Below are 60948 nucleotides of genomic sequence, written 5' to 3'. Positions count from 1 at the left end.
ATATTAGTTTCCCTGATAGGTTTGGTAACATTCTTTAGGCGAAACAAAGAACACAAATGCGTTAGTTGAAAGGGGGCTTGCGCAGATTTGCGTTAGGAAGCTAGATCCTATAGATTTCGGATAGAAAGCTAAATCCTATAGATATAGGATAGGAATTGATTGTTGGCTTAGGAGAGGGAGGGAGTTGTTTACTGCGTACAATCTATTGGAGTTTGCATACTTTTGGTTGCTTCAAAAGAAAACTGTTATCTTAGAAATTAGCCAACCCTTAGAATTTACATTATTCAGCAACAATCGAGCCCTAAATACCTGTAGGAGGTGTGCAACCATTTCTCTGGGGCGAGAGAACAATGGAATGTTCGCCATGTTGGAGTTTATTTGCAGTGTAAATAAGGAAATTCTTTTATTGAAACAATTCAAAATGGCGGTCATGACGTAGCTTGCATATCAAACGTAAACGCAGCTGCATGGATACTGAAAAAACGTACACACGATCAGAAGGTGTGTTAAATTTCTAAATCGTTTGTGCTTGCTACAATTTATGCAATACATGCACGGTAGCTGACAACAATTTATGCATGCGTGGGCAGATCATAGTGATTGGCGTTGAAATTATTACAATGCGACAATTTCTAAATGTCGTCTTTCTTATGCATCCTGTATTGCGAATACAAGGCAAGAAACTCAAGCACTAAATCATGCAAGTTCCAAACGTCAGTTAATTTCAAAGATAACCAGGTTTTGCGATACGCCCTTTTCAATGACAGAGCTGCGTGTCAACGTGCGCACGATGACGTGCGTTTCGTCACATCCGTCATTAATGAGCTATTTTGTTCGTGATTATTTTATTAGCTAAATCGTTTTGCCATGCGTGAAGGTTGTTCAAGTGTAATTATTTCTGGTGATTGCGAAAATAATCCCCGTGGTGGCTTAGAACCTTTAGGCGATTTTCATTTGCTGCGACAAATATTTTATGTCGAAGCTTGTGAGCGTTTGGGAATGTTTACCTAACATTAATCATAGTCTCGCAGAATGTTCGACATTTAAAAAAAACAATTTCCTATCATAAAATTCTAAGCTTAAATTATTTTGAAATTGATTGCAGTAAATTGCAATTTTTGCAATGTCAATGTTATTTAGCTTTGGAACAATGTTAATTATAATAAAGTGCGACTGCTCACTTCCATTCGCTAGTGTATGGGAACCAATGGGAACCAATGAATTGTTTGACAAAAGACGTAATATCCGGTGATACTCTCGTGGAGAGTAGCTCCTATCATATTTTATTGTAAACGTGCGAAGCGTCAGGCACTGTTTTGACTTTCGCCATCTACAATGTAAACTATTACGATAGAATTTTTTCATAACAGAGCGTCCATGGAGGCCGACCTATATCATAGTGACTTTAAATGTCAAGGAATAGATGATATTGATATAAACGGTAGGACGAGATTCACGAACTAACTACCAAGCCATAGTTGCAGTGCTCTAGTGCGCGAGCGAATATCGTAAAAGTTGTAATTGCCTTTCTTCGGTATTGTTTCTTCGTAAATTTGGAATTGGTTCAAATTGTGACAATATTTGTATATTTAGATCATCGACAAGTTTATGTTGGAGTTCATATACCAATAAAGCCTTCTCGGGCCCATAGAAGTCACCATCGTCGAAGTCATCGTTATCCATCAACAAGCAAGAACAAACCGGGACGTCAAAGCAATCCTAAGACGAAAACCCCAAATGGAACTGCTGGTAAGGGATATAATTACATATATAAACATTTTTTCTCTGGAGGTAGCGAAAAAATCACCAAAACTACAATTTAATCCCCCGAAGAGCCAGCAATCACAAAACAGGCTTGTCGGGATGAAATCGTGGTTATTGTGATTTTTTATGCTACCTCTTTGTTTACGCTCAGCGCACACTAATCGAGCACTGTTAATACGGAGAATCCAAACATTAAAACTTCCTAAACATTTTTTTATGTTTTTTTATCATTGCATGTGTACGTATATTGTGCAGATTTCGGTCTATATTGATATTCACAAAGTTGTTTAGTATTATTTAGTCTGAACATGCCATTATTAAATAGCCTTGTAATGTTATGAACTGTGACGTCCTTGTCATTCAGTGTGATTGTTGACCCAATATAGAAGAGATTATTCATTGCTTCATATTTGCCAGAAAATTAAAAAGTGTGAATTTTCTTGCTCTTCTGAGGCGATAGATTTTGCTTTCTTGCGGAGCCAAACTTTCTTTCTAATGTGATCTAACTGATCTTTCTTCTCTGCATGTAATTTGTTTCTTTCTTTGTTTTTAATAAAATCGATTTGTGGAAATTAAAAATTTTAATCGCAAAATTTAGTTAAAAACATTACAGTTTTCTTGTGATTTGTATTCCAGCTAGGTTCAATATTCTATGCAAATTGTACTGTTGAGATTTTATTAAATTGTATCAAGTATACATAAATGTCCCATTTTGCAGTCCATTGTATTTATGCATTGGAGCATATCCTACATTTTTTTTATATCTAATGATTATTTATGCACCATATTCATTAAGTTTATGTAAATGTAAGAATGTAACACTCTGTCTTTTGTGAGCAATCCAAAGGTTTGGGTTTAATTTTCAAAAATGTTGATTGTGAAATCGCTCGGCTATAAAATTTTGCTTGTTTTTGTGATTTAAATTAATCATATCATCATAGCTGAAGCAGTATATATAATTTTGGCATTTTGTTGCTTCGAGTGTTTTTGTGTCCATCTGGCTCTGCACAATACGTATGAGGTGAACAAGTTGCATAAACAACATTTTCCTCGTTGATGATACTTGGCCATGCTAAATCTTCAGGAAATAGTAAAATAATTCGACCAAATAGTTCGCCTAACAAGGCTTCACTCCAATAATTGCAATGTGCAATTTGCACAACATTTTGGCTAATATGGAAAAAAAGCACAACACTTTTTAAAATTATATGCAAAAAGTGGTAGTCCAACTATGTCTGGAGGTAGACTTACATTGAATACTGTTTTTCTTGTAATACCTGCCAGGGGTGTCAAAATTTCATTTGATGCCAGGGATGTCATAAAATGAAATTTTATGCATACAGCATTAGTGCATTGAAATGAGGGAGATGTTAAAAACATGGGTGGCAGAAAAGGAGGCTAAGGGGGCCCCATCTCCCCCAATAATTCATATGAGGAGGCTAAGCCAGACCCCAATCAAAGAGCTACATTCATCAATATTTTTCCTGTAATATATGTTTATGTTTGAGGGAAAATCATCGACATAGATGGACTCTTAAATACTGACAGCCATTTTGAAAGGTTGCTTCTCCTATAGACATTCATTTACTTGAAGTACTGTGAGTTAATGATAGGAAGAAAAGTGTGCCAAATTTTTTTTCAGAACATGGCGTAAATACAATGGCAATATGGTGCAGTCTGAAATAATTAGCTTTTTCACTAGTCGGAAACCAAAGCAAAAAAAAAGCAAAAATGATATTTTTGAGTTGGGCAACTCCAACTACAGAAGTAAAAATGCCACGCCCCTAACAAGACATTTTTTTATTCAGCCAATGCAAGACATCTTCCCCACACTGTTAAAAAGGGCCAGCAGTGTGTAAACTAGTTGAGAAAATTGGGTGGGCAATTGTTTTAAGGGAAAATGTTTATTGAAAGTCACAATCCATGCAGCTACTTACAGTCTCAATAAAATAAACACACCATTTTAATATGATGTTGCAGTAAACTAATTTCTTTTAAAACATGCATTTATGTGTCATACAATGTAGTGCAGTATGACTCTAATGTTTCAACTTTCTTTTGTTTTTATGTTGTCATTGATATTTATACGCAAACATCATTGATCTCAAATAATGGCATTTTGCATGCTATCAATCAATGCATAATATTTCCTTTATTGCATATCATTTGAAAGAATGATGAGCATTATTTTATGTTTTGCGCAAACAATGCTCAAATTGCACATTGCACACTGTAATTTGCGCACTTGCTCACTGTTAATATTCACATCCTTGGACAGTGTTATTTATATGAGAACATAAAGAAATTATTGAACAACACAGCTAAGACTGCAAAGCAGTAGCTCAGTAGCTCCAAATAATAATAAATTTGAAATTATATTTAAAGAAAGAGAAACTGCTACACTTTGACTTCAAATACAAACAAACGAGTGAGGACATTAGAAAGATTACATATTTTTATGCAAAATAGTTTTGATTCCATTAGATGAACATTTGTTATACCTGTATCCAGAAAAGTTTCATATTGTCTTGATTGAACTTTATTTTTACTTGTAATATGCTGCAATGAGGGAAGTGTTTATTTGTCACTTAATTTGTTAAAAGAATAAAAAGCAGGTTCATTGTTGATGCCATTTAGTGTTTAGTAAAAAAGCTGTAGTCATGCAATTATACATTCAGTTACACCATGGTATGTCTAATTTATCTTTGTAGTATTAATTTCTACCGGAACATAAATTCAGATAGAGTTACATGCACTTGTTGTAATAAATGAGATTCTCACCATGTTTTGACAATGGCATCAGTTTTAACTTGAGTAATTTCAAAAGAGCAGTTCAAAAAATATTTATTTAGCTCTTTGGGACTGAGTGTATTTGTTTTTTTATTTTTATGCTCAATGACCTTTTAATCCAACTTTTGTCAGGTCATCAACCGCCAGCGGAAAGGGTACGTTTCATCCTTGGTGGAGAGGAAAATGACGTTGAACATGAAATATTCTCTGAATTGCATGAATTAAATGGTGAAAAAAGTGAAAATGCAGAGTGGAAGCAAATGGCAAGATGGCTGAAATTTGAAGAAGATGTTGAGGAAGGTGGTGATCGATGGAGTAAACCTCATGTGGCAACACTTTCATTGTACAGCTTGTTTGAACTGCGCAGCTGTGTGCTCAATGGAACTGTTCTTCTTGATTTGAATGCTAGCCTTCTCACACAAATTGCAGGTAAAGTTTATCTATTCGATGTGATTACAAATGGATTTTCATACCGACAACACTGTTGGAATCTTTTCAACTTTGCTTTTTATAACTTTTGGTGAGAACATGTTTTGATGTACTTTATTTTTACCTGAAATGCCTGAAACATAAAGTGTTTTATTGTTTGCCACTTCCATATAGATGGTGGTTTGTTTTTTGTATTGTTAATTGTTGCTTACAAACTCCTTAAGTAGTCAAATAGAGACTTGTCATGGTAGCATATTTAAAACTTATTTTAAAAAGAGTAAATACCATGGTGAATGGTCAAAATAGTAACGTAATAGTTCTTAAGAGAACTGTTTAAAACCAGAACACTAATCTAACAATTCTAAATAAATTTTATAAAAATTATTAAATCCTTAGTGTTCAACAGGGGCTGTTCGTATGAGCCCGGCTAACCGTCATTTAATGACGCGTTAAATGATTTTGGCAAATGGAAATGATTCTATACTTATCATGAGATATATCTTCTTGAGCAATTTTACAATATTCTGATTTAATATTTACGCAAAACATTTAAAAGTGAAACAGCTGGTTTGGTGTAATTTGAGAATTTCAACAGGAATGACTTCTGGCTCTTAACAAACAGTTGTAATTTTAAGCTTGAAGTTTTGCGAATGCATTCAACGCCTCACTGAATTCGGGTTAACCGGGCTCATATGAGCATCCCCTAGTTAGGTTAGTGTTCTGGTTCTAAATAGTTTATTTAAGAACTATTACGTTATTATTTTGACTATTCACCATGGTATTTGCTCTTTTTAAAACGATTTTTAACCCCCTTAAGGTTCACAAAAAGTATATTAACCCTTAATAACCGAAGCCATCATCAGAGAATATATATAATATATTAATCCTAACATGGTTTTAATATGCACATGAAAAACATGTGACTTGGACAAGATTTGAACTCGCACCTTCGGGTACTAGTCCGCCGCTCTACCTGTTGAGCTACCAAGCCCGCAGGGATTGGAGACGAGTCAAATCTCTTAAAACTGCGTATGGACGAGAGATTCTCACCACTATAGTAGTTTACTAGATGGCACCGTGTTTCGACTTTATTCCAAAGCCATCATCAGAGAATATATATAATATATTAATCCTAACACGGGATTTGACTCGTCTCCAATCCCTGTGGGCTTGGTAGCTCAACAGGTAGAGCGGCGGACTAGTACCCGAAGGTGCGAGTTCAAATCTCGTCCAAGTCACATGTTTTTCATGTGCATATTAAAACCGTGTTAGGCTTAATAACCGAGCCCGAGGTCTTTTCGTACAGACCGAGCCCGTAGGGCGAGGATTGTACAAAAAGACAGAGGTTCGATATTTCTAAGTAAAGACTGAGAAAGCGAGGTTATTAAAAGGATTATTTTATGGCATTATTTGACCTGAAACGAAGCTTGCTTTCTTTCTTGTCTTTGCCGTTTTTTACCGGTTGGCTTTCACTTTTCTAGTTTTCGTCAGTAAAAAATAAATCGTTTCAAATTGTATCGTCTGGATAGTTTAACTGTTTTCCAAGTGTTTTTCCTTCGACTCACATTCGTAAATGGTTTTTTGTTTCGTGTTTTTTTTTGCGTTTTTCTGTTTGCTGTACGACGTTTGTTTACATTTGACTGAAAAATTACGCGTTTTGGACCGCGGTCGATTACGGGAAAATAATGGACCGGCAAAAATGTTTCTGAGCCAATCAAAGCGCGCCATTTACCCGGAAGTGACGCTTGCCATATAATAATACTGTACATTATCAATTGAATCCTTATTTTACTTACGTATTCCACGATTATGGTTTGTTCATCCACACTGAGGTAATGCATCACGGGCAGTTCCCATAAACGTCATTTTTATACAAAATGTTTGGCATTAAAAACACCGACGTTACCAAATACTGAGCCTATTCCTTTTCTTCCCTTTTTAAGCAAAAGTACAAGGTGTATCGAGAAAAAGTATGAGCTAGAAAAACGTCACGAAAGTTATCATTGCGAAAGTTGTGGAAAAAAATATTTTTTGATTAAATATTTTGTTACCTAGAAGCACTTTTGAAATTGTTTGCGCGCGTAATTGGCGCAGTTGAAAAGTAATTGCAACACATTGGATTAAAATACGGCAGATGTTTTGTTGAATCTAACAAACTTTTAAGAATTTCGACTTATACACGTTTGATTAGCTTTTAAATTTCAGGTTATTTTGAATTTAAATTAATGCAAACTGATGGTTTAAAAAAATGACATTTAAAAAAGAAAATCGACAAATAATTCGTGATTTGGATGCCTGTCGTTCACGTACGCTTTAGCCAAATTTCGCGAAACTTGGTTAGCTTAAGCAACATGTGTCATATTTTAACCCTATATGTCTTCCACTTGTTTTTCAGCAGAGTCATACGTATTTATACACAAACTATTTCAAAAATGCTCCTAGGTAACACAATTTTCACTCTGAATGTGGTGTTTGTGACAATTTTACTATCAGATGAAACATCGGAAATCCAACTATATATGTTTCAAAAGGTTTTTTAGAATTTGCGCTCTGATCCGTTATCACTTTAGCAAAGTTTTTCTTATTGTTCAGTTTTTTTCACATCCAATTGAACTTCCAGTTAAATCACCCTTTTTGTCGTTTTCTCCATAGATATTGTCGTTGATGATATGGTTGCCTCGAAGCAGTTAGATTTTGGTCTTAAACCACGTGTTCGCGATCTTTTATTAAAGAAGCACAGACATTTGCATGAAAGAAGAAAAAGCACACAGAAAAAGAAATCTTCGTTACGTGGATCGAAGAAAGGTCATGGCGACAAAGGTGAGGAAACTCAGTCTGGAAATAAAATATACGTTAATGCGCATGCGTTGGTAAAATGTGTTTTATTACAAGACGACAAAAACCAGCATGGTGGAAAGACCGAAGTGGAGACACCTGTTGAAGACATGGAGTATATCGAGTTTCCCCACGTGCCAACTGCCTCTTCTTTAATTGTGCAAGAATTCGCTGCCGAAGATGTTACGAACGATTCCGATCCCGATCCCGAGTTGGCTAAGGTTTGTGTTCAGTTTTCACTATCATGGCTTTTAGCTTTTCGTTATGCTAGTTATAGAAACGTGTACGTAGCAGTATCAAGAATTTTGATTAGCTTATGTTTTATTTTATACTGTTGTAGTGCATGTACGTAGCTATGATGCAGAGTGAGTTTTGATGAGTCTAGACATGAACCTACATTCCTTTTTTACCACATTAGTACGACACTAACTTTATGAAGAAAATTCCATCAGGAGCCGAGGGCTCTATAGTGTTGGTTGGTGAAGCTGATTTCCTGTCGAAGCCAATCAACGCATTTGTTCGTTTAGAAGATGCTCAACTTCTTGGTGATCTCTTGGAAGTGCCTTTACCTATACGTTTCATTTTCTTTATGCTGGGACCTTCTGGGCAGCCTGGAAGGTATCATGAAGTAGGTCGAGCTATTGCAACGCTTATGTCTGATGAGGTAATGTATGGGTCGATCTTAGTTTTCTATGTTTTAAACCTCCCTACGTAGTTATGAAGCATAATGATGAGCAATGATTTTCGAATGGAACTATGGGCGGGGGGGGGGGTACATAGAATTCCTAATGGCGAGATTTTTAGCTAGTGATTTATCTTTCATGAGATAGAGTAGAAGTGGAGAATGACATTTGCATTTCGTAGTTTTCTTCATGCGCATGCGTACTGATGATTTTTCTCGTTTTTAGAGCCTGTAATTTTTGCATTATTTTTCTTAATTTTAGTGCCTTTTTTATTTGTAATGTACGTATTTGTAATGGACAGTAGTCCAAACAAATTCATCTTGTGAATTCAAGATTGAACTTGTAAAAAACAAAACACAAAAATGAACAACTTTTTTTGAAAGACATTGTTGTTTTGTAAATGTCGAGTCAAAACAATTGTTCTTTTTAGAGTATGTTTGTCCGTCATGTGGGTTTATGTCTTGTTCTTATTTTACGGTTTTCATTAGGTATTTCACGATGTTGCTTATAAAGCCGCTTGCCGTGAAGATATTGCAGCTGGTATTGATGAATTTTTACAACAGGTAAAAACTGTAAGTTTGTTGGAACTTCAAAACTTCGTGGAAATACACTTTGACTTTGTTTGCATCCCATACTTTGATGCTGATTGCGTTCAGCCATTGTTTTGTTTATTACATTTTCGTGCATGTGAGATCAACTGTCAATGAGACGAATTAATAATGTCATTAATAACTGTTATGATATAGTGTGGTCAATGAATTACGTAACGCTCCAATACAAAGGTGATTGAACTCTTACCATCGTACTTTCTTAACCTATGCAATACACGAGACTTTACGTTGACATATTATTATAATTAAGATTATTATTCCATATGAAGCATTGATCATACTGAATTAATAACTGGCAATGAGACGAGTTAATGCCTTCTGAGCATCTAATTTTTAGCCACATTTATTGTAAGCATGTGCTAAATGTGTCAACATCTAAAAGCGCCCTTGATTTTAATGCTTATTGTAGAACTATCTTTGAATCATTGTGTGGTTAGTCTAAGTTCTACATTAGATTTATTTAATCTGTTTAAAATATTTGTTTGCTTTCTGTTGCCGTTTGCGGCTCTTGAATTCTCTTTTTAATTTTCCTAGCATAAATTACGTATACAACTCCGTTTTCATTTAAGAAATAAAAGGTGTTTACTGTGTTTGCACAGGCTTATACAAACCGAGGAGACCTTTTGGTGAACTGGAGAGCAGATCAGTGCAAGCCCGAGACCGAAGGTCAAGGGTTGAACATGCCCGAGAGTTCTCACGAACGTCTCCGAGGTTTGCATAAGCCAGTGCAAACACGAAAAACATCTTTTATTTCTTTTATAAAATAATAATAATGCGAAACAGATAAATATTAAGTAAACGTTTTAATTTTTATTCTAAAATGTATTCATGATTGATTTGCAAATTCTCTTTGACTGATTGATTGTTATGTTTGATTTGATTGGTTGAGCTCGGATGTGCCTTGCACAGGCTAATGCAAACACAGCTCTAGAACAACAGCGCAGCTGTTTACAATCACGAGACAGAAAATGTAGTTTTCCGTGTTGATGAAAGTGTTTAGCAGAATTAGTGCTTTGCCAGCTTTAGCCGTGTGACTACTTACTTATTCAATGGTAATTTTTACGTACGTATTGAACCTGGGAAAGTTTAGGATAAACGAAAAATTTCGTGGCGATCGGGAAGTGCGGGTGTTTATAAGCAATTTCTATGTAGTTCCTCAAAGAGAATTTGCAATTCATGATTGATTTGCAAATTCTCTTTGATTGATTGATTGTTATGTTTGATTTGATTGGTTGAGCTCGGATGTGCCTTGCACAGGCTAATGCAAACACAGCTCTAGAACAACAGCGCAGCTGTTTACAATCACGAGTACGTATTGAACCTAGGAAAGTTTGGGATAAACGAAAAATTTCATAGCGATCGGGAAGTGCGGGTGTTTCTAAGCAATTTCTATGTAGTTCCTCCCAAGCTTTCACAAGTGTTATTGTAACTCATTAGAAACAAGTAAATATGTTTTCTATTTCGTTTTTGAAATAGCCTTTTAAAAACAAAGCTTTAAAATAAATGTATTGATTTCCGTGGCACGTTGTTTATATTTTCGCCATTAAAATTTCGCGCACAAACCACGATAACTGCGGGATTATTGCGAGACTGAAGTCACGTGCATTGTTAAGTTAAACGGTTTTTCGAGCATTCGACCAGCTCGTGTTTTTAAAAGGTTATTTTATAATTGTATTTAATACGTTTAGTGTTAATTGCGGTGTAATAACTTTTGCAGGTTACAGTTCTTCCTCCTGGGGAATGGGACCCTTCCATTCGTATTGAGCCCCCCGCCAGCGTGCCCTCGCAAGAAAATCGTCGAGTACAGCAGTACTTGTGTGATAGTGATAAGAATGGTAAGGAAAACGGCATTGGATCTCATGGGAATAATGGCGGAGGCGATGACGGTGAAGGTCATGGCGGTGAAGAGCTTTTTAAAACCGGAAGGTAACGTCTTCCTCATTTTGTTGATGTAGTTTAGTTTGATAATTAGTGGACAGAACTGTTTTACCCATTGTTATGCTAACATTATTTGGTCTGATGTAACACATTGGTTTCCAGATTAAAGATTTTTATTAAATTTGATTGGTAGGTTATATGTTGTGTTTTTATCCGGTGTTTTTAATACAGTTAAGTTTTGGATATTTAGGCTTGTCACATAAATCCTTTACTGTGTTTTTAAGTCTACTTTCTTCGTAAATAGTTCTTCTAGCGTAGTAACTTATGGGTGTTTGTTATTTATGAAAATGAATCCTCGAGAAATTATTCTGTTTATTTTCTTATTTAACTCAAACCATTTTGCCTTCCAAGACATTTTTCAAACGATTCAATCAGTTATAACTTTATAATAGCATTTTGTGTATGTTTCATTTAGGTTTGGCGGTGGATTAGTCGTGGACATCAAGAGAAAGAAGAAATGGTACAAGTCGGATTTTCTTGACGCCTTAAATAGTCAGTGTTTAGCGAGTATTTTGTTCATTTACTTTGCTTGCCTCGCTCCCATTGTCACATTTGGTGGTGTCATGGAAACCAAGACGGAGCAGTACATGGTAAGAAAACACGATCAATCATTATTTAAAGTTCTTTACCACGCCGTTTATTGTGAAATGTTTAACCCAACGTTATAGTCACACACTATTCAGATAAATTATAAAAAATATTGTAAAAATTGGGGACTGTGGCGAAAGTGCTCAACCCTGAAAGATTCATTGGTTTTGATCTTCTTTTTTTGTGAATGTTGTAAAAAAGTTTTTTACATCAATTGATTGACAAAGGATGCATTACAACTAATCAATTGAAAATTTTCAATTACAATTCCATTGTTTTTACTGAGCCCGCGTGACCTCTATACCCGTTTGCAGGCCCTGTTTCTGGCACAGCCTGTTTTCTGTACTGCGGGCAGGTCTGTGGCAATATGTATTTGCAACCATGCAATCCATATCTTCGTAAATATTTACCCTCTTCAAGAATTGAAAATCCATGTATGTTATGTTTACTTTAGGGAGCCATGGAACAACTGTTAGCGGCGGCCATTGGTGGTGTTCTCTTCTCATTATTTTCTGGTCAACCGTTGACGATCCTTGGTGCAACTGGTCCCATGCTGGTCTTCGAAGAAATTCTTTTTAACTTCTGCGATAAAACCCAACTTGACTATATGCCATTTCGCATGTGGATTGGCCTTTGGACATGCTTCTTTTGCTTGGTACTTGTCGTAACTGATGCAAGCGCACTCGTGCGATATTTCACTCGTTTTACGGAGGAATCATTTGCCACACTCATTGGCTTGATTTTTATTTATGAGGGAGGTAGCAAGCTTTTCAATTTGCTAAATGAATGGCCTATCCCGAACGACAACGACCACGAGCAGTCTTGTGAATGCATGATAATGAATAATGTTAACGGTACAAATGGTACAATGAAAATGACGTATGTGCCGTCCAACAAGTCTATTTTTGATTGTGATCTTGATGGTGATGAAACACTTCATGGCAACGGTTGTGGTGGCGCTGTGTTTCTTCTCTCGGCGATATTAACACTTGGAACATTTTTCTTGGTCATCAAATTGAAGAGTTTTAAGACTTCAAGATTTTTTCCGACCAAGGTGCAGTAGAGTCCTGATAATTTCTTCTGCTTTTGTATTTTATATATTATAGGTTAATTTCTAAGACCCGTTTCAAACGTCGCATTTAACATGCACCGAATGCAATTAAGACTAAAGAAAATGAGATAGAATTATCTTTTGTTTCAAATGTACTGGCTCATGTAAAATGCGACGTTTGAAATGAGCCTAATTATATGATTGCCATTGAATACGTAGTAGGTGTGAATCATCACAAATTGCACGCGTTTGTTTATTTTAAAATTTTTCATTATATTTCACGTTCACTTGAATGGAATTGTACATTCACACTTTGGCATAACAAATAATTGTACATTCACATTTGTTACCAAAAAAAACAATGGATTACAATGGATTAAATCACGAGCGATTACGATGAATCAAATACTCTTACTTCAAACATGGCTGAATACGCGCACAATGCATGATGGTTAACCCTCACTATTCAATATGAAGAGAGAGCAAATAAGCAACCGGATGATTTCCAAAGCATTCGCATGCATCATGGACTCTCTCTGAACACCTACCTCATTATATTTTCAGGTGCGTAAAGTTGTTTCTGATTTTGCCGTCATAATATCTGTAATGATCATGGTTGGAGTGGACGCAGCACTTCATGTTGGTACCCCCAAACTGAACATTCCCCACGACTTTCAGCCAACTAATTCTGCAAAACGTGGTTGGCTTATACATCCACTTGGTAAGAATCCCTGGTGGACAATCATCGCTGCATCTATCCCGGCGTTACTTACGACCATATTGGTATTTATGGATCAACAGATTACTGCAGTTATTGTCAACAAGAGAGAACACAAGCTAAAGGTACGTCTTATACTAACAACACCATACAATTATACTAACTTTCAACAACACTATTATACAACTAAAACTGTTCTGGCTATTGTACGTATTATACTTGTTAAGTGTGACCATACTTGCATGCAATATTTTACTACATTTGGTCTGATAAGACTTAAACTCTTAAACCTGCTTCTTAATTGTTCAAAGTACTGAAAAGGGGATATTTAAGCTTGTCCAACCGAATCTGGTAAAAATTGAATATATGGTCTCGCTGTTTTAACTATACTACCTAAGCTATACTACGTAGCTACTATGCTAACTCTACTACGCTATTTAAATAAACTATACTACTGCACTATACTCTTCTAAAAACATACTTTTTCTGATGTTTAGCCCTTTTCACACTGAGTTGATTATTTTCTTGCTTTTTGTTATTTTACGTGACTCCGTGAGCCAATCGGCGTTTTCATAGAATGCTCAGAATTGATCACACTTTAGATACCATAACACATCCCATTATTTTGTTTCTGTATTTCTTCGAAGAGATCATTGAACGGTTAATGAAGTTTACTCGCGTGTTTTTTTCCAGAAAGGAGGTGGCTATCATTTAGATCTCACGATCGTCGCCATAGGCATTGGCATCTGCTCCATTCTTGGTCTGCCTTGGGTTGTCGCTGCTACTGTGTTATCGTTGGCTCATGTTCAAAGTTTATTCGTAGAATCAACCTGCACAGCGCCTGGTGAAAGACCTAAATTTTTAGGAGTTAGGTAAGAAGATCGTCACGATTGATGCTGTACTACTGCTGTAGATTCTGTTGTATAATACTGCTCAATAGTCATAACAACAGAGACGTGACTTTGGGATGCTCTCCAAATATTCAAATAAAATAACGTTTTTATTTAAAATACACCTATCAAATATCCGTTTTTATTAGGGAGCAGCGTGTTACTGGAACTGTTGTTTTTATTTTGGTTGGTTTTACTGTCTTTTTGGGAAAAGTATTGAAGGTTAGAGTTATTATATTGCACTCATCTAAAGAACAAAATTGATCATTTGCCTAAGAAAATTATTACTCCAGCTTTGAAGATTTCTATTTTTTTGATTTATTTCTTTTTGTAGTATATTCCAATGCCTGTGTTGTATGGATTATTTATTTACATGGGAGTGTCGGCCTTGAAAGGTGTACAGGTATGACTGTATCACAGTTTGTTGCAAAAATAAGCGAGTCGAACTTTAATATGCCCTTGTGAATTTGACATTGTGTTTTGCGCTTATATTTTTGCATACGTACCAAAAAAGGTCAGTCATTCCAATAAGATGTTTTTAATTTCATAATAATCAGTAGTAATCGAGTACTCCTTTAATAAAAATTGCTAGTCGAAATTGCATTTTTCCTTCGTCGGGAATCGAATACAATTATTGAACATTGTTTAGCGTGTGAGGCAACACAGGGAAAAACCCGCTGTTTCATTTGCTCGTATTTTAAATGTAGTGAAACCATTCAATTTCGACGACGATTTTTGTTTGAAGAGTACTCGATCGTATCTGATTATTATGAAAAGCAGATCATTGGAAAGTTGAAGAGCTTATCTCTTTTGCTATATAGAAGTATAAGTGTGTAATTAACAAATAGATAACATTTAACCGTTGTCTATAACAGTTATAGATACACGTGTATGACGTCAATTTTGATAAAAACTAAAAAAATGGCCACGAGCCGCCGAAGCGAGTTTTTATCACAATTGACGTCTTACCCGTGTATCTTTAACTGTAAAGACAACGGTTCAATGTTAAAAATTTCTTTTATATAATAAAATCAAAAAAATTCACAAACTAAACCGTAAAACAGTTTGTTTTCTTTGTCTTCCAACACTTGGAACATTGAAAAGTCTTGATTTTGCAAATATCACGCTTACGTGATCTATAGGATTGAATAAATGCTATTGGCTAGCTTAATCACGTGATAAAATGTGATTGGCTAACAAAATAAACTACCAATGGCTGATCAATTTTGTTGAAATTTTGTTATCGAAGACGAAGTACAAATTAATGTTTGAAAACCGGGTTTTTTCTTTTCTTTTTGCTCAAATACGCTTCAACTAGGTCTTTGTGAATATCTTTATTTTCCCATTCAGGGAGGTATTGCGATAAATTTTCAAATATATTCGCCATTTGTTAGTTGTTATAAACATGAAATTTTCTGTGACGTCAATTCCGTGCGTATGTCCTTTTATAGATCATAGCTCTCGACCAATGAAATTGCTCAAATTCTTCTGGTTATTATATAATAGAATTTAAAGTGCCAGAGAGCATATTAAAGTTTGATTTACTTTTTATACACACTTTACAAGAAAAGTTTAATGTTGGTCTTCAATACGATAGTAATCAGTAAGCGTAAACAAAGTCTGTTGTCAAATGTTACAAACCTGTTTCAAGTTTGTAACATTTTACTACAGACAGTTCTACGTACAATAACTCAGTTTATCGCCACTGACTTTTGCTTTGATTTCAGTTGTTCGAGAGAATAAAGATATTTTTCATGCCTGCAAAACATCAACCGGACCGAGTATATCTAAGGAAAGTTCGTATCCATCGGATTCATATTTTTACTGGCATTCAAGTGTTTTGTTTGGTCGCATTGTGGTTAATCAAGACAACACCTGCTGCAATCACCTTTCCTCTCATGGTAAGCATTTATTGTTTTGCTTTCAATATAGTGATATTAGTGTTAAGGTACATGTTGGAATGGTGTTTTTGAAGTCACTGTGACCGTGACGTCATCATTTGGTAATCTAGATTGATGTCCAAGTTGCAGATGTTTTAAATTCGAAAGTAGGAAATATGCACTTACATAAGTTTTTTTATAAATCCGAAGCTCGAAAGCGGACAAAAAAAAGCATATTTCGCTCCTTCGTGTTTGCTAGGCGCGTTCACGAATGTAGCTTCTATACTATAGCTACGTCCTGGACCTAAATTCTCTCCCAATTCCGTGTCCCCCAAATTCGTCATCAATGCCACCTGTGGTATTATTTTTAATCTCTGTGGTCTTGCTGCAACATAACGTTGCACCATTATCCATCCTTTAAAACTTGATATTTTTACATTTACACATTCCGCTGTAGGTACTTGCACTTGTAGCAGTTCGCAGGTTGATGGATAACATATTTACGAAACCTGAATTAGAAATTCTTGATGACGTCATACCAGAGTCTATCAAGAAAAAGAAGATCGATGAAGCTGATGAAGAGCATGAAGATTCTTTGGTAAGATAAGCTATGAAAATCTATAGTTTTGTTATTAAAAAGTTTGTGCTCTAAGTATTTCCACTTTTTATGCACATTTATACCGAACTTAAACGAGGATTCGAGTAATCTTTCTCTCTAGGAAACTTTATAATAGTAATGCTAAAGAATAAGTGTCAACCAAGAGTCATTGCTCTATAATCACAGCCAGACGGCCATTTTGTGTGTCGAGAAAATGGCGAGTTCTGTTATTGTGGTCAATGCAACTTATACAAACGGTAGTAAATACAGTAAACTGAGGTTTTTAAGTAACCTTTTGAGAACTTGTGATTTGAAATGGCGTCTTTGCCCAAGTGTCGAGGGCCAAAACTTGATGTTCAACTACATTCATCGGACTCGTTTAAGGATGGACGTATACAACGAGAGGTTTTAAAAAAGGATTTTACTGGAATGGCAGAACAGACGCACAGTACATTTGCTTCTTATTTACTTCAATTTTTTCAGTGGAAAGAACGTTTAGTCAGTCCTACATCTACATCTCCATCGACACCAAAAATTTGCTAAGAAACCGACGGTGTAAACATATAGAAAAGTGCTCAATGCATCTTAGTTGACACACAATATTTAATGTTTTTATTTGAATGTTGTTGAGATAAAGAGGTACTCACAGTATAGTCACAGAATAATGATTATACAGAAGGGCCACTCAGGTGTACAACGTGTCCCCTCATGTCGGCCATTATTCCAGCCAGATGATTAGGATTTCTCACTTGTTTCCAACCATTAAAATTACATTACGTCAATACTTAATAATGAATTCAAGAATCTTTTGAGTTGAGAAATGACTTCGGATCATTTTAAAGGTTTGGAAAAAGTCAAAACCCCTAATTATCTGGCTGGAATAATGGCGGCCACCATGCGCGGCGCGACATGCGCGAGGACAAAAACATCAAAGGTTCCGACATGCGTGACTCTTGTATATTCTTATTCTGTGGAATAGTTATAATGCGTTAATTTTATGCTTTGCTTTCTAGGAGCCCCCGGTGAAGTTCAATGATAGCGGCATCAATATATCTGAAGAGCTAAAAAATTGCACCATTTGGAAATCAATGGAAGGAAATAAGCAACAAACATCAACTGAAAACGATTGCGATGGTAGTGGTGTACGCGAACGTAAACATAAACATAAACACAAACATAAACATAAACACAAGCGTTCTAGACATCGTAGCGAGGAGCGTAAATTATCGACTGTTGCGGATGCACCAGATCTGGAAACATTGGCCAATGTTGATGACTCCGGTTCAGCTGTCATTCCACTGGTTACGTTGTCTTCTGTGAATGAGCAAAACCAAGTATTTGAAGAGAATTTGCAAAAGGATAATGTTGATGTGCTTCACGTTAAGGATACGAAACCACTCAGGCCATTAAGTGTTTAAAGTATGTACCATATTGATGGAGGTAAGTTTTTTGTTGCATAAGAAACTGGAAGGCAACTAAACTAGGCGTACATGTTGTTTATCTTGTTTGTAAAATGGTAAATTATTGTTATGATAAAAATGAGATTTACATTTACTTAGGTTGATCTTTATTTTGTCTTATTTCTTGAGAATATCATTTGTTATTGTTTTTTTACTTATGTAGTTAGTAAGACTGTGAATCTCTGTATTTTTCCAGGTTTAGATGTGTGGAAGGAAATGGATTATAATGAAATCCATTTTGTCAGTGTATTGACCAAAATGAATGTAAAACTGAAACTATTTTTACAGTTTGAAAACAGCAAACCTTTAAACTGTGCTTTGTAAATAAAAAATTATAAAATGATTTCTATAATTATTTACATTGCTCCATCCAGTGGCGGCGTCAACTTGATAAATGAAGAGGCTCGTATTCTCAAATGTATTGTTTAATGTGATTACAAGTTGCAACATGACTGTATGAATATGGTGTCCCAATAATAAAGACTGGCGCTGCCAATGGTCTATTTTTCATTAATTTTTAACACGGAATGTGTTAGGAGTCAAGACTTCATTACAATTTTAATATAACGTGAATTTCTCTGTGATACTAATTAAAAGCGATTAAAATAAATATATGGATGGATTTATGAAAAACGTGACGTAAGATGTTTTTTTTCCTTACTGATAATGTCGTCAACGTCATAAAAAAGAATGGATTTTTTGTTGGGAAAATGTGGTTTTCGTGTACTTGGTGCGATGTCCTGTCTGCGAATAGTTCCGATTCGGTATTTTTCGCATTGCTTGCACATTGCTTGATTTACTCACACAAACTTACAATACAATACTCTATTGGTGAATTTAATCATAGACAGAAAGCAAATGACTACAGTTTGCTCTGGAAGATGGTATGAAATACTAATCTTCTTAGAGTGGATTTACAATTTTGCGTCTAGTGAAATCAGATGTGTCAAACTATGAACAGGTAATTTATACGAAATACTCGCTACACTTACAATTAGCAAAATGTTTACTTTCAAACATCGTTTGCAATAATCAACAAATCGTCGGAATTATAGATTTTTCAAGATGTGATAGGGAAAAAAGTAACAGTTAACAGCACGGCCCGTTGGCTAAAAATTAAAGAGGCCAAAAACTAAAGCGTCACACGACAAAGAAAAAGCTCGTACAATATGTACCGAAAATCGCGACTTTACAAAGCTAAAAAATCTGTTAGAAGTAACCAATCTTAATTCTGTTTTCGGCTAACGTTTTAGTATAGCGTATACTTTGAAGCAAGTAAATAAAAAAGCGGTCAAAAAATTCGCTTCAGTAGGACTTTACATACTAATGGTTCTATAATACAAGTGTCTATAGATATGTAATCAAATACATGTTATGAACGTAATGGTTTATCGGTTGTGTGAACGACAACTCAGAGACTTCACAAACTGTTTTGAAACAAAACTGTACCATAAATGGTTTTCCGTGAAAAAATCTTTTAAAAGTCGCGAGAAATCTAAATGACGTCACTTTCCTTAAACTAGGCTTAAACTGGGGTCATCAAAAAATGCAGGAAGGGCTAGACAATCGCTGTGTCATAAAACCATGGAACATTTTCAAATTTTGAACAATTTTTGGCGTAAATAATATTAACCATGCAATATTATTTGAACTATGCTTATTAAATCTTCAATTTGTAGCCGTATACTTTTGTAGACTACCCACATGTATGCAATGCGTACCTATTTTTTAATGTGCCTTGTTTTTTACCTGTATTGCCATTTACTTATGGGATACTTACGGTTTTGTGAAAGTCCGGTTATTTTGTGGCAAAACCACCTGCATTGTCGAAATATTAGACTGTTCACACTATACCACAGCTATGAATGATGAATCGATGAATATATGTTCAAGCAAATTAAAGAAGAAACTTAAAATTATTTCTGGCATGTCTGTGCTCTTATTTCATCAAACATTGATGCTAAGTCTCGCGCATTTCTAATGATTTGCGGCAAATATTTTGCAAAACCTATGCTTTGGTCACTTATCTAAACATTCGTCATGTTTTTAAATGCTCAAACGCATGGCAGATTGGCTGCAATTGTTTTTGCATATTCGGAAGTCATGCAAGACCAGCCTTACCACTTTCGGGCACTGCCGTTCGGATTGAACACCACACCACGCATTTTCACAAAGTTGCTAAGACCTGTAATAGCTTACCTACGAGTGGGAAAAATAAGACTACTAATATACATCGACGACATTATCATCATAGAGAATTCCATAAGGGTGTTAAAAACTTACAACTGTTACGATACTCCAGAAACTAGAATTGATGGTAAACTTCAAAAAGTCTTGTCAATTCCGACTTGTTTGCTAGAATTTCTAGGTTTTCTCATCAACTCCAAACCTTGAAATTTTACCCGCCTCTCGAAAAGATAACAAAACTTCAAGGGTTGTCTAGAATCATGCCGTCCAGCAATTTGGCTGATACCCCTCCATTACAGAAATAGTTAAAGTCACTTGATCCAGCAAGTGGCTTTAAACAAGGTCGTATTACGAGCTAGTCATGCTGGATGCCACTGCTTGGAGAGAACTGCATTGGTGGAATACGCACGCCTCTCAAGTGAACGGAAGTCCAATCCATGTTCCAGTAAGAGAAATGACAATCACATCGGATGCCTTCAAATTAAAATGGGGTGCAACTTGCTGTGCGGAATCGACCAACGGACTTTAGTCTCATCATGAAAAGATCTTCCACACCTACGTCTGAGAACTGAAGGCAATCTTTTTAGCTTTTCAGTCCTTTCTGAAGAAACAAACTAGCATTACAGTAAGATTACAATATGAGCGACTGGAAAGTCCAACCGCACCTGATTCAACCTCTATTAAAGGGGAGAGATGTAGACCTGTTTGCAACACGACTGACTCACCAACTAAAACAGTACGTAAGCTTGCGTCTAACCTTATACCCTGACCACAGACGCTTTTTCGATAAGTTGGACGCACTTGAAGTGTTGCGCCTTCCCACCGTTAAAACTCATTGCGAGGACATTGGTAAATGCTGTGACGTTAAAATAACGTCAGACTTATTAATTAGCTTTATTATCCTAACTCATTGTTATTATATAGTTACATTCTAATTTTAGTTACATTACGTCATATATTGTAAATAGCAATTATACCATAATTATAAAAAGGACATAACGTCATACTTTATAATTAGCTCATAGACATTATATAAGCAGTGGACAGCTAAAGTGAGAATGATTATTGAAGAACAGTAGAGTAAGAAAGATACGGAACGCTCGTGATACTTGGCTATTTATTGTTGGACGTATCGTTGTAAGGATTTGATGACGGAGAAGAGTTAAAGATATTGTTTGAGAAGCAAAGCTTTTTATTGTTGTCGTAGACAGATATCTTTATACTATTCTGTTATTTCTTTTTAATAGCTTTCTTTAACTTAATAATACTATAAAAATAGTTGAAGTCTTCTGTTCTTAAATCTTTCTTTTTACGGTGAACGTAAAAGGTTAAAAAAAACGAGAAAGGAAATCTATTACTAGTCGCCCCAGTTTGGTAAACACAACATTGGTGGCCACTGCTGCTACAAATCTTAATAGAACAGTGCATATTACTTCCAAAATCTCGCAATCTCCTAATAGATCCATCCTACAAACAATCAATTCAGTTCACCTCATGTTTCTATGGCTACAACTAGCCGTTGGGAGAATTTTAGGCAACACTACGCAGCAGAAGGCTTTTCAGATATTGTTATCATCAACTCAACATTTCACCAACAAAGCGTATGACAGTGCATGGACTAAATAGACTAGCTGGTGTAATAGAAGAAAGATTAATCCTTTTTCTGCGAACATAAAGGATATCCTGTCATTTTGGGCCATCAATTTAACTGCAAATTGCAATACAGAACAAAAAAGGTACTAAGATTCATTATCTCATCCATGCATCCTTGGATTGACGGCAAAACTGTGAGCTAGCACCCTCAAGTTTGTCGCCTAATGAAGGGCAATGAAAATGAAAAGCCACCTAGACCTCGGTACACAAGTACATGGGATGTGTCAAGAGTAACAAGATATTTGTTTAGATTAGGAGAGACCAATTCTCTACCACTTAAAAATCTCACAAAGAAACTACTAATGTTGCTGGCAATTTTATCACCTGAACAAACATCTGTCTTTTTAGAACTAGATATCAGATATGTCAAAATTCTACCGGATGGTGCAGTTTTCACTCGAACAAAACCTCACCAATGCAGTAATCCCATGTCTCTAGCAACGGCGGAATTTCTACGTTTCACGGGGGATATATCTCTGTGTCCTTGCACATGTTAAGAACTATATCTAAAAACTTCCAATAATTTTCGTAAAAAGGATGAGTGCAACCTACTCTTCCCCTTTAGTCAAAAATCACATCGATCTGTTTCGACTACCACCATAAGAAGATGGATATGCGATATTCTTACGGCAACTGGCATAGATACAAAAATCTTTAAAGCTTACTCGACCAGAGCAGCATCGCAATCATCAGCAGTTAGCAAACAACACCTTCGGTTAAACCTATATTAAATGATAGATATACTAACGAAGTACTCCAAACCTGACATTATTAGTCTTTCCTTTTTGAATTTGAATTACCATTGGTAAAGTTATACCTGTTAACGGATAATAAAAGTTTTGGAATCCACCCTTGGATTCCTTTCGTGTTTCCCTTCCCCTAAAATTTTTTAGGTACGTTAAGGCTTGTATAAGTTAGAGTTATTAGATGAGAGGTGTCACATGACACGACACATGCACGTGCACTACTCATATTTCATTTATTTCATTTTTTTCTGAGCGTTGAATGAGGTATTTATGTTTTTATGCAGTGCGGTAATTGAAATTAAATGAAGATATGATCTTCTCACTTTGCTGGACAATTTAAGCAATCGTATCAGGACCTGAAAAAATCAGGTGACTCAACGGGATTTGAACCCATGACCTCTGCGGTGCCGGTGCAGTGCTCTGACCAACTGAGCTATGAAGTCACACAGTGGTGATTGTGGTGAGACGATTGCTTAAATTGTCCAGCAAAGTGCGAAGATCATATCTTCATTTAATTTCAATTACCGCACTGCATAAAAACATTCATACGACATTCCTTTCACGAGAAAACATGAGCCCAACAATATTGACCTGCTCACCACTGTGTGACTTCATAGCTCAGTTGGTCAGAGCACTGCACCGGCACCGCAGAGGTCATGGTTTCAAATCCCGTTTAGTCACCTGATTTTTTCAGGTCCTGAGACGATTGCTTAAATTGTCCAGCAAAGTGCGAAGATCATATCTTCATTTAATTTGAATTAGGTATTTGCCGGTTGCCATTCATTGAGTTCTATAATAACTGGAGGGGCTAACTTTACTGGGGCGAGGATGCCAAAAAAATGGCGGCCAACGGACGTATTTCCGCTGAAATGATCGCTTTGCAGAAAAATAATATTCTCGACCTCCCCCTGGTGTCTATAGTAAATAAAAAGAGTTTTTCAAAAACAAACACGATATCACAGAATATGGATATCGTTAGTTCCATATTCTGTGACGATATCTTTTTTGGCATTTCTTTTATAATGCCAACACTTCAATCGTTCAATTGTTGGATGTCGTAGTTTCCACAAAAAGGAACATATCGCTTCTCACAGGTGAGGTAGTTGTTTGTTTTGTTAGTCCGTCAACAATTGAAAAGCAATTATACATGCACTTGAAAAGCCATAAAATACATATTAAAGATCGTATTCTTTAAGACTGACTTGAAAGCCAAATATGCTGATGTTTTCCTGTTTTTGTTTATAAAATTCTGCATACTTTTCTGTCATTTGTTAATGCATGAAATCGTAAATTTACCCATTTATTTGCAAAATAGTTTCCCTAAAGCAAAAAAGACCCTGCACACATTTTGCTCTGTGAGTAAGTATCAAAAAGAAATGATCAGCCCCAACGGTACCCATGATTTGGAGCAGAGCTTGTTATGTTCTATTTGCTGACAACATGCAGGGAAGATCAAGGAGTAAAGATGACTGGAAGATGTTATTGACCAGGCAGAGTCTTAAAAAATGATAATGCTGTAAAGATAATTGATTTATTGTCTGCCCTATCCAGAGTTATTTAATTTAATCATGGTCAAATTCTATGGATGGAGACAATGGATTCACTAAGGATGCCTTGAATGCTTTGAAGTTAAAGTTCATGATCCAAAGAAAGATGGCAAGAAGGTTGTGTGTGTTTTGATGCTTAATGAAATGTCAATTCACAAACATGTAAAACAGAAGGCCATAAAGTTTGTGTCTATGTAAACATTTGTACTGAGATTGATGATGACTCAATGCAGATGTGAAGCTTCAAACTGTATAAGCCATTGGGTTTTATGTAGCTTAATGTTTAAATCATGTCATATCTTTATCAAAATATTTTAGTTGAGTGTTGTTTGAATGTTACTAATATCTAATGCACTATACTGAAGCAATAAAGATTCAGTGATGAAACCTTTAAAGTTACTGTACTGTATATTTCTTATATATTTCTTATATTTCTTTAAGAAAACTTTGAGCTTATTTACCTATTAGAGTACAGAATGGAGATTTATCATATGCATTATTGCTGCTTTTTTAAAGAAAGTTTTTCACTTTTCAAAGCTTTTCTACAAATTTTTTGCTTCTTATTTCTTATCATGAGATTGATGATATAGAGGTAATATAATACAATAACTTTCTAATTTCTAAAAAGCTTTTAAGCTTCTAGCATAAAAGTACACTATAGGTATGTAATTCATTTGGTTTTATTGCCTTACTATGACATATCTATTTGCACTTCATCATTCTTGTATGAACAAAACACCAGATGTGGATACTCAGAGAACAAAATGCACTACCAACTGCTTATGAAATTTATTATTGAGGTGAAAACTGTGTTAATCATTCAAATTATAGTGCACTTTTATTGCAAATATAGGAAAAACAAAACAAATTGTGCTATCAATACAACAAAATCAAAATGTGCTACAACTTTACAAGTATTTGATGCACTTGCACTTCAGAACATCACAAAAAGGTTACTTAAAGTAATTTCTATACAATATTGCTTGTTTTCATTTACCAAACCTATGCAGACTTGAGTCTTTTTGAAATTTCATATTTAACTCAATTACAGAAAATCCGTAAATATCCAGAGATTTAATATGTACTTTTTTAAAGAAACAAGTAAAAATCCTACAATTGTGGCGAAAAAAGCCATTGCCCATTGCATGAAAAGAAGCAAAATAGCAATGATAACAAATAAGCTGACTTCTCTCTCGTGAACCGTGGAGATGAACTAAGATATACTTTTTTGTATTGACTAAAGAGTTTAATCGATCAAACAAGTTTGACGCTGGTAAGAAAACGACGCACATCTGCATTCATACATGTGTAGCCGACATATAGCTCTTTCGTCGATAGTTATAAATGCATCCTTGTAGGAGCAGATAACTGACAACCACAGTTGACTCGCTGTTATGAATTTAAGGTTTTTACCTTCATTTTCATCAAAAAATTGCTTGCCGAATCCCAAATACACACATACATTTTCCTCACTCTTTCCTCAGGAGGGAGTGGGAAATTGGGAAATTTTCGGAAAAGCGGTCAATTTCGGTAAATCTCAGCGGCAACGGACGAAATCCGCCATGTTTTTTACAACATGCGTATCTAAAGCCGCGCTTGAGATAGCCGCTCCAGTTATTATAGAACTCAATGTTGCCATTCTCCCTTAAATTTGCGCGGTTTTGCAATGCATTCTGGGATCGCCAGGGGGGCAAACATTTCTTCAGAAATATATCTGTGATAGTTATATTTTCGAGAATTCTCAATTTAAAGCACCCATTTCCATTATAATGGCTATTCGTTGTAATAGGTATTTGTTACCAGTTGGGAGAAAAGAAGTAAAAGTATGTGGAGACGGCAATTGCTTTTATCGAGCAGTTGCGTTGGCTATAAATGGTGAAAGCGACGAAAACGTTGCTCACATTCGAGAAATGTGTAACGATGTTTCGATACAAAATCTGGCTACTTTTCAACCGTATTTATTTCGATACGAATCGATGGAAAGCATCTGGAGCGAAATATTACGTCCGCTAAGTGGGGAGAAACAATGGATATGTACGCTTGTGCCACGGCCTTGCAGCATGAAATTTGTGCTTATGATATGCTTGAGCAGAAATGGTTTTATTTCACTCTTCGCCTGGTGTTACGTCCATTGTTAAAATATGATCGAATCTGTGATTGTCCAATCACTTTGGTCTTGGATAACTTTCACAGAGCTGCTTGCCATTTCAATCTTTTTCAACCTATCAATAGTTGTTGTCTCTCCCCAATACCTGCCAATGAATACCAATCACAAGTGTTGGTTTATCTTGAACTTAAGGAAGAACCATCTCTTTCTAATGACCAATCATCTCCACTCAAAACTAGAACTGTACCTTGTCCATCAAAACCTAAAACAATATCCCGCAAATCCAAACCCAAAACCACATCTTGTCTATCTAAACATAAAACCATATTTTGTAAAACCAAACAAGAAAAGCTTGAAAATGAAAACATTGCGAAGAATGTTGACACTAGTACAGTTGTCATGGATGGGAAATTTCATCAGAGAAATAATTTCAAAGACTGGAAAGTTAAAGATTTGAAAAAGTATATCAGTGACCGTGGTGTACCAACTACAAACTATTTAAAATCCGATCTCATAATTTTAGCAGAAGCCACTGAGGAGGCAAAACTAGCAATTGATCCTGATTTTTCAAAGGATTCCTTGGAGCATTGTCTTCAAGAACGATTGACACTTCCTGCTGGAAAGCGCATACAAGATCCATTTAAAATAACCCATACATCAAATGACATGTCAGCCTTACCAACATTTGGACTGTTGGATATCCTTTCTGAGTGCCCACATTCAGACAAAGTAAAAAAAAATGAAAACTGTTTTTAAACTTAATAATCTTAACATAGAAACAAAAGCTAAAATTTACAAGGGAAAGTCAACATTTGATTAAAAAGAGTGAAGAAAGCCTGTGATACCTTCATTAGCACATTAAAATGCAATAAAGAAGAACAATTTGTAAAAATTACATGGTGGGATGAAAACGTGATAGTAAATATGGGATAAGATGGTATGACGTGGGATAAGTAGAAACATAAGTTATGTAAATTCACTGAGATAATATTTGTAACCATAAGACTCAAGAGAAAAATAATATCATTACCTTTCGGCTTTTCATTTAATTCACCTATGGTGATCAGGATAAACTGAGCAATAAATGAATAATTCCAATGCGAATAATTGCTGATAATTCGACCGGAATAAATGCATGTACAACAGCCTCATATAGTTCACTCGAACAAAATCTACATATATTGATGTTTGTGGTCACCTGCGAAGCTTGCATTGACAAAATAGTTTGAGGTCTTAAGTTTTAATTAGATTTATAACTTTCTAGGTCAAATCAGAGGTCGAGTGGCTCGAGTCCAACTCGAGTCCGAGATTGTCCGAGCTTCAGTCCGAAGCTCGGTATTTAGGTATCCTCCATGAATTCTTTGTTTGCAATCACGTGATTTATTGCTTCAAAATGTCATTACGGCTTTCAAGCATTGAGTTCTATAATAACTGTAGCGGCTATCTCAAGCACGGCCTTAGATATCTGATGACGTCAAAAAATGGCGGATTTCATCCGTTGCCGCTGAGATTTAACGAAATTGACCGCTTTTCCGAAAATTTCACAATTTCCAACACCCTCCCAGTGTTGCCAGATGGGCGGTTTTCCCGCCCAATTGGGCTGGTTTATAAGCTTGTTTGCGGGGAATTTTGGGAGGTTGCGGGTTGCGGGTTTTTGGGCTGGGAATAACTTTTTGCGCGATTTTTTGGGCTGGAAAAAATTTTGATAATCTAGCTTCCACGTGTTTTTGTTTTTGTCGTGGTAAACAGCAATTGTGCTAATATAACATGGGAAAGTGGGCAAAATACCATAAAAAGTATTGTAAAGACTGGGAAAAGGAAGAAATCTTGAAAGAATGGATTTTGAGAGTACTAGGAGACGACCAAAATGCCTATTGTAAGTACTGCAAAACTCAAATTCGAGCACATCATGGGGATCTAGTTTCTCATGCAAAAACTGAGAAACATAAACGCAACAAGCAACCTTTTTCCAGTTCAAGAACCTTTCACGAGTCATTTTCTACGGAACTAAAAGACCACAATGTTAAGGTATTAATTGCTAATGCTACCGCTTTGACTTACATCAATCATATGGGCTCATGCCACTCAAGGTGTACTCCAAAATTGACATGCAAAGTCAGGACCTGCTGCACTTCGTATGATATTTGTCAATAAAAAACAAACCATGAGTATAAAATGGATTAAAACGACGTAAACTTCCATAGAATTCATGATGCGAGTAACCGTGAAACCTGAATAGGGAATATTTTATGATTTATGTATAAGATTCTTCATTAAATTGAAATTGCAGACGTAATTATGTACGTCATACTTAATTAATTAAGAGAGGAAATAATATATTTAATCGAAGTCACAGCTCGACAGCAATGTATACAAGTTACGGAAACTGCAATGTAAAGAAAGTTGAAACAAATAAAGAAAGTTGTTTTTACTAGCTATATGCTCAGTACAGAAAATGATTGTTCCCTATATGCACATGCGCTCGTTTTCAAAAAAATTGCCCATTTCCATTAAAAAACGCGTCTTTAAAGTGAAATGAAATTAAGAACAGTAGAATTTAACAAAATTAATCAACGAACAACAAAAAATTTGAGGAAGTTTATCATATCATTGGTATTTACTCTTTATTCACAATAGAGCAGTTATTGATCAGTTCCTTAAAACATAAATTACTTAGCTGCTTGAGATGATCTTCAGAAATGGTGGCATCACATTTTATCATCCAGGTCAGTTTTCCGTTTACAGTACAAATGTGATGTCGAAATATAACATCCGTGTTGTGAAAAATACCATGAATAAAACAGTTTTCTACTTTATAGATGGTTGATGCTGCATTAGGGTTGTCAAAATCAAAAACGCCATAGCTTGAAATTAGATTGCTGGTAGATTTCAAAATGTTGTCGTTTTCATTAGGAAGATTCGCCAAAATTTTAGGATCAAGAGCGCTGCTGGCCATTAAAGTAGTTTCTCTGACAAATGCTTGATTTTTCACAAGTTGTTTTAATTGAACAGAACTTTCTTTTGCCATTGTCCAAAACTCTTTGAGGGCAGGTTGGGAATACATCATGTTATAAAGAAGAGAATACACGAACACACCCAAGTAGTCGTCTTGGGCTTTTTGATTGCCATAAGATCGGTTGTTAAAGACAAACCTCGATTCTAAGTGAAGCTTTGTCGTATCTTTTTCGTCCAATAAATGGTAGAATGCCAAGTGAATGGCAGCTGTTATCGCTCCAGTAACTGTGCAACCATTGGCTTTGCAGCCTTTAACAACCAACTTCGTCTCTTCTTTGGTAAAGGTCTTCATTTCTAGACGCTCAACTGATCTATCCCAAGAAATTGGAGGGTGCTTTTTGTAGAATAAATTAGGTGCTTTGTTTTTAAAAGTGTAAGAAATCATTTGCTTTAAAAGAAAGGTCAGGATTGGGCGAAAACCAAAGCATGTAATGATGAACTGAAACAATTTATGGCCGACTTTATCTTGAATAACCAAGCTGTGCCCACTAGGCAACAATTTTAAACTTGTAATTTCTTTGTGAACATTACTAACTCCGCTGGATATCTCATTAAGGGTATTTATGAATTGCTCTACAAATTTAATGATAGAAATGCCATCTATACAAGAATGTTTAAAAGCAAACATTATCATATTCAAATAAACTTGTGTGGTGGGATTGTATTCCTGTTCAAGTACAGCAGCTTTCCACGACAATTTGTTATTATGAACCTTCGAAGTGTGCTTGTATATTAAATCTTTCCAATCAGAAATCTTATCGTCAGATTTTGTGATATCGAAGAGCAGAATAGCATCTTCAACATTCTTTATATCATAGTAAAGCTCGCCATCATTCTTCGTTGAGATTACACATCTAAGCATGGGTTGACGCTTTACTAGCAGTACCAAAGAATCGTAAATATTTTGAAATGAAAGGCTTTGTTTAGATGAGAGTGATACAGCACAGCATATATTACCCTGTCCATCATTCAATATTGAAGCAGATTCTATATACTTCTCAAGAAAGTCGAGGGGTCTTCCATTACTTACATCATTTTCTCGTGATGATGACAATTTGAGAAACTTCAGTGCTACCCAAAGAAGGAAAGTCAGTATGCAAAATGGCCAAAACCAGCTGTTAAACTCATATGTTATTGCCATTTCATCAGCTTAAAATCAAAAACCGTAATCAGAGTTGTTTATGGCTTCAATGTGGAGATGTTAATGAATGCGTAACAAGAAAAACAATAAAATTGAAATATTTCTAATGAATCAAAGCCTTTTTTGTCGCTTGAATATGTAAATTAAGTCGAAATCAAAGAGCATACATTCTTCACTTATTAATTGAGACCGCGCCGAGAGAAACAGAGTGTTTTGCTGACTTCACGCAACTGTCGTTTGCCAAGGTGAGATGACACCATCATATGGTACGTTTATTTGTATTTTAAATTCCTTTGAAATCAATTGTTTTGTAACGGTTACAACATGCATGAATGTATGAATATCCCCTTCGCCAAATGTCAAGCTAATGACGCCACTAGAGATTAAGGCAAATCTTTATCATGCAAAGCTTTATCATGCAAAATCTTTATCATGCAAAACTTTATCAAAAAGAAAAAAAGACCTTTTTTGTAAAAGTCGCATTCAAAGCTTTATCATGCAAAAAATTATCAAAAAGAAAAAAGACCTTTTTAGTCAAAGTCGCAGTCAAAGAAAGATCGATCAAAGGTTACATTTTTACGTAATGATGCACGTGATAATTTCATGATCATCATGATTTCACACTCTAGAGCAATAAAACAGTACGAAAAATCATCCATGACAATCTGAAAAGGATTTTTTCATCATTCAACTTTTTGATAACAAGGAACAAGTTCTCTAAGGGGGTGTTTACATTATCCCGGGTAGCCGGGACTCAGCTAAGCGTTAAATGATTTTGGCGAATGGAAACGATTCAATACTTATCATCAGATAAATCTTTTTCCGCAATTTCATAATATTTTGATTTTAAAAATACGCAAGCATTTAAAATAAAAACAAATAATGTGGCCTAATTTTAGTATTGCCATTGTAATAACTTGTGGCACTTTACGAACAGTTGTAATTTTTCCGCTAAAAATTTTGCCTCCTTTCAATGACTCAAAATCCTCTCTGAGCCCCGTGAAATGATTTCGAGGGATTGATAGGAGGCAAAATTTCAAAGTTAAAAATTAGAACTGCTTCTTAAATGCCGCAAGTAATTCCTGTTGTAATTCTCAAATTAGGCCAAATTGGTTGTTTTAATTTTAAATATTTTGCGTAGTTATTAAATCAGAATGTTGTGAAATTGCTCGAGAAGATTTATCAGATGATAAGTATTAAACCTTTTCCATTCGCCAAAATCATTTAACGCTTGGCTGAACCCCGGCTACCCGGGCTCATGTAATCAGCCCTTATAGAATAATATGTAAATGTTTACTCTGTTAAATAATCTATACGAAGAAGTGAACAAAGACACTCTGATTGAGATGCTCTGTATGCAAATTGTTTAGACTGTTCATCAGCGAGTAGCAATAATACCAGTCGGTATCACATTTTATGTGATCATTCAACACATTTTTCAATAATGTCAACATATTCTATGGTGAAAATAGACAGTTTTTTATCTTGTAGATTTGACATTTGCGATAAGATGCTCTATTAATCACTATGTAGTTTGGTTAACAATATAACATTTGATAACCTTTAAATCAAGGAAACGTGAGTCAATAATTTATGGCTCTGTATCAATGCTCTGTATGCAATATTAAAAACATGTCAATCGTGTTGTGCAGAATGAATACATTGAACTCGGATTATGAAGCTAATATACACGAGATTGGCAGCTATTTGTTAATTCATGTAAATCTCTCCAAAATACATTAATACACAATGGAACTACGAAACTTGCACTATTATCTCATTTACATACGAAGGAGATGGGTTTTCTATGAATGAAATCACACAAAAAATAGTTTACGTACACTCATTACACAAAACTGCAAGAGAAGAAAGCAAAATTCATATAAAATGTATAGCATTGTCTCTTCAAAATAAATATAACTGTCCAACATGTGAATTAAGTACTTATGAAAAGGCATAGGTGATTAGACCTTGAGACAGGGGGAAAGGACGGGAACCCACCCTAACTGTTTTTCAGACAAGACAAAGGGAGAGAAACAATCAATTGAATGTCAGGTAAGGGGCAATAAAGATTATAGTCATCCCAACCACCTCTCCGAAGTATGCTAGCCAGTAGCCAATAATAAAAACTGTGGTAACTCTCTCACCATCACGAACTGTTATTTCATCACTCATCAACAAACTTACACTTTTTCTTAAAATCTTTTTGTCCTCTAGCTAACAACATTCAAATCTATTCTTCAACATTCAAATCTATTCTTCATCGACGGTTGAATATATTTTTACATTTCAGATAATTCAACCACGCCTTTCTTTTTCTTGCCTATCTCAACCACTAATTCTACAAAAATTCTTTCACAATCATTTTTCTAAAAAGATGCCAAATTAATTTTTTCCTAGGTAGTTGTCAAATAACTCCTTCAAACGTCAAATTTCGACAGCAACATTCTGGGACATTGCATTCACGTTAAGGGTAAGAGGAGCATGTAAAATATATGAAACTCTATTGGGGGGGGGGGGTTAGAAATCCAAAAATACAATGAAAATAAATGATAAATGCTAAAAAAGCCTCCCTTTCTTAATAAAATCGATATTTCTTTAGTTCTGTTAATCGGCCATGTAAAGTTAGCATGTGAATAGTTCTTCTTAAAATATTTTTCATAGTTTTCAACGTTTCATAGTTTTCAACTCTAAATAATTACACAATTGAGTTTTTTGCATGGCTGTCACGTGGCTAGTCTCAATGAACATGTATCGATCTATATCTACGTATTTAATATATGTTAAGAACAGTGCAAAATACATAGCACAAAACATAACAGACATGCATGGGTGTTTATACTTTTCCTTCAGTGACAGAGTTGCCACTCAGTTCTTCGAAACAATAAGAGCATAGACGCTGAGCATGAGCTGTGACAATTGTTGCATCACATGTTATCATCCAGGTCAGTTTCCCATTGATCGTATAGATATTATGTCGGAATAGAATGCTTGCTCTTTGCAGAAGGCAATGAATGTAACAATTTTCCAAGTTGTACTTTGATGATGCACCACAAGAATTGGAAAAATTGAAATTACCATAACTAGAAATGATATTGCTGACAGATTTTGGAAAATTCTCTTTTGTATTAGGAATATCCCACAGCACTTTTGGATCCATTCCACTGCTGGACATCAAAGTGAATTCTTTGATGAACGCTTTATTTTTTACAAGCTCTTTTATTTGCGCAGTGCTTTCTTTAGCCATTGTCCAAAAATTTTCTTCAGTAGATTGAGAATATGTCATATGACAAGAGCAAAAATACACAAAAAGACCCAAATAGTCGCTTTCAGCTTTTTCGTTGCCCCAATTTCGGTTGTTAAAGGGAAAAGATGTCTCTAAGTTTAACTTTTTTTTATTCTTATCTCCCATTAATTTATAAAATGCCCGGTGTACAGCAGCTGTTATTGCTCCAGTGACAGTACAATCGTTGGCTTTGCAGGCTTTGATAACCAGCCTCGTTTCCTCTTTAGTGAAGGTTCTTACACATAGGTGCTCAAGAGGTTCAGGTAAAAGTGCCGATGAAATAATTGGTGGGTACTGCTGGTAATATGGATTTATTGCTTTCTTGCTGAAAGCGTATGACATCATTCGCTTTAACAGAAATTTCGAAATAGGGCGAACGCCTGAGAAATTGACGATGAAACGGAAAAGAGAGTGGCTCAACATTTTTTGAGTTATTAAGCTGTGAGCACTAGGTGATAGTCTCAGACTTGTGATTTCATCGTGCACCTTACGTGTACCAGAAGATATCTCATTAAGATTATTTAAAAATTGCTCAACAAATTTAACGGTTGAAATACCATCAATACACGAGTGCTTGAAAGCAAACATTAACGTGTTAAAATAAACTTGCTTTGCGCTATGATAGTCCTGTTTAAGTATAACAACTTTCCACGATAAATGGTTCTTATGAACTGTTGAAGTGTGCTTGTATATTATATCTTTCCATTCAGAACATTTAGCATCAGATGTCGAAATGTCGAACAGTGGAATAGAATCTTCAATATTTTTGATATCAAAGAAAAGTTCCCCATCCTTGTTTGTTGAGATTACTGATCTTAGCATTGGTTGACGTTTAACCAGCAGCCCAACGGAATTATATATATGTTCAAATGAAAGACTTTGTTTAGACGAAACTGTTATAACACAAGATATGTTTCCCCGCCCGCCATATAATCCTGGTTGAATCTCAAAAAGTTTTTCAATGAAGTCGAGATGTCTACAACTTTTAGGACTTACTGTTTTTCCTCTCGATGAATGCATTTTGAGAAATTTCAGTACCAACCAAGGAAGAAGTACTAGTGTAAAAAATGGCCAAAACCATCTGTTGAACTCAAATTGCATTGCCATCTCATCAGCTGACAGTCGCAAACTTTAATCAGAGTTGTTTATGGATTCAATATTAAAATGGTACATTTCGCAACAAATCAAAGCCTGTTTTGTCGGTTTGATATGTAAATTAAAGCCCTGTTCACACGATACCGGATTGGTTAGATACCAGATTACTTTTTGTACCCTGTGTTGCTAGATGGGTAGCCTGCAAACCCGCCCGAGCTACCTTTAAAAGTAGCCCATAAATAGCCCAATTATATTTTGCAAGAAATAGCCCAAATTTGCATCAAAACAAGTAAAAACTAGCCCAAGTCTGTTGAAAATATTTAATTTAAACCAAACTACACATTGATATCGTATATCGCATCGTTTACGTCTTCTGTACTTTCATACATTTCTGAAGTAAACCTAGATATCATTTGAGGCCAAGGAGTGAAATTGTTGCAGCAAATTTTTTGCGTTGCCATATATGATTTCACGTGCAAGAGATTCTCTAGTAGTGACTGTCCCATTCGATTTCTTAGTTTGGATTTTAGCAAAGCCATCAGAGAAAATGCTCTTTCAACTGCTGCGTTGCTAAAAGGAAGAGCCAAAATATAAAGTGCAAGGCTTCCCAACTCTTGAAAATCGTGATCCACAGAAACATCAACATGATTAATGACGTCATCCAAAATTGCTCAATCTTCTGGTCGTTGACATCAATCCACTGGATTGAACCAATGCAACTGTATTGTTGGTCAAGTTTACCTAAATCTCCGGAAAATAGTGGAAGAAACGACAGGTCTTGAAGAGATCGTTTCTATTTGCCTGAAACAACAGTTGGACTTAGATCAGCAATAGACTCAAGCCGCTCCACATTGCATGGCAACCTTTGCTTCATTTGCCTGAGCAACTCAACCAGAAATTGTTGTCATCTAGATTTGATTACATCAACCTTTTCAGAAGTTAAATTTGATTCCGCCAATGTCACTTGAAATAAAATACCAAAGTCGACCGCAGAAAGAGGCAAATGATTTCTCTCATCCTCTATGTCGTACGTGAGAGTGGAGCACCATGTTGTAAAGGTCACAGGCTTCATAGTACGGAAAAGAAACGCTTTATACAAACTCATAACATCACTGAGGAAATGCAACGGGTTAGCAGAATCTGATTGAAACAGCTTATTTGCTCGGTTTAATTCTTTAAGGATAGGCAGCAGAAAAATTAGATATAATTTATTCTCCATGTCACCATACATTTGAAAAAGTAATTCTGCAGTGTAGTTGCGATCTTCATCTTTGGCAAGCTGAAAGTGTAGTTTCAGTTCGTCAAACTGTTGGAGTATTCGGTCAACCCATGCAGAAATAGATAGCCAACGTGTGTCGAAGAGCTTTAAAATCTTCAAAAGTGCTTCCCCCACGTTGATAGCTGAATAGATCTGGCGATACTTTCGTTGCCTAGAAGTGCTATGAGAAAACCAGTTGCACGTTTCTGACACCATGAACAGGGGCGGATCTAGAGTATGTCAAATCCGTTGCGCGACTGATGTTTGAAACTCAAAAATTACCTATTCATATTAGTTAAAAATTCATTAATTATTCTTACTTTATTATCGCATTTACTTCGTGATAAAAATCCAGCTTTATTTATTATTGAAAACTAATGACTAATCCAATGAATATCTCCTTGGTAACCAGATCAGTTGAATTTAATTGACCTGGAATAACCGACTGATAAGCGGGGTGGCTTGACTGGTTCGACGGATAAAGGAGTCTAAGAACGCCAAAAACGCTTATTTCATTGGTCAATAGCCAGATCAGTGGACGATCTGGAATAATCTCGACCGATAATCGGGGTGGCCGGACCTATAAGGGAGTCCACTTGCTATCGTGTAATTGGTTCGTTTAAATTTTTGTCTTACTGTGATTGGTTTGACCTATTTCGACTGATAGCCAACTGAACTAACATAGTCAAGCTCACTGTCTGAATTGAATGTTTGATCGTTTCATAATAATTTTCTAAAGCATGATAGAAACTAAACTACAATCAGATGGAATTTATGGAAATCTTTTACAAATTCATATATTGACATGAATGCTGCTTTCCAAACTGGGATTTTTTCAAGAGGGCGAAAAATTTATGGATGAATTGTAAATCCTTGGCAAAGACGATCTCGCGAGCGACATTTCAGTCATTGATGTTCAAAAGCAAGCCAACATTGTTTTGAGTTTTATCAGCAGAAATTTACATCCAAAATCGTATTGTCCCCTTTATCTAACTGAACACCTCATGTAGAGATTGAAAGTTGTGTTAATCTATGGCTCATACCAGATTGATTGCCATAAATTCCAAAGGGCTATTGATGTATGAAAAGCATTTTCTATAAAGTAAAAATGTCTTCCTATGTATGCAGATAAACCTTGAAACTTGGCAAAACAGCAAAGTATTTTTCATGATCACTAGGTAATTTTTCTGATGATCATTATAATTTCTAAACTAAATTATTTCAGATTTACATTTAAACGAGCTTTGATCATATGAAAAGATATTTATCATAACCAGTAAGCATGACACATGAACCAATTTTAACATTCATGTAATTATATAATTAAAGACATGTTGGTTACATTCTGTTTGTATTTGATAATACAATGCTACTAGTGATTGCTATATAGCACACCTTGAAGAAGATAATAGTCAAGTGAAATGCCTAATAAACATTTATGGCATTAAGCTGTCCTTAACTGCAAATTTTCACTCTGATAATTTTGCTTAATCTTTGGCAGAAAAAATTTTGAGTTTTTCTCAAAGGTGAATTTGCTGGCACTGATGTGGAGATGGGTAAAGGGTTACAATAAACTTGCATGGTTTGAAGTCTGAGCTTTTCTATATCTATGAACTGTCACTTGTAGTACCAAATTTCTAACTTAACTCATTACATAGAGGTTTGAATGGGGGTCTCTAGGGGGGTCTATGCCTGACAACTTGGTAGAAATTTTTAAAGGCTATATCTGTTTTTGAATATAGCAGTATTGTAAAATAAATTTTACGTTCCTAGACATGCTAATGAGCCATATATTTGGCATAATAATGAGCCTAAATATTTGGCAAAACATTCAAGTATTGTTCACTTCATTTTTTATTTTGAAAAAAACGTAACCAAAATGTGTTGTATTTACGCAAAAACGATGCCCACAAAATACATTTTGTAATGCTCTAAAACGCTGAAAATGGCATTTTTAAGGCTCTGAAATTCAAAATTTCTCAGGAGAGATACCCTCAGACCCCTCCAGGTGCGGAGCGCCTCCAACGTTTTATGACTGATGTTTGAAAAATCCTAGATCCGCCCCTGACCATGAACTCCTCTTTCATACTACATTCATTTGTATGTTTTAGTTGAATTTGTTATAGATATTTTGTCGATGCGATTTGCCAGTATTTGAGCGCTTTTTGACACACTTTCACCTAGGAAATACATATTTATGAAAGCGATTATACATTCATTTTGACTCTGAAGATGACTACCGCTAAGGTTGTCGAAACGTCAGTCAACAGCAACAAAAACAGTCCTTCTCAGCTCAGGACTATACCAACCTGGACGATCTACATTTACAAACATGTAACGATACTCCCGGGTTCAAACCATTTACTTTATAGATAAGGATCCAAAATGCACGAATTTCACCGAATGGCTAAGTATAGTTAACTGTTTTGCCATTGTAAATACTCACTCCGATCTGTTTTCGAAAAAAAATCAACTTTGTTTTCTAAAAAATATTACGATAATTAAACTGAATTAAAACTATAGCTATAAACAATAAATCTTACGCTATTTCTTGAATATCAACATTTACGTAAAACGTTTACATGTGTCAAAAAGCGCTCAAATACTGGCAAATCGCATCGACAAAATATCTATAACAAATTCAACTAAAACATACAAATGAATGTAGTATGAAAGTAAAATACCTTTTCAGCATTTAAATCCATCAAATGGTTGCCCCAAAGTCCACACAAATACAAGGAAAAATAAACGCAAATATCAATGTATTGAAGAAATTGTGTTGTTTCTCATTTGTTGACCAGAAAATAGTCGTATGTCACTCGTATGTACTCGTATGTTACTCGTATGTACTTGTATGTTACTCGTATGTACTCGTATGTCACTTGTCTGTACTCGTATGTTACTCGTATGTACTCGTATGTACTCGTATGTACTCGTGTGGTGTTTTAGTCACGATCGTTTACAACTTCAGTACTGAAGTAAACAACTTCAATACTCAAGTACACAACTGTCAACTCAAGTTGACAAGTTAATATCGAATATTCCATATTTGGAAATGTAGTTGGCAACATTAGAAAGTAACTTGGCAACCGCCATTTGAAAAGTTAACTGAAATCAACAATAAATGAATAATCCGCCAGCAAATATAATATATCTTCAACATGGCATGTTTAAGCTTTTAACAATGTATTATCGCAGTGTGAAAAGCTTCTTTCTGGTATTATTGTAATGGCAACATATATTCGGTCGTATTTGGACTTTACACTCTTCCAGTCCTTGCGCCCATTCGTAAAAAACCTTAATACGCCTAAGAAAAAACTCTACTTAGTTATCTGTCAAAAAAATTCTCATTTTCTTACGAAATATTTGAATTAGCAACCATCGCTGTTATCGCCTGCACGTACAAGTACTGGGGCGATATAAAAACTTATATTGCGTCTTACGAATCCGGCATCGTGTGAACAGGGCCTAAGTCAAAATCAAAGAGCGTATAATTAACACTTATAGACTGAGACAGGGGGAAACAGGGTATTTTCAATTTTGTGACCTCAAATCACCGTTTTCGCCGAAGTGAGATCATAACAATAATATATGTACGTTTTGCTGTATTAAATTCCTTTGAAATTAATTGTTTTGTAACGGTTACAACATGCATGTAATGTATAAATATCTCCTTTCCCCACTTGTCAAGCTGACGACACCACTAAAGATTCCAGTTTGGGGTTGACTACATCCCGAGCGTACGTTGACAGCGACTTCAAGTAGTATAGAGACTGCCAGTTCTAGCACACTTCTCAGTTTGAGAAGGAATATACACAAATCTAAGCGCCCCAGCCCTAGTTCGCGTACGTGGTTCACATAGTAAGCACATAGTAAGCACATAGTAAGCAAATAGTAAGCGCATAGTAAGCGCATATATCGGCACAAAAATCACAAGACAGCGAAGGCCAAACCCTGGACAACGGCAGGAGCCAAAGACGGCCTGCCCAACCCCCGCGCTCGCGCGGCCGGCCGTCGGGGTCTATCATTTAGAAGTAGCGTATAGTAGGGTACGTGGTAAGGTGAATAGTGAATCCAAAAGAGTACGTATGAAAAGACAGCAAAAAGGAAGAAGAGAAAGAGAAAAAAATTTAATAATATAATAATATAACAAAGAGAAGAACATCTTAAATTACAAACCAAGCTGCTAATACAGACAGGTACGATACAATTAGAAGAAGAATATTTATATAGTATATAGAGTCGAGATGGACACTGTTAGAGATATTCTGCTACTCTTTAAACAGGGTGTTATAAGTGAAAGAGCTCTAAACTCATTCCTTGAAGCTTTTGAACCACTAGCATCTACATCAAGAAAGCGTACTAATACAGCTCCACCTGAACTTCCTTCGGCACCATTTAAGCGCAGACCTATTAAGCCTAGTGACGTAATAGAAATTAGACCGTCTGTTATAACAAATTCTGTAGGTTGGGAAGCTGCGTATGGACATATGAGCGACCCAGCGTTAATACGCTATAACGCACTTCAGTTTCTAAGTGCAATTCCTCCAAAAACTGAAACTCTAACGCCTCCGGCGGCCGGTTCACCCCCTTTGCCAAACGTGAAGTGTTCTTATTCAGTTCTAGATAATGAAGGAAAGCCTTCGGACTCATCTAGCGCTTCGTGTAGCAAATCTTCATCAAATAACCGTTGAAGATTCGGGTATTATACTTTCTATGGTGAGTGTGATAATTACTTTAGCAGTTCCATGGCCTACTCAAATTACACGGCCTGATATCTTGCCATAGCAAGGCCAAAAATGCAAGGCCATTGAATTTTCCGGCGGTGCTCTTCGAAATTTTGATCTTCTTCCTTCAAAATTGTTCATTGGCCTTACTTTATGGCATAATCTTGTAGCTAAAAGTCTAGCGATCATTTCAAGAGTTTATTGGCTGAAATTGGTCCTTTTTTCGCCGAGAAATCAAAGTTTATAAATTGGTGCGATCGGCGGTTGTTTTGTTTATCACGCGCTCGTCTTCGTTCGAAAATTTTAGCTCTTAAATCTATCGTGGATTATCTATATTTGGTATCTACGTGTTCCTGGTACTCTCCTCTACATTTCTACAAGATTTTTGGAGTCGAATTGTATACATTTTTTCTTTTATTCACGAAAATCTTCAAACCCATAATTATAGCGATGGTGCTTCCTATTTTCAACGGTGTCCTTCCTACTCCAACTACGCCTAAGAAAATTTCTTAGGTAGGTATAGGAGTTTGGTTATAGGAGTTTGGTAGGAGTTGTAAGATTGGGTGGTGAATATACATACGATTTAGATGTTGATGTATAGCCAAAGTCAGGAGTATGTAAAGGTAAGTTAGTAGATGGAGTTTTAACTTGTTCAGGTTGGTTAGTAGCATCAGAGAGTAGTTTCCATTCAAACTTGAAAGACAGTTTCTCTTCAGCAAAGGAGGAGGACCAGGTAGGTTGTACAAGGTTGTAGGCTGATAGTATGTTAAGTAGAGATTTTGGGAATTCATGAGAACTGTTATTGTTCTTTTCAACATACCATTCTATTTTAAGTTTGATCGATTTATTGTTTATATTGATGTCCCAGAATGGAGAAGAACAAATACCAAGATTTCCAATTAATGAGGAAGCTTGAAAAGGTAAGGGATTGTATGATTTACCAATGAAATCGTTTGGATTTGATGAAATTTTCTTAGGCGTAGTTGGAGTAGGAAGGACACCGTTTAAAATAGGAAGCACCATCGCTATAATTATGGGTTTGAAGATTTTCGTGAATAAAAGAAAAAATGTATACAATTCGACTCCAAAAATCTTGTAGAAATGTAGAGGAGAGTACCAGGAACACGTAGATACCAAATATAGATAATCCATGATAGATTTAAGAGCTAAAATTTTCGAACGAAGACGAGCGCGTGATAAACAAAACAACCGCCGATCGCACCAATTTATAAGCTTTGATTTCTCGGCGAAAAAAGGACCAATTTCAGCCAATAAACTCTTGAAATGATCGCTAGACTTTTAGCTACAAGATTATACCATAAAGTAAGGCCAATAAACAATTTTGAAGGAAGAAGATCAAAATTTCGAAGAGCACCGCCGGAAAATTCAATGGCCTTGCATTTTTGGCCTTGCTATGGCAAGATATCAGGCCGTGTAATTTGAGTAGGCAGTTCCCATCTGTTGAACAACTAATGTTGCACCAGCAGTTAAGTCTACACCTATAAAATCGCTATAGCTACATTCAGAGTTGATATCACCAATACGATGTATTTTTGTTTTACTCAAGACAAGTAATTTGCTAGGAGATTGAAGTACTCGTAGCGCCCCTGCACTTGTAAAACATTTTCCACTTAGTGATATTCTGTAGAACCCAGCGGTTTCGATGGTGATTGTAGAAGAATCTTCTTCACCTTTTTCACACATCGCGACATTGGTCCAATCTGAACCTCTTTTTCTAGTGACTGAAGTACCAACTTAAGTGTACACATCTACTGGAATTTATAGTCGTTTTTTATGTTTTTCACGTCTTCTATGATGTTTTACACGACGGGCGTGGTGGTTTTTTGCCGGACGTAGCAAAGCTTCGAGAGCCTCACGCGTAGGTTTATCTACGTCTGAATAGTTCCAAGAAGATATGACTATTTTTTCAGCACTAGAATTATATTCTAGTTGGAATTTTTCAAAATTTTTCGCTCTATTTTTTTGTAAGTATACTTCTACTGCTCGGCGAAAGAGATCGTTTGTTGATTCAAATTCCTGAACCGAAGTCTCAGATGCGTTAGACATTGTAATTCTATATATATATTATAAAATTTTTTGTTAGTCTATTAAGAATATTCTAAATAATGTACTTGATATTTTCGCGTTCAGTTAACAGGTATTGTATTAGCCCACGCTTTAAGATTATTACTGTTGTTATGTACGAAACTAACATAGGGCCCCCAACTTTGTTCAAACATAGTAGATCTAATATTAAGCCACTCGTTTCGAGATCGTTCAAACAAAATATTTAATAATGTTATTTTATTACTTCCGAGTGTTTTTCCAGTAGGAAACGTTACTAAAGTTGCATTTACTCCGCTCATACCTGGGGGGTAAAATCCAGTAGGAGAGTTCAAAACAGGTTGATCTCTTTGGTCTCCTTTAAGCTCATCAGCTCCTGGTTGTTCTTGAGGTCCTTGACGCCCTGAAGGCCCTTGAGGCCTTGTGGCTCCAGTATCTCCTATAGACCCTTGAGGCCCCCTAGGACCTGTTAGACCTCTAATGCCTTGTCGCTCTTGAGGTCCTTGAGGTCCTTGAGGTCCTTGAGGCCCTTGAGCTCCTGTGGCCCCGGGCGCACCACCGCTTCCATTGGTCCCATCAGTTCCGTCATTCCCTTTAAGGCCTAAAGAGGGGTAATTTAAAGACATATCAGCCATACAGATTACATGGTTCAATTGAATTACGTTGAATGGAATTTTGTGCTTAGAGCAGATTTTATACATATACGTTTTTACCTTATGAAAATGAGAGTCACGTGATACATAAAAATCATCACCCAACCTTCTTACCATGTTTGCTGGAGCTTTTTTCAAAGCTTCTGGATGATGACTAACGTCAAAGAGGTAAATAGGAAAGAGGTTTGCGAAGTCTCCTAAGTTTACTTGAGAGTCTGTATCCGGGTCGCTGTATTTCATCGCAGCGTCTTGTAACATCATGCAAGCTCTGCTGCAATTTCTTCAGCATCTGTGTAATTGACTTCAAGCTCTTGTTCAGGATACTTGTGATTGTTATTAATCCGCACATGAACCTGACGCAAATTAGAATTATCAAACACATGTATAGTTTGTTCTTTATTGTCTGAGCGCTCTGCATCTTGGAAGGCTACGAAGATGTGTGTTGGTAGCTCTTCACTTCCGTTTGTCGTCACATGCCATGAGACGGTGTTTTGACCTCTGGTGAATCTCTCTCGGTAAATACAACCTTGCTCAAAGTATAGCATGCGTGTGTAACCTGCAACCAACTTGCTTTCTATCATGGTTTGAACTTTGATCGAAGGTCTGATGAAATGAACCCAGAGTGAAAGATGTTTTATCTGAAATTTTACAGCATCTACCCCATTTGCTCTATGAAGCGAGTTTTCAGCAGAAGCGCGAGTGAGATTCAGATTGAACTTTATACCTATGAAAGCTGAATCAATGTCTTTGGCGAAGCCTAGGATGTCAGCGAGGGGAAGCATCATGGTAACGTCTTTGATGCCCGCGCCGAGCTGGCGGCGACTGGCGAAACCCAGAAGCTTTTCTAGCTTCAGAAGTCCCAAACAGCTCATTAAGTTTAGATCTAGCTGTGCAAGCACTTTTTGCGCGCGTTTTTGCAGTACTAACACCAGCTTCAGCCCCAGCACGAGCCACTGCAGATGCACGTGATTTAGCTTTTCTTGCCACTCCCTTAACGTCTCCGCGGGCGAGATCAGCAACAAGACTGCTTACGTTTTCAGGCGAGAACTGCTCTTTTGCAGTCGATATAACAGCCTCTTTGGCTGCTGTAGCCGTGTCACGAATTGCTTTGTTACCTGCCACCACGGCCACATTCTTGATTTTTGGAGCAAACTTACCTACGCGAGATCCTAAGGCTGCAGCTGCGGACTTCCCCGCACTGAATAGCGCATACTTTGCCTCACCAGCAAGGCCCACGAGGTTTTCAATCAATGACCCCCCGATAATTTTTCGACGAACTATACCACGTCTACTCATAAGAGCTATCATTTTGCCTAGCATATATTTTATATGGAAAATAAGCCATTGTGGCAACAGCTTCTGAATCGGAATCCGCTTATGAGCGTGTATAATCACATTTTTCGACGGATGTTTAAAGTGTAAGTTACTTGATCACCATTTAAATCAATTTTATTTCCTGACTGATCAGTGATATCCATTCTCACTTTATTAATAAGGCTAGTTTTTATGAGTGGTAAGTAGGTCGGTGGACTAGGACTTATTTCCAACAAACGTCCTGGTCCTCGGTTTGGAGTAAACGATTCAATAACATCACTAGGATTCCCGTTTACTATACTTGAATCAACAAGTGAGCAGTGAATATGGATCTTCTGTACATCTGTAATGTTAATTCGATTCTGACTTAAAGTCTTTCCTCTAGTAATATCACCTCCACCCACAGCAAACCCAATAATAGGGCCTATGCTGTTATCTATGTCAAAGGAAAATACAAGGTCACCTTTATAGTAATCTCAGATTTAGATGTGGGAACATTTACTGAGAGCACAAAGGGTGGATCACGTCTCGCGATCTCATCTTCATGTGCGAACTTTACCCCCAATGATTCCATAGCATCTTCAATAGCTTGATTGATGTCGGGAATGTTGTAAGCGCCTGGGGGTATTGTGATTTTTGCCGTTTAATTGGAGTCTGTTTAAGCTCTCCTCTCTCTGCACCATCAGTATCACTATAGTTTCCATTTCTAATCTCAAACACTAGTTGATTGTTTTTAGTAGTAACATTTTCCCACGAATTCCACAAACTAGCTTCAGTCATATTTTTTGTTGGCCTCTAAAGGTATAGGTGGCCTAAAGCCAATTTGAAAGTCATTCGCTTCTCCACCGTACGCCGCAATGGCTCTTGTTGAGTCTATCTCAATGCTGATTTCGTCTTCTAATACTCCAGCCATTATGGTTATATTGATAACACTAAACGTAACTCAGACTAAGCAATAGCTCTGTATAATATATAAGGAGAAATTTTAACGCACGTATGTATTTCTAATTTTTTGGTAATAACTTTTCGATATCGCACTTTCGTCTAGCAGTTTTGTTAGAATCGCTTCAATATCGTTCTTCAACTCACGAGAGTCATACCAGCCTCTACAGACTTGCAGGAAAGGTGAAGGCGGTCGATAAGCTCTGATGGGCTATTATAATAGTGCACTCCAGTTCCTGTTCGTGTTGTTTTAAAGAGATGTTTGGGGCGACTTCTTCTTTTTTCTTTTAGAACATTGTAACGTTCGACGGGTTTTTTCACCTAGCTCTCGGTTAGCTGGAGAAGCGGTTCTTCTTGTAGACGGGCCGATAGATTTTCCAAGATTTTCAAAATCTACGTCTTTTATATACTCACCAACCTCCGCCGTTGGGCAAGCTGCTGTTGAGTGTTCTCAACCGCTTGAGTGACTTCTTGCAATCCTTCAAATTCTTCGTCTTGTTTTTTGTTAATAGCTTATTTACAGATTTTTCAGCATTAACAGTTGGTTTAGACGCCCTTTCAAAGAATTCTCCTTCGTGCTGTCGAGACACTTTGAAATCGACTTTGCGCTGCTTGAGTTCCTCGCGGTTTTTTACAAACTCTTGGACTAATTTTTCGCGCTTTTTCATAGATAGTTTTTATTCATGACTACTCTTTTGTGTATCAGCTGCATGAGATACAATGATGTTAGTTTCTTAAATACATAAAGCCTTTCATTAGCATGCATGGTGAAGGTTCATGTTGCTTGATATATATACATTATTCATTGCACATGGTTTATAACACAAGCAAAAAATGTACATGACGGTCAATTAGTGGGTTTTATTGATATTTCATCAAGTATTTCGTATGTAAAAATTTTTATTTTCAATGTACATACAATCTTGCCTGCCAATAAAGATCTAGCTACTGTTTGATGATTTAAAAAGTAGAAAAAAAATGAATAAAACTCCCAAGCTTTAGACAAAGATAGGCTAATAAATCACAAAGGCCTAAATAAAAGTTTCATAGCTAAGGCTCATTAACAAATATACCCAATAGTTTTTATAACTCAGTTTTTTGCAAGGCAGAATTAAGAACAAAGAAGGTTTTGTGCATAGCTGTGAATATAAAATGTCACAAGCAGAGAAAAGACAGTTGCTGGATTACATGGCTACTAACTATGATGACTTAAAGAAATGTTTTCTAATAGTAAAAAAGTCCATCACTGTCATCTTTTACAAATATGTGTGACTTATATCTGTACAAACACATTTCTTTCAAGCATTTTACTCAGCTGTTATAAAGAGAAACGAAACGACCTTTTCCTTTGTTACCCTTAATCTCTCAGTTTTAAATGCTGTAGAAGCAAGTCCATTCAATTATTTAAATCCCTGCACATAGAACACAATCTGAATCAATTTGAGAAGAGTTCATAGTTTCGTTTGCCCAAGTCCATTATATGTAATTGGTACATGAAAGAAAGCAGTCCTTGCCGAGACGCAAATCATTCATCAACATCGTATTGTTATACAAAGAAGATAAGGGTCGATTTTCTTGAGAAAAGTCCAAAGTATATGCTACAATTTAATCCGTTTATATGTCACCGTGATTCGTTTATTAAATTTTATTTTCGCATCATCAACATCCGTAAAAACGACAATAGTTTGCCATATTTTAAGACTTTTATATAAGCCAAGAGATTTTTCTTTATTTTGAAGTCATTTTATATTTCACTTGCCCGCCATTACAAAGCATAAATTGATTAAACTTTATGTCATTTAGCGTAAACAACACTCCACGCAATTTCCACGCAAGTTAACTACGCAGTTACTTAACTATCCGACAAACTACGTTTAGTGCAACGCAGTTAAGCCGAGCAGTTAAGTTACTATAGTTGAGGAGTTAACTACGGTAGTTAGCGTTAACTATAATTAAAGTTAACTACGTTTTTATACAACCGGCCCTTGATCTTTAAATCCACTGAAATGACAAAAAAAGACAAACACCGTTTGAAAATTTACCTTCCAATGAAAGAAAAAGTTTTTGCTGGAATTTTTTCTCGTCATTTTTCTTAATTGCATCGTCTTTTTAGCGTACAATGTAATTATCAGTTGGCTTTTCCTCGTTACAAGTTGTAAGTTACAACGAACTCCTTTTGCGAAGAGTTGGCCTCGTGAGTCGTTTGTCGAGATGTTTGTATATGCTTTTGCAATTTGTATTCAAATTTATATTGGTCGTGTATGTTTGGAACTCAGGGGAACGAAACTGACGTACAAACCGCGTGAATATTCGACTTTGAAGGACTGGAACTGACGTACAAACCGCGAAAAAGTCTAGGAATTTGGCTTCTATTTTATATCTATAAAATGTATTGTCGTTATCATTCCATATATATATATATATAATTTATATCGTGATTGCTCACTCTTCAGGGGATTTAATCTCTACAGATTCATCCCCGAAACAGGCTTGTCGGGATGAATCTGTAGTTTTGTTATTTTTTCTCAACACCACTACACACACATATATATATATATATAGTACGTCTCCATATATATATATACGTATATGCAAAGCTCACCTTTATAGGTTTGAGCACCGTGGTGACTCTACAATACAATCCATACAATGTGTAACCGTATGTCACCATTTTACTATAGAGATAGCCGGGAGGGCACATTGTAATACACTTTGTATATTACGCTCACTGCGCGTGCGCAGTTTGAGCACTGTCGGGTTGTGTACATTGAGTTCTATAATAACTGGAGCGGCTATCTCAAGCGCGGCCTTAGATATCTGATGACGCCAAAACAATGGCGGATTTCGTCCGTTGCCGCTGAGATTTACCGAAATTGACCGCTTTTCCGAAAATTTCACAATTTCCCACTCCCTCCTGAGGAAAGAGTGAGGAAAATGTATGTGTGTATTTGGGATTCGGCAATCAATTTTTTGATGAAAATCACGATAAAAACCTACAATTCGTAACAGCGAGTCAACTGTGCTTTCCAGTTATCGGCTCCTACGAGGATGCATTTATAACTATCGACGAAAGAGCTATATGTCGGCTACACATCTATGAATGCAGATATGCGTTGTTTTCTTACCAGCGTCAATTTTGTTTGATCGATTAAACTCTTTAGTCTATACAAAAAAGTATGTCATAGTTCATCTCCACGGTGGTTCACGGGAGAGAATTTAGCTTATTTGTTATCATTGCTATTTTGCTTCTTTCCGTGCAATAGGCAATGGCTTTTTTCGCCACAATTGTAGGACTTTTACTTGTTTCTTTAAAAAAGTAAATATTAAATCTCTGGATATTTACGGATTTTCTGTAACTGAGTTTCATATTAAATTTCAAAAAGACTCAAGTCTGCATAGGTTTGATAAATGAAAACAAACAATATTGTATAGAAATTACTTTAAGTAACCTTTTTGTGATGTTCTGAAGTGCAACTGCATGAAATACTTGTAAAGTTGTAGCACATTTTGATTTTGTTGTATTGATATATGAATTGGGTAAAATGGAAATTACTATCAAAACACTTATGCTTCCAATGGTGTTTATAATTCATTTGTAGTTTTAATACTTCTACCCTTCTTTTTCACTTTGTTTTGTTTTTCCTATATTTGCAATATAAGTGCACAATTTGAATGATTAACACAGTTTTCACCTCAATAATAAATTTCATAAGCAGTTGGTAGTGCATTTTGTTCTCTGAGTATCCACATCTGGTGTTTTCTTCATACAAGAATGATGAAGTGCAAGTAGATATTTCATAGCAAGGCAATAAAACCAAATGAATTAAATACCTACAGTGTACTTTTATGCTAGAAGCTTAAAAGCTTTTTAGAAATTATAAAGATATTGGATTATATTACCTCTATATCATCAATCTCATGAAAAGAAATAAGAAGCAAAAAATTTATAGAAAAGCTTTGAAAAATGAAAAACTTTTCTTTAAAAAAGCAGCAATAATGCATATGATAAATCTCCATTCTGTACTCTAATAGGTAAATAAGCTCAAACTGTTTCTTAAAGAAATATAAGAAATATGTAAGAAATAAACAGTACAGTAATTTTAACGGCTTCATCACTGAATCTTTAATGCTTTAGTATAGTGCATTAGATATTAGTAACATTTAAACAACACTCAACTAAAATATTTTGATAAAGATATGACATTATTTAAACATTAAGTTATATAAAACCCAATGGCTTATACAATTTGATGCTTCACATCTGCATCGAGTCATCATCAATCTCAGTACAAATGTTTACATAGACACAAACTTTATGGCCTTCTTATTTTATTTGCTGTGAATTGACATTTCATTAAGCATCAAAACACACACAACCTTCTTACCATTTTTCTTTGGTTCATGAACTTTAACTTCAAAGCATTCAAGGCATCATCAGTGAATCCGTTGTCTCCATCCATAGAATTTGACCATGATCAAATTAAATAACTCTGGATAAGGCAGACTATAAATCAATTATCTTTACAGCATTATCATTTTTTTAAGACTCTGCCTGGTCAATAACATCTTCCAGTCATCTTTACTTCTTGGTCTTCCCTGCATGTTGTCAGCAAATAGAACATAACAATCTCTGCTCCAAATCATGGGTACTGTCGGGGCTGATCATTTCATTTTGATACTTTTCACAGAGCAAAATGTGTTCAGGGTCTCTTTTGCTTTAGGGAAACTATTTTGCAAATAGATGGGTAAATTTACGATTTCATGCATTAACAAATGACAGAAAAGTATGCAGAATTTTATAAACAAAAACAAGAAAACATCAGTATAATTGGCGTTCAAGTCAGTCTTAAAAAATACGATCTATAATATGTATTTTATGGCTTTTCAAGAGCATGTATAATTGCTTTTCAATCGTTGACGGACTAACAAAACAAGCAACTATCTCACCTGTGAGAAGCGATATGTTCCTTTTTGTGGAAACTACGACATCCAACAATTGAACGATTGAAGTGTTGACATTATAAAAGAAATGCCAAAAAAGATATCGTCACAGAATATGGAACTAACGATATCCGTATTCTGTGATATCGTGTTTGTTTCTGAAAAATTCTTTATAATTTACTACAGACACCAAGGAGAGGTCGAGAATATTACTTTTCTGCAAAGCGATCATTTCAGCGGAAATTTTTTTCTGGCCGAAATTTTTTTGGCGTCAGATCCCATTAAAGTTAGCCGCTCCAGTTATTATAGAACTCAATGGTTTTGTAGGGAGTCTCATATGGAGACGTTCACCGTGCTCGCGATATGCAAAACTCACCTTTATAGGTTTGAGCACTGTGGTGACTCTACTATGTAAAAAACATGGGATGTTTTTTTTTTAAATCATATCTTCATTTAATCATATCTTCATTTAATGATATCTTCTTTTAGATCATATCTTCATTTAATTTCAAACAGCGCACTGCATAAAACATTCCTACGACATTCCTTTCACGAGAAAACATGAGCCCAACAATATTGACCTGCTCACTACTGTTTGACTTCATAGCTCAGTTGGTCAGAGCACCGCACCGGCACGGCAGAGGTCATGGGCTCGAATCCCGTTGAGTCACCTGATTTTTTCAGGTTCTGAGACGATTGCTTAAATTGTCCAGCAAAGTGCGAAGATCATATCTTCATTTAATTTCAAACACCGCACTGCATAAAACATTCCTACGACATTCCTTTCACGAGAAAACATGAGCCCAACAATATTGACCTGCTCACTACTGTTTGACTTCATAGCTCAGTTGGTCAGAGCACTGCACCGGCACGGCAGAGGTCATGGGCTCGAATCCCGTTGAGTCACCTGATTTTTTCAGGTTCTGAGACGATTGCTTAAATTGTCCAGCAAAGTGCGAAGATCATATCTTCATTTAATTTCAAACACCGCACTGCATAAAACATTCCTACGACATTCCTTTCACGAGAAAACATGAGCCCAACAATATTGACCTACTCACCACTGTGTGACTTCATAGCTCAGTTGGTCAGAGCACTGCACCGGCACCGCAGAGGTCATGGGTTCGAATCCCGTTGAGTCACCTGATTTTTTCAGGTCCTGAGACGATTGCTTAAATTGTCCAGCAAAGTGCTAAGATCATATCTTCATTTAATTACGAATGACAATTGTTGTTCAAAACTTCCGCACACTAGGAATATTTGTCGATCGCACTTGTCACGAATAACAAGTACGCGCGGCAAGTTTACCAGTGTGCGGCGGGCTTTAGATAGCTCAGAAAGCAATATAATATGGCTATCTTCCGCATTCTAAAGTTTAGATCCATTGAGTAATACCAATTTAGAATGAGCGAAACGGGTGTGTAAAATCATTCTGTATGACAACAGCTTTGAAATAAAGTCGAAAATTAGCAGTTTTCTTTTGCGTCTTTTATTGATACAGATTTACCTTCTCAAGTTGTCATGATATTTCAAAATTTGTTTTTCGCTCTACTTTTTTAAATTATCGGCCAGAAAATTCTTATTTAATTTCCGTGTTAGCTGGTTCCAAACACGGGCATCGACCAACTAGACCACGTGTTTTGCATATGTTAGCTTACAAGATTCTCAAAAAATTTCCTCATTTCTCTTGCGGCGGCCATATTGCAAAGATGGCTTTGCAGCTTTTGCTAGATCTGGCAATAAATAATTGGTTTGGGCAAACATGTGTGATGATTCTCTCTCTAACTTTAGCATGGAAGGTTCTGAAATGGATTAACTCAAGAACAATCAATCTCAGTAATCAAAATAGCAGACGATTGGATTTCATGGAGACATCAGCAGAAATTATGGCGCATTTAATGGATGGTTTTGGAAATATGTCGTGTTGTATATCACTAACGTCAAAAGAAAGTTTGTCTTTTCAAAATGTTCACGATGCTTTAGTATTGTTAGTTAAACGTCAACCAATGTTACGAGCAGTGGTGTCGACAAAGACTCACGGAGAACAATATTTTGATGTGAGAAATGTCGAAGATGCTGTTCAGTTATTTGATATCACAAAGTCCGATGTAAAAATATCTGAGTGGAAAGATATAGTGTTCAAGTACACCTCTACCGCGCATAAAAGCTCTTTGCCATGGAAAGCTCTTATACTACAAGAAGAGTTCGATTCAACAACACAAGAATATTTAAATATGATAATGTTTTCTATGAAACATTCGTGTTTTGATGCTATTGCTTGCGTCCAGTTCGTTCATCAATTTCTTAATAACATTAATGAGATATCCAGTGGCGTCAGCAATGTTGACAAATATGTAACAAGTCTCGAACTATTACCTAGTGCGCACAACTTAGTAATACAAAAAAAATTCGGTCATTCTTTGTTTCGGCTCATTGTTTCATATTGTGGACTTCGCCCTATATTGGAGTTTCTTTTGACAAAAATGATTCCTTATATTCTTAAGAACAAACCAATCAATCCATACTACCAAAAGCACCAACCACTACAACGTGATGGCATCCCTCCCGAAAAACTTGAGCGAATAAATTCGAGAATATTTACAGAGCAAGAAACCAAGTCAGTTGTTGACGCATGCAAATCCAACGGCTGTACAGTGACTGGAGCAATAACGGCTGCAATCCATTTGGCATTCTACGATTTATTAAACGAGAAAAATGAACGGAAAAAACCGATAGAAACAATGTTTGCTATAAACAGTCGGCCTTTTTGTGACCCCAAAGCCCCAGATGACTACTTTGGCTTGTTTCTGTATTCTTCACCTCAATACTTCAACTATTCCAAAACTGATCCTGAAAACTTTTGGATGATGGCTAAACAAAGCACAGCTCAATTAAAAGAGATTGTGAGAAAAAAAATTTTTTTGAAAGAATCGTCTTTGATGGGTGTTCTTGATCCAAACATGTTGATAAAGATGTATCTCAATAAAGATTCGTTTTTAAAAGGTGTCAGTAATAATATCTCCAGTTATGGCGTTTTTAAATTTGATCGTCAGAAGGAAGAATGTCCAAGCGCCTACAGGTTGAAAAACTCTTACATATTCCCCATTACTCCTGGTTTTAGCACTGTGTTTTCACATTTCCCATACACAATTAATGGAAAGCTCACTTGGATAATTAAGTCTAGCACAACAATTCCAGATGCCCATGCTAAACAATTTGGCAATTCCTGTTTTAACCTTTTACTAACTAATTGCTCAAGTTCAATGACAAAGAAATGACATATTGTGTTGTATTGTGAAATATTTTACGTTTTAAGGTTCTTAAAGCTATCACATGCTTGGTGAGTTAGTATTTCGCGCTATTGTTTATATTCTAACATTCTACTAAATTATTTTCATACTTTCAAGGAAGATATGGTTAGGTAATTGTTATGTAATCTGTCGGACCGAGAACTGACACTTAATGTAGTAGAATTTATAGTTTTACGTCGCATAAATCGATGTTGTTATTTAAAACTGCACATACTGAACTATATTTTGTCTACTTTTAAATAATTTCGTTTACAGTTATTCGTGTTTCTATACTTTTCAAAACTTTTTCATGTTAAAATTTTGTCATGATATGCCCAGCATTTTGTAAGCTCTGCCAAGCTATATGTTTGCTAAATTGCTCTTTTTTCTTTATTAAAAGAATGAACCAAATGCATAATTTTTCATATATTCTTAGTACTTTTATAGGAAATCAACGACTTTTGAATAATTCATTACCATTGATAGTCAGGGCCGAACGGAAGGGGTTTTCGAGGGGGGTGTCACATCCTAAGATTATCCATTAAGCAATATTAGGATAATTTGATATTAATCGGGATTTGGCTTTATGGCGAAAAATTGATTTGTTGATTTCGTCGTGTGCTTTTTGCTTAAATGGATTGCACTATGAAAGACTGAAGCTCTTACAGATGTGCTACAAAAAAGGAATTTAAACATCGTAGATGTACTTGCATGATTTATGCCTAAGTTTGGAGTGTAAAAGCACAGCATGAGAATCGGTGGTTAAAAGGTTGCTTGGAATAATATTTAAATATCCTTTGTTTTATCGAGTCTGGTTCTAAAATAGTCATCAGAGTAGTGTCGGCCTTCTCTTAACCCCCAAGTTAATAGAACAGAGCTCTTTCCAGACGACTCAAACAACTCAGACAACTGGAGAGCCATGTTTTAATCATATTGGTAGGATCATCAAAGCTCGTGATTTCATTGAAGAAGTTTGTATAATTGTTAACCGACATGTGTTTAGATCAATGACTTCTTTCAAGCAATGTACTCTACTCAATACTAAGTTTCAACATGTACCAGCCAAACAGATTAATTTGCTTAACTTATACAGCATGTTCATGTAATTCTTGCTGCATTGCGAGGGTTGATGTTTGACCGGTTGTAAAATATCAAGATACATAGCCAAACGTAGAGGGTATTTTCCTTCATGCCAGTCAATAAAAAACCTTCGAATTCGAAACGCTTCATTGCATGCTTGAGAACCGTTTCGGGAAAGGGATTCCAAATCAGTCGTGACAACACCTTAGTTTCGTAGAGCGATCTTCATATAGCGTTGATTTTGTGTGCAATCGAACGAGTGCCTATTGATTTACATCAACGTGCCTATTGATTTACATCAAACGTGCCTGTTTGTGACCATAGGCATTGTTTTATGGATGTGGTAGTGAAATGGCCTGGAAGTGTGTTTGATGCAAAGGTTTTTTGCAAATTCAAGCCTAAACCATTTTTTAAAGAACGGTAAGATACCACCATGTCATCCCAAGATTTTAGTTGATAAAGATCCAGTTACTATTTCCATATTACTAGACCCTGCATACCATTAATGCCATACCTGATGAAAAAATATTCAAATTGTGGTTCTAATCAGCAGGAACATTATTACGGTATTATACCTTGCGCTAATCTAGCATGGTCATTGAATGTGCTTTTGGTCGACTCAAAGCTCGTTTTGCTGCCTTAAAGCGTTCAATGGACATAAACCTTGACGAGCTTCCTTTTGTAGTGTATGCATGCTTTGTGTCACCCAATTTTTGTGAAATGAGCGGTGAAAAAATTTGCAGAGTAAAAGGTCACTGCTTTTGTAGAGTATGACGAACAATTTCAACCAGTCATTGCCAACAATAAATTTAGAACTGATTCTAATGAGGCTGAAGGAAAAAAATTAGAAGAATATTGACAAAGTACTTTGATCCCAAGACAATCAAACCAACACTTTAATCAGTTCGCAAAGCCTGTTTTATTTAACCCACACTATTTTCTTCTCACTATGCATTATTTGCCACTACAATGTTTTAAAATATACGTATCACTCTAAAGTTGTTTATATATTAAAAATTCTTTTGATTTGTAAACTGACCATAGTGTATTGTGTTATTTTTTACATTTATGGATTGTGCAGCCTGTGGTTCGTTCCAATTGTTTATATACATGAGTTGTGCAGCATGTGGTCTGCTCCAGTTGCTGCTGTAAACAAGCAGCAGTAAACCAAGTGGGGTTGAAAAATGGGGAGGTATTGGTTGTGGTTGCAGCATTACTTGACAAAGCATAGAAAGGCCTTCCACAATCGAACTAGCAAGTTGTTCCATATTTTGCGAGAATTTCTTCATTTGGGTAACCTGCTGCTTATCGACTTCGTCCATATTTTCAAGAATGTGTTTTTGTATTTCAAGATCTTCTTCCATAGCAATCAGGAGTTGTTCGTCCGTTGATGACTTTCTTTTTAATTTGTTCTGTCTATAATTCTTTAATTTAGAAGTTGAATATTCTCTACGTTCAGAAACATAGTTTGTTTCGTTGTTTTCTTCCCCATGAAAGTTAAGTATTTCAGTATAAGGGCTGCTGGATGTTGAGGAGGCTATGGATGCACCAATAGAGTTGGCACGACTGAGAGAAATTAAACTTGAGTCAAAATCGTCTTGAATTTCTTGTGTCTCTATTCCAGAGGCCAGTGTGGTTGTAGCTAGTGAGCCTCCCATATTTCCTGACATTTCTCAAAGTAAAGCGGCACAACTCTTCTATGCCCACTTTTTCTACCACTATCAACAGCAGCGCGGAATTCGAGTCTGATAGCTTTAAGTTTTGAAGCAATATTTGACTTATTAATGGTGGTGAAAGTCTTTTTCAATTTGGGCTACGTCTTATAAATTATTGATCTTTATATGTATATGTTGCAGCTGACATGAAAGTTAGAACTCAACTTCTACTTACATACAATACATACAGTGATTATGAGCATGGGATTGATTTGTTGTATAGGACTGATTACACATTTCATTGAACAAAGGGAATGGGATATATTGGAGCTATTGGTCCATGTCTTTCGCAAACTGTAATGTTTGTTCCTTAAAAAATTAAAATGCACTGCTATATAAGTGTAACGTGCTCGGAAAGCCGACGGCAAGGTGGAGTGAGCATGAGTATATTCGCTTCTGGTGCTTTACTTGCGACGATTATAGAGACCTCCTCGCAAATTTAACATAAAATTCATTGCTATTTTGAATGAAAACCGTTTTTGATGCAAAGTATCCATAGGAACTTTGTAGTATTGTCGTGAGTGGCGAAAATTCACACGAGTCAGTCAGTCAGTCAGTCAGTCAGTCAGTCAGTCAGTCAGTCAGTCAGTCAGTCAGTCAGTCAGTCAGTCAGTCAGTCATAGTGTAAACTTTCCGGGGGGTGTCTAGCAACAACGCTCATTTTATGTTTAATGATTTTTTATAGATTTATTATGAGTTTTTCAGCGATTATTAAAAGAGCATTTAACACCAACTTCAACTCACATTAACTAAGACATTCACTATGTAATTGTTTCATTGTAAACTGACAATTTATATATATATGAATTCAATTTGATGCGTTTTGACAATGTATCTCCCCCGTTTTACCCCCAGCAGCTCTATTTCTTTGAACAAATATCTAAATGCGCATGCGCCATTTTTGTGCGAAGTTGCGAGCTGTATAATGAATTGTGTAGCAAGAGTGAAATAAGGGAAATAGAATATTCCGAAATCCAAAAAAATTTGCTTTAACTATAACGCTTTTCGTTAATACTGGCACTATTGACAAATATTTGGAAGATTTTTTAAGCTCGAGTTTATATAGTATTTCGAAGAATATTGGTATTTGCCGTATTGCCGTATTTGCCAAGTACTTGGCTAGCGCTGCTTATTTAGCAACCTGCTCTGAACGTCTGGTCTAACTACACTCATACACGACGTGTTGGTGAATTGATCTTTAACATACGAGAGTAAAATTGAAAGTTGCGCACGTATTTGCCTCGGTAAGGAACATTTACAAGAATTAATGTGCACTATTACAGTCATTGAAGAAAGCAATAGTTGTGGATTGCTTTAGAACAGTATAAAAAAGTCATGTATACGACTGTATGACTTGGTCGACTTTCATGTTATTTCTGTGAAAGTGCAAATACGAAATGAATGTTAAAGTCATGCAAACATGCCAAAAACTTGACTTGTTCATCAACTGATGCAAATTGTACTATTTAAATATTTGTTGAGCATCGTTGCATTTTATTGCACGGTGCCTTATTATTTAATTAGGTGGAATTTAGAACTAAAAAGTATCGCAAACAAAGCATTTTGTTATTCTGAAAACATGAACTTCACATATGTATCAGAAGAATAAAAAAATACAACATAACCGAAACAAAAAAAGAAAATCGTGAGTTATTTCGTAATTTATATGTTGTGTACTGCATAGTATTTTCTGCCTCAGCGAGCGAGCCTTAAGTGAGCGAGCAAGGCAGCAAGCCTAAAACATACAGCTAGCAAAATTTTAGATTTTAGCTTACGAAAAGCATTTTGGGTAAAAGTGTGGACCCAACATGCAGTGCGATATTCACATAAAACGGGCGTGATGACTTAATTTATGCAGTTACAGATTATTGCGTCGATCTCCTGGTACGACAGACAGTGTTATTGATACTTGACTTTCGCCATATGAGCGCATAATAACTTTTTTGACAGCTCAACTGGTCTGTTTCGTGACGATAATGTACGAGTTTTGTTTTGACCATGGCATGCAGTTCTGGTGCCGTTGTTGCTGTACATCGTACGCTTTTATTGTGGATTACAGTTTCTGTAAGATATTATTTCTGCCTTATTTTTGCTGTAGTAAATTTCCGCTCATTTTATGATATATTACGCTTGTCTAAAATTATTTCAAAATTAAAACGTTTGACATAACTTTGAAGACGTTTAGCAAAGAATCTGGTAAGCTTGTGTTAACTTCCGTCATGCTGCTTAAGGTGTGAACATAATCAACCTATGGCTTTCGTCAAATTAGGTCATGTACCCACTTCAAAAATTGTAATTTTTTCATGCGTCCATCGAGGAAACAAAAAAATTTTTGACCATCATGTTTCTCTAGTAGTACTTATCAACTTTAGCATGTATATCAATCGTATAACATGCACATTAAAGAGGAAAAATTGATTATTTTATCTTGAATATATGATCAGAGAAAGGTGAAATCAATGTTATGTTTTTACGTCTTAGGTACAGTTGTTCCCTTCATTTGAAGGGTATGCAATATTAAACGATAACCTCGGCAAACTCCGACAGCGTCTAATTCCACACGAACTGCATCGCGTACATATCACAATTGCTGTTTTCTCGTTGAAGACCAAAATGTTTTATTCTTCGCTTCAATGTACTCATGCTAATTTGCTTACCATGATATTTTTTTTATGAAGTTAAGAATTTCTTTGTATTGAAATCCTCTAAGGAAACAGCAACGAATGATCTCTTCCTCATTGCTTTGTTCAAGATTTTCATGTTCATCGGCGGCATCGTATTCTATAATGTTTTCGGCCATTTTAAATTTTATGGAAGTTAATCTGGCTAATCCAATCCAACTCAATGATATAACTTCTTCAATTTTCTTCCACCGTAAGAATTTCAAATGTTGCCATAAGATTTTTGTATTCAAATGTTGCCATGGGCTTTTGAAATGTTGTCCTTAATTTCTAAAATTTGCTGTGCATTTGTAATTTCACCATGTACTTTGAATGTTGTCAAGCTAACATCGCAGACATAAATTGCGGTAACACTTATAGGCCACCGTAGTTACCTAAGTGCGCATACAAGTTAACGTTTGTTTGTTCACGCAATCTTTCAGCATGTTGTAACTATTTGTCAAAAAACAAACTGCTTAGCCTTTGATAAGCACTTCTCGAAATGAATTTCAGTTTAGCATTTTTTGAAACGCCAAGGTTCGATAATAAGCTTTCTTGAAACTAATTTGCTATGATTAAGATCATTTTTTCTAAGAAACTTTGCACTATCCTTGGATAGCTAGTTATTAGATAAATACTATATCGTCATTTGTCGTACAAACGATGTGTGAAGAGTAAAATCGTCCTTCACGGATAAATCGAACGAAATTTTTGTCTGTAAATGAACAGAGTCAACAGAGTGATGATCAAATGAGTTTAACATATGAAAAGCAAAACTTCCCTGCTAGTTCATTAGTTGACCTGTCCTGTTAAAATTTATTATTCGTCTAAAACTCCTGTGGACGTTGTGGTCAAGTAGCTTTGAAGCCGAAATATTTATAGTTGTATAATTATGGTATGTGCGTGTCAGTCTATTCTAAGGTCATGTTGTGGTTATCAAATTGATACATACCCTTCCATAATTGGCTCTACTTCAACTCTCAGTTCAATACTTTTCTTGGCCCTCACATTACACATACAAGCGAAAATCATTTGAGATGCTCAAAAGTTATACTACATGAAACATTTCTTGGCTCTGGGACTGTAAAGTCACTATTGAGAGCTTTTACTTATGTATTGTCTACTTGTAATAACACATTAGATGTACTCTTGTCCACCATGCGGTCAGTAAAATAATCGTGCCGTTAAAAGTTCCGATGATAACATGAAAGCACATTGCGTTTCTACCCAAGTGAATCGCCTCGATGCAAATATGCAACCGTTGATAAAACATACTACTACTAGAATTAGTA

The 60948-nt window shown here is 35.9% G+C and overlaps 2 protein-coding genes across 2 annotated transcripts; one reads left to right on the top strand and one right to left on the bottom strand.

Moving 5' to 3' along the window:
- Positions 1–1284: 1284 nt before the first annotated feature.
- On the top strand, positions 1285–18868 carry LOC124455430 (sodium bicarbonate cotransporter 3-like). Its single transcript, XM_047006075.1, has 18 exons — positions 1285–1441; positions 1594–1749; positions 4687–4983; positions 7636–7803; positions 7876–8039; positions 8237–8482; positions 8990–9064; positions 10830–11038; positions 11466–11640; positions 12093–12692; positions 13254–13532; positions 14101–14279; positions 14447–14519; positions 14632–14700; positions 16025–16198; positions 16635–16775; positions 17789–18215; positions 18432–18868. The coding sequence occupies exons 1-17, from the start codon at positions 1378–1380 to the stop codon at positions 18191–18193; spliced, it is 3474 nt and encodes a 1157-aa protein (XP_046862031.1). The 5' UTR covers positions 1285–1377; the 3' UTR covers positions 18194–18215; positions 18432–18868.
- A 10195-nt stretch (positions 18869–29063) lies between these two features.
- Positions 29064–30695, bottom strand: LOC124455549. The gene has a single exon (XM_047006186.1). The coding sequence runs from the start codon at positions 30629–30631 to the stop codon at positions 29093–29095; it is 1539 nt and encodes a 512-aa protein (XP_046862142.1). The 5' UTR covers positions 30632–30695; the 3' UTR covers positions 29064–29092.
- Positions 30696–60948: the final 30253 nt, after the last annotated feature.

This window comes from Xenia sp. Carnegie-2017, unplaced genomic scaffold, assembly GCF_021976095.1.
Source record: "Xenia sp. Carnegie-2017 unplaced genomic scaffold, XeniaSp_v1 HiC_scaffold_4, whole genome shotgun sequence".
Taxonomy (NCBI): Eukaryota; Metazoa; Cnidaria; class Anthozoa; order Malacalcyonacea; family Xeniidae; genus Xenia; species Xenia sp. Carnegie-2017.
This window is presented reverse-complemented; position numbering and strand designations above follow the sequence as displayed.

Excerpts from the sequence above, each read along its gene's own strand:
- LOC124455430 (XM_047006075.1), top strand. The coding sequence starts at position 1,378 with ATGGAGGCCGACCTATATCATAGTGACTTTAAATGTCAAGGAATAGAT. Across the intron at positions 1,750-4,686 it reads AACCCCAAATGGAACTGCTG|GTCATCAACCGCCAGCGGAA; the intron begins GTAAGGGATATA and ends AACTTTTGTCAG. Across the intron at positions 14,280-14,446 it reads CCTAAATTTTTAGGAGTTAG|GGAGCAGCGTGTTACTGGAA; the intron begins GTAAGAAGATCG and ends CGTTTTTATTAG.
- LOC124455549 (XM_047006186.1), bottom strand. The coding sequence starts at position 30,631 with ATGGCAATAACATATGAGTTTAACAGCTGGTTTTGGCCATTTTGCATA.